The sequence below is a fragment of the Pseudochaenichthys georgianus genome, chromosome 10 (assembly GCF_902827115.2).
Source record: "Pseudochaenichthys georgianus chromosome 10, fPseGeo1.2, whole genome shotgun sequence".
Taxonomy (NCBI): Eukaryota; Metazoa; Chordata; class Actinopteri; order Perciformes; family Channichthyidae; genus Pseudochaenichthys; species Pseudochaenichthys georgianus.
Window position 1 is genome coordinate 11988372 of NC_047512.1, and position 70167 is coordinate 12058538.

At 40.6% G+C, this 70167-nt stretch overlaps 5 protein-coding genes and 2 pseudogenes across 5 annotated transcripts; 3 read left to right on the forward strand and 4 right to left on the reverse strand.

Annotated features, from left to right (window-relative positions):
* Positions 1–2918: 2918 nt before the first annotated feature.
* Positions 2919–5517, forward strand: LOC117454019 (uncharacterized). The gene is made up of 5 exons (XM_034093073.2): positions 2919–2946; positions 3318–3671; positions 3762–3872; positions 4196–4257; positions 4559–5517. Exons 1-5 carry the CDS (start codon positions 2919–2921, stop codon positions 4679–4681), a joined length of 678 nt encoding a protein of 225 aa, XP_033948964.1. The 3' UTR covers positions 4682–5517.
* A 1022-nt stretch (positions 5518–6539) lies between these two features.
* LOC117454334 (signal-regulatory protein beta-2-like) lies at positions 6540–8935 on the reverse strand. The gene is made up of 5 exons (XM_071204523.1): positions 8859–8935; positions 8350–8694; positions 7505–7843; positions 6898–7014; positions 6540–6599 (listed from the first exon to the last, which is right to left on the reverse strand). Exons 1-5 carry the CDS (start codon positions 8899–8901, stop codon positions 6559–6561), a joined length of 885 nt encoding a protein of 294 aa, XP_071060624.1. The 5' UTR covers positions 8902–8935; the 3' UTR covers positions 6540–6558.
* Positions 8936–29187: 20252 nt separating this feature from the next.
* Positions 29188–31738, forward strand: LOC117454379 (uncharacterized). The gene is made up of 6 exons (XM_034093602.2): positions 29188–29374; positions 29680–30009; positions 30178–30537; positions 30942–31088; positions 31202–31245; positions 31331–31738. The coding sequence occupies exons 1-6, from the start codon at positions 29332–29334 to the stop codon at positions 31454–31456; spliced, it is 1050 nt and encodes a 349-aa protein (XP_033949493.1). The 5' UTR covers positions 29188–29331; the 3' UTR covers positions 31457–31738.
* Positions 31739–32916: 1178 nt separating this feature from the next.
* LOC117454380 (uncharacterized) lies at positions 32917–35809 on the reverse strand. The gene is made up of 6 exons (XM_034093603.1): positions 35766–35809; positions 35301–35630; positions 34240–34587; positions 33685–33813; positions 33543–33586; positions 32917–33466 (listed from the first exon to the last, which is right to left on the reverse strand). Exons 1-6 carry the CDS (start codon positions 35806–35808, stop codon positions 33341–33343), a joined length of 1020 nt encoding a protein of 339 aa, XP_033949494.1. The 5' UTR covers position 35809; the 3' UTR covers positions 32917–33340.
* Positions 35810–40768: 4959 nt separating this feature from the next.
* Positions 40769–43554, reverse strand: LOC117454454 (uncharacterized; annotated as a pseudogene).
* A 14755-nt stretch (positions 43555–58309) lies between these two features.
* On the reverse strand, positions 58310–61547 carry LOC117454453 (uncharacterized). The gene is made up of 6 exons (XM_034093700.2): positions 61436–61547; positions 60992–61336; positions 60571–60900; positions 59458–59583; positions 58810–58874; positions 58310–58522 (listed from the first exon to the last, which is right to left on the reverse strand). The coding sequence occupies exons 1-6, from the start codon at positions 61476–61478 to the stop codon at positions 58370–58372; spliced, it is 1062 nt and encodes a 353-aa protein (XP_033949591.1). The 5' UTR covers positions 61479–61547; the 3' UTR covers positions 58310–58369.
* Positions 61548–65759: 4212 nt separating this feature from the next.
* LOC117454020 (uncharacterized) lies at positions 65760–67624 on the forward strand (annotated as a pseudogene).
* Positions 67625–70167: the final 2543 nt, after the last annotated feature.

The window sequence follows — 70167 nt, forward strand, 5'->3', positions numbered from 1 at the left end:
CTCCTCTGGTGCCACGGTGGTGGACCGCTCCACCAGCGTAACCACCGAGTTGGCCAGCAACGTGATGTTGTTTGCCCGTCCGGAGGAGAGGGGGAGGGGAGAGCCGCATGGCGAGCCATGGAGGGAGACGGGGTAGGAGTCGTCCGACTCCTGCCCCGCACTCGGCTCCAGAGACAGGCTGTCGTCCCTGCTCTGGACGGGCCAATCGTCCTCCTCAGCCACAGCAGCTAGAGCGTCCGCTCTTCCCTTCCTGTCGGCTGATGGGGGACGGGCACAATGCGAACAAGCGACCTGCTGGCTGAGAGCCGTGTTCGCGTGCTCTGGCCCCAGGCAGGATTCGCATATCGCGTGTAAGTCATAACTCATGATGTCCCGTCTTACATGAGGGACAATCACGGACACAGTTGTTGCTCATGACTCGATTTGTCCTGTGCTTCAGTACTGTGCTGGTTGCTGAAGAAAAGAGGAGCAGAGTGCCGGGACCCCTTCCTATTTATACTGGAAGGAGGCCCGAGGGTCCAACTGTCCAGTTGGTGGCGAGTGTGTGTATATTAAATAGCTATTGCCTAGTCTTGTTTTTGACCTTGTTGATTACCTCGTTGTTTAACTGGCTTTAACCGGCAAAATGTCACAGCAGCTGATCATCCGAAGCTTTTTTAATAAGCCCAGCAATTGTGATGGTGTGGATAAACGAGGTGAAAAAAGAGGGATCGATGCGGTGGAGGATGAAGGACAAGCCAGTAAGACTAAAACTGACAACGTTCAGCCAGCGGCAGAGGGGCAAGCAAGTGGCAAGGAGTTCAAGCGGGAGTACCGGGTTCAGTGGGAGCAAGAGTTTGAGTGGCTGAGGAGGGAAGATGGCAAAATGTTCTGCGACATCTGTAGAAAAGCTAAGATGAGTAACGGATTTGTCCGAGGGTGCACAACGATGCAGAAATCAGCGTTCAGGCTAGGCTACAGCAGGTCAATTGAGTTGTTCTTGTAAATGTTTTGTTCATATTTTGATTGTAATTGTCTCATTTAAAACGATGGCATTGTTCATATTTGCCTCTTTAGGCACAATAGTCGCAGTGTTTTTAGCGGCCTCTGCCCCCCTCTGCTGTGCTGTCAGTGCAGGAACAAAAAAATCATTCATGTTCGTGTTGACATGAAAAGTGACTACACGGTCGGTGTCTCTGTTCATCTTTTTTTACCTCCATGCCCTTAAAAGTTCTGTATCATTAAAACACGAATGAATGAATGAACATTTGCTGCTCAGTACCAAAACATAAATATTAAATATGTCTCATGTCATCATTAAAACATGAAAAATAAAATGACGGGTAATAATGAATTATGACGGAAATTTTACGATCCTGTCCGTCAAAATGACGGACAACGAAAAAGTCTAACGCAACCACTGATCAGAAGGCATCAGCCAGATTTGCTAATCACCGGAGCCCGGCAAAAGACAACAGCAGTTCAACAGCTTATCCCCGCTGTTTAAACCAATAGACATGAAAGCAGTGAGACCAAAATAAATAACGGAAGCTTTGGCATATGTTTTTCAATGACTTTGCGCTCTTGAAAAACTTTCTTATTATTGATGATGTAATATTTTCAAGACATTCTTTCAGTTTGACAGCTTGATGAAACCTTTTTGTTTGACATCAGCCATTATAGATAATATGGCCATCTGAGTGTGTGTGGTACTGTTTGTGGGTTTTTTTAACTGTTTAATACAGTTAATAATTCAAAATGTCAGAGTTCCTTATTTTTAAACTGAAACTTGCACTACTGTTCAAAAATAAATAACAACAAACCTGGAATTATGCATTTGGGACTTTTTTTTGCTTTTTGTTGTTGTACCGAACCCGCACCGAACCGTGACCCCCAAACCGAGGTACGAACCGAACCGTGACTTCTGTGAACCGTTACTAGCCATTATTGCAATTAGATGTATTTTGCCTAAACAAACATTATAAGTAAATATAATTATCTGTAAACTTTCTTACTTGAGTGCGTCATTGTGAGATGATTTTTTACTGACTCTTAACATATTTTACTGGTGATACTTGTGTCTGGTGTCTTCACTGGAAGCACAGTTTAGCTAATTTGACAGCTATTCTAGGCTTTGTTATCCAGTTTCCTTGTCACTAAGACTGGTAACTAAGCCTCTTAAATCACTCATTCATACTCACTGTCATTGATTTTGTCGTTCAAAGCTGTCTTTACAGTTTCACTTTTTTTTCGGTAAAAAAAACCTTTATTGGAAGATTTGCTTAAATAACTTGAGAAGAATGAAGTGAAATGCTTCAAAAAGATCAGAATGGGACCACTGAGACAGGAAGTGCACTATTCTGTGAAAACCAATCAGATGCAGAGTGACACGCATATGGGCGGCCATGAGACCTTTTGTACACATTGAAAATAAAAAACAAGAGACATTGTCAAGATGTTACTGCTATTGGTAACACTGCTTCTTCTTCATCAAGGATGTAGGTGCAAGTATTAAGTTACATATTTACATTTGGATATATGAAGATTCCGATACCTTGTTTTTGCATGTTGAATACTAATTTTGTTCACTAATAGTTTTTTACTGTTTCACGCTTTGTATTCTGTCATTTATTTCAGATACGCTGGCTCCAGTGACTACAGTTCAACTTGGTGAATCTGCGACCTTCACCTGTGCTCTGCATAATACTGAGATAAGGCGCAAAGACCTCCGCTGGTACAAGCAGAGTGCTGGAGAGACTCTGACTTTAATTGTGACACTGCTCGAATCCTCCAAACCTAAGTTTGCACCAGGACTTTCTGAGTCAAGATTGGAGGTACATATTGGTAACAATGTAAGCACCCTGACCATTGGGAGGGACAGCCCCAGAAGATGAAGGAATGTATCACTGCTTAATCGAGGATTTTCTTAGGAATCGTGTATGGAGTGGGACATATTTGTTATTAAAGGTAAACATGTGATCTAATTTTTTGCAAGATTTTCAAATGTTTTAGATCTGATTAAAAGCTTCAAAATAGCTTCAATTATCCGAAACCCTGATTTTAACATCTACAAAATGGTTTGAAGAATTGATTTCCAAATATTTGTGATCATTTGGGTTCTTGATTAAAAAAAAAATCTAATTTCACAATGCATCTTAAAATTAAGTTAAAACCACAAATTAACTACATTATCCGGTTTTTTCTTGTTTTTTTTTATGAAGCACTAATCAATGTTTAACAATGTATTTTTTCTTTGATAAAAAATGTACCACATTAAGATGGATGTAAACACATTTTAGGCTGTCGAATGTGCTTTTTAACACTTTTTTATTTTCTAGGAAACACTCAGAGGACTTCAAACTATTCTGTTGTTCAGTGCCTGACATTATCTGATCCGGCTCCTCAAGAAAACTCGATGACCCTTCAGTGTTCGGTCCTCTCTAAATCGGAGAATAAAAGATGTCAAGGAGACATCCGTGTGTTCTGGTTTGGAGCTGGATCAGATAAATCTCGTCCAAACATCATGTACACTGATGGAAGAAGACCAAAGGAATGTGAGAAGTTACACACTCAGAAGAGTTGTGTTTATCGCTTCTCAAAGAACTTCAGCTCATCTGATGCCGGGACTTACTACTGTGCTGTGGCCACATGTGGAGAGATATTATTTGGAGATGTTACACATCCGCAATTAGGTATGGTTTTCTAAAGTTGAATATTAGAGGTGATATTCGAAAAATGTTCGTAACATTATGATTGCTTTGTGTGTTTTCTTTGCTGTCCAGAGAAAACTGCAAGTCCTGAAGTTTTTGCGCTGGTAATAGCGATTGTCTGCTTGCTCATTTCTGTGATTGGAAACATTGTTTTCTTCTGTTGCCGAACTTCAAAATGTAAAGGTAAGTGTTGTTGAATTATTTAGAAAATGGTATACACTGATTTGATTACATATTGTGCAAGAGGTGTAACATCATAAAGGACAGGATGAACCTCAACCTCATGCTTTAAGATAAAATAATAATAAAAAACAGCAGAAGTTGGGTCTTAAGAGAAATATTTTATTTAAAATATTATATAAAATAAATCTATCAGCAATCATTGGCAGCATGATGTGTCAAATGTCTGTCTTATTAAGCTACTAAGAAAAAATGTAATACATTGGGGTTACAATCCTATATAAAATTAAGCTAAAACCAATAACATTCGTGTATTTCATTTGTAGGAATAGAAAACCCCACTGGGCAAGCAATATATGACAACTCAAGCCAACCAGTGCATGATATGGTAAGTAATGACACAATATTTGTTGTCATCTTTTTTAATAAGATGAAATCAAACAGCACCACTAACAGTAAACATGTAAGGGAGGAAGTACATCAGGCTGGTCATTAGTGCGATGTGAGCCCTGACAGGGTGAGCAGCAATCTTAAATCCTCTGGTGGATTCATTTTGTCCAGAGTGACCGACTAGCTGTACGAGGTCCTTCTAATTACATGACTACTTACCAAATCAACCAATCTGTTTATAAATTCAAACAAAACTGTGTAAAAGTAAATGTATAATGAGCTTTTTATTTGCCGCACAGATTGAAGGGGGAAATGATCTGAACTATGCTGCCCTTCATTTCTCTGGAAGGAAGGCTACAAGAGGAAGGAATAAGAGTGATTTGACGACTGAAGAAAGTGTGTACTCTCATGTTAAATGCTAATTGTGAATGTGTGTCTAAAAGAACCCGTAGGTTGGTTGATCACACTGACCTCTGACCTCTGACAATTACTTATAATGTAAATATGTTAGCTTCCCTTTTGTTTAGAGGGAGGTTTTTCCATGCTAAAATCTGAAATCATACGGATGCTTTGGATTCCTTGACCATTATTTGATCTGCTCATCCTGGTTTGAATCTGTCGTCATTTTATCTTAGAAATACTAACCCTAATTGGAAATATTAAACATATTGAAATTAATAATTGAGAAAAAGGTTTTTCTTAAGATTTATTTAGGGCCATTAAACATAACTTTCCAACTTTTTTGTAAAAGGAAATATCACATCTGTACTTAAGTAAAAGAGCTGATGTTACGCTAATATAATAAATAATATGATTCTTATAAATCATGTATTAATGCAGTGGTCACCAGTATCTGATCAATCATAATGACCCATCATAATTGAAAAGTCCTTTTTCAAATTCTGTATTTATTGCAATGGGGGTGAAAATATAATTATTATGTGATATGATAATTATCTGCTTGGTCCTTTTGGGGTTGTTGTAAAAGTTGTCTTCATCTGGCGCTTTGAGTACAGAAACAATGTGAAAGTGAGTGTGAGAGGAAAACATTGTTGCAAAAACAAAATGATCATGTTTAGGTTTAAGAAGTGATGAACTGTGGCAGCAACATACAGTAGTCAATGTTATATTACTAATAGATCTCTAAAGAGAGGCAAAATCCCTCCCTTTCCGGGGGAGCTCCATGGGACCTTATTTCGGAAAAAGGATGTATTGAAGTCAATGGGGAGAGAAAGATTATCTTTCGATCCTGTTTGAATTGTGCCCACGAATTACACATATGTTTGTCAATTTAAAAGATAATTTTGCAAGTCAAAAAAATAAAAACGTGTCTTAAAACTGTGAAGTAACACTTTTTTTGTGTGAAACCGCTCAATGAACTACATCTCCCGTCTCGCACCACACACCAAGACGGCCGTCACGTTGGCACATTTCACTTCTTTCTTTCAGAATGAGGCGAAAAGTATTAAAAGAGGTGAAAATCACTCCAAGTCTGGGCATGTTGAGTGCTGTTGTTACGTTCCCTCCTAACTAGGGGTACAAAGGGAAGTAACAAAACACAAGAATAACCGGGCGAGAGAATAAGGAAAGGAAATTGTGTACTGAAGCCACAAAGTGATGTTTTAATGGACAAAAGAAAAAGGGCTCACCAGCCTACTTGCAAAGCAAACTAAAATAAACAATATACGAAAAGGTAAACTGGAGCACATCTAACAATTCACAAGAACACAGGCCTCACACAGAGACAGAGACATGATGCACACATGCAGCCAGAGGAGAAGGAGAGAGCGACTGCAGCCTTCCTCGGGTCCTTTATAGAGGCCCTGATTGAGGATTGGGAGCACCTGGGGACAATCCAACCCAGTCTCACGGCATTTCGTGTTCACCAACACGATTTTTAATCTATTGATTCGTGTTCACCATCACGATTTGCCCCTTTTTTTCGTGTTTCACAGCACGATTTTAAAAGCAATGTATTTCTACTGGTAACGTGTTTCGTGCCTGCAGGCTGCAGCACGTCTTTTTCTCCAGTCGGGTCGTGGAAGACCGGAAGCTGTGTGGTTCATAAAAACATGTTCTTACTCAATATCAAGCCACAATTATTGCTTTTATTTTAAATCGTATAATTTCGGACTTTTGTTGCCGTCTGTGAGGGAAATAAATGGGGCTCAGAGCCTCAGGATACTGAAATCTGTATTTTTAAATCTTTTTTTCCTTCTAATTTGTTATTCTTTTCAAAATAACACACTGTTATTTACTCACCAATAACACACAATTATCCTTGCTTTTATTTATTGGTTTAATTCCATAATCTCGGGCTTTTTTGGTGTCCGTCAGGAACTGAATTTCAAAATAACCGGAAAAAAAGAAATGAAAGGCAAACAATGAAGCTATGGTTGTCATTTCACATCAATATTTTACAGCTGGTCATAAAACCACATTTGAATCTTAACTGGCATTTCATTTACATTAGTGCACGTAGAAGAGCTGAAAGCTGGAGCTATTAATGTACCAATTCAGATGCTATGATTACCATTATCAAACCAATTACTGCAAAACCTAGGTAAAAATATGCTGAACTGCTGAATCCTAACTTGGTTAATGTATCAAAGACTTTCCACAAACCCCATGAATCTACCTTTGCGATGTTCACAAACTGACTTTTGATTTCTGAAGATTATAAGAACAGCAATCACAATCAAACAGCAGGCCAGCAGCGCCCCGAGCGCAGGCACAAATAGGTCCAGTTGTTGTCCTGTAATGAGAAAAACAATTACAGAGAAAATTAACTATTAGCTCAAGTGTAATTTAATTGCTTTTACATTAGTAAATAATTATTATTCATTATAGTTATATAATCACTAAAAACTTGAGTGATGATCCACTACTGTACATATTTCGTGTGTCAGTAGGAGGGCTTGTTGGCCTTCCATAGCAGTAAAAACTGAAAGGAAAACCAACCAATTTTTTCACAGCAGCAGTGACTTGATATCCTTTAAAAACGCTTGTTGTAGTATTGCTCTAATGTGCAATTTTAGAGCCATATGTTATAAGCTGCACAAGTACATGAACAGCAAAAAAGTCCTTGATGTACAAAAGAGTACCGCAGGACATGCATAGGAAACACACACACTGAAAAAACAGATAGGGAAAGTATAGCGGAGGCCGCTAACACTAAAGCCTATTAAGGAAGCAACCGAATAATCAACATAGATGCATTGTGAATTAAATAAGACATAACGTACTTGTCTCCACTGTAGTTCCTTCTCCAAACAGGATCTGTCCACATGTAGCCACAGCACAGTAATACGTCCCGGGATCAGAGGAGTTGTGTATAGTTTTGGACAGACTGAAGACACAACTTCTTTCCTTTTGTTCCTCGCTGTGAGTGTAAAGGATGCTTGGATGGGATTCTCCTGATCCAGATCTGAACCAGTACACATTGTGTTCACCTGGACACTGATTTGCGCTTTCATTGTTTTTGGAGAGGAGTGAACACTGGAGAGTTACTGAGTCGCCGAGCAAGACCAACTCAGTCTCCGGACTTTGTTTCACGTAGATAGATTTCTTCAGGTTTTTATGATCTGTGTGATGGACAAAAAGGCCGGATTGAACTAAAGGGTAGCAAGTTAGTTAGAGTAGTCACAGTCAAAAGTCAACTTTAATGTCAATCTTACTCAGTTTGTGTTTACGGACAGAGAGATTGAAATGACGTTTCCAACAATCCCTATATAAAATTATACAATATACAGATATGTATAAAGATATGTATAAAATATGTATATCCTATATACATAATTAACACATTTACACATATGCACACATTAAGATAATAAACACAACAATCAATATATACTAAATAATATACAAAATAACAGTCACTTCAATATCAATATCTTTGGTGCAAGATTGTCCATAGAATGTGCATTTATTGCAGATTGTCCATAGAAGCGTAAAAAAAGTGTCTTGTGCTGGATTTGAGTGTCTGAGTGTGTGTGGGGAGTTATAGTCCAGTGGGGGCAGGGGAGAGGGGGGAGGGAGGGGAGAGAGTAATTGACAAAGCAGCAAACAATAAATGAACATACTTTACCTTTAACAAACAAAAGTGTGCTATTAACCAATTCCATGGTGTATGCTGTTCCTGATTGACAGAAGTACGTTGCTTCATCTTCTTTAGTTACATTTCTGAAGTTCAGAACAAACTGAGCATTCCGTTTTTTAACAGTTAGTCTTGAGTTTTGAAATTCTCCTGGAAGTGATATCTCCGCCAAAGTTCCTGCTGCAACTGTTTCGACCATATATCCAAACTTCAGTTTATACCAGTAAAATAACCCGGCTTCATTTTCAACAGTTGAACATGCCAAAACCAAATCATCGCCAACTTCCACCACAGTCAGAGAGATCTGGTGAGAATCCTCTGCAGTTTGAATCAAGGCTGAAGAAAAGAGATAAATAAAGTCTCAAAAACTGTTCAACTGTTCAAGCTCAACAGAAGACAGTTAGATACAATAATTCCTCAAATGTTTTGTGTTATTTTTATACAAAACTATATATTACAGTTGTATTCATCTTAAAGTAGAAAAGGGAAGTTGCACTCACACAATGCACTTAGAAAATTCAAAGCAGCCAGTCCTCCAATCATTGTGGCACAGAGCCCTGCTCGTGCACCACTGATGTCTTCACACTCAAATGGGAGATTTTGTGTCATGGTGATCAAGGCTTACAAAGTGGAAATCAAACCGATTGGCTGAGACATAATGTACTTCCTGTAACATTTTCCAAACCGATGACCCATTTTTGGTAGATATAGTCAACACATCCTCACTCCCAGGTCGGACTATGTTGACGTTATGTCAAGTCCCCTGCCGGCTTTTTCCAACGCAAGGGGGGGGGCCTTAGCGTCCATTTTCAACGCAAGGGGGGGGGGCCTTAGCGTCCATTTTCAACGCAAGGGGGGGGCCCTTAGCGTCCATTTTCAGCTTTCCGGGATGTCCATGTGCTTCTATGGACGCTCATGGAAGCACGGCATTCGTTTGTGTCAACTGCCCTTAAAGGCAATGAAGACACTACACTACCCAGAATCCCCAGCTATCGTTTGGACTACACCATGTGCTCTGTTTGACAAACCCCGTGATAGTCCTCAAGCTCTGTGATTGGAGAGTGTGCTCCGAGGGTTACCGAGCCTCGAACAGCACTTGAAATGGGATGGAACCACGGCAGACTGTTCAAAACTGGATTTGAACGGGTCCACCGCGTCCCCCCTCCCCCACCCCGTCCCCAGAACTACACATGCTGGCTATTCTGTTTCGCAACATGTTCTCTATGGCACGTCTCTACTGGGAGTTGTAGTTTTAAAAGACGTTTTCGTATTTCCCATAATAAGAAGTTGCCAGTATTAAACTGTGTACATCCCTGGAGGTTTAGGGGACAGGAAACACTCACATTTAAAACATATAATTAATAAATGGGTGAAAATTACTGGTGCCCATAATGGGCAGTATTAATATATATACCCACACGCCAGCTAAGGTCAGAAGAGCTTTATTTAACAGCTGGACTTATGTTTGTGACCCCTCCTGTTGTTAATTGATAACATTACATTACATTACATTAATTGATAAGCCTGAAACATGCACTTGTCAAGGTTCAGAGGCACATTTTGCAAATATGGCAGTAGCCATCGATCAGCTTAAGATAAGATATACTTTATTGATCCCAAGTTGGAACATTTGCGTTACATCAGCATGTGTAACAGTTAAATATGCAGTGGTGTTTATTTGAAAATCATTTAGTATAATCACACAAATTCTGTGTTTTATATTTAACAATTCTGTGTTCTTTATTTATTGATTGTTCAATACCTGACAAGGCCGGAGATGAAATATCTGCATACATCATAAGAGTATAATACATTATGTATAATATCAGTTAAAATAAGTGCTTCAACATAGTTAACATTGCTGGAGGTATGCACACATATTGATAGATGTCTTGTAATGCACTGTTGAGGAACCTGCGACCCAAGTTTTTCATTCAGTGCAGAACTACACCATACCTATATGATATGTCAATAAACCTTAGAACATCTTGAAATCTTGAACGGGATGTGCAAAATAGTCATTATATACAGTCTTTAATTAACTATTAGTAGAGAATAACGAGTAATGAATATACTTTATAGGGATCCTATTAATATCTAATAATAAAAATAATGAAATTCAATAACATGCTTTAACCACCAGGTGTCTCTTTATATCATCTGTGCACCTTTATGGTGTAAATACAGCCTATCTACCAATTGGATCAAATATAAAAGTGAGCCGAATTAGTGTTGATACGGCAAGGAGACGTATTGTGTGAAAAGAAATGTAAGATGTTGTTTAATGGCTGATATATTTATGATCCACGTCACGTTTTCAGTTCCTCATGTTTGTCTTCTCATCAGGGCTATAAATACAGAACTACGGCAGATATGTAATATTTAATGCAGCCGAACCGTGTATTACAATGCTGTTATGTGATGACTTTGAAAGAGAAAAGCAAGCACACTCGGAATAAGGTATTATTTTATTTTTAAAAAATGTTTTCGGTCTGTTTCCGGTATTTGTTAATGACGATGTGCTGTGAGATGTGAGACTGGAATTGCACAGGGGGAAATAACGTATCTTTAGATGCGGATTTTGTTAAACTAATATGTTTGCGCTGTGGACCAACACTATACATTGACGGGGAAGGGGGTAGCAATAAAGATAACACCATTAAACAGTTACACAACATAACAGAAAATATCGATAGCAGCGTCCCTAGCAACCACCTTGGTAACAATGAAAACGTTGGACGCAATTTCCTGAAGTAATCTTCGTAATAACTAGCAAACTAAAGATCATGTACATCCACTGCACACATAATCTGAAATAACAACTCATATTTCTCGCATCAAATGACATCAAAACGCATTTTAATGGCCAAACTAACTTTAAAATAGGCATTTTACACCCAGAATAAAACGAAGTTCGGCCATGTTTTCTTTTTCTGCAGGGAGAAATGATAGCTGGGGATTCTGGGTAGTGTAGTGTCTTCTGCCATCCTTTACTCCGAAAAAAGATTTGTTTCTCCGAATCGAAGGGGAAAAATACAAAAGCATTGCACACAATTTAAACCAATCAATGTTGTGTAATTAACAAGGATAATCTGGTGTTTTTTAGTCGATGAGTAGTGCAGATATCACTGTAAAATCAATCGTCAGTAAGGGGAATATTTACTTCCGGGTGTACAATTCTCCGCTATCCAATGAGAATGGACGCTCACATTGCCTTTAAGGGCAGTCGACACAAACGAATGCCGTGCTTCCATGAGCGTCCATAGAAGCACATGGACATCCCGGAAAGCTGAAAATGGACGCTAAGGCCCCCCCCCTTGCGTTGAAAATGGACGCTAAGGCCCCCCCCCTTGCGTTGGAAAAAGCCGGCAGGGGACTTGACATAACGTCAACATAGGCCGACCTGGGAGTGAGGATGTGTTGATATAGTAGCGAATGCTTTTTTCACTGTATAAAAGCGAAGGCAGCTAAGGTGTACATTTAAAGTCGACGAAAGGTTATTTATAGTGTATACTAAACAGTGTTGGGCAAGTTACTTCCAAAATGTAATATATTACATATTACTTATTACTCTCTTTTGAAAGTAATAAGTTACATTACAAAATTACTGTCTCTGAAATGTAATGAGTTACACTACTTTAGTTACTTTTCTAGTTACTTTCACCAAAATAACCGCAAAAGAATGGCTAGGTATTTTAAATGCTAAAATGTAGTTTAGTGCAGCTCATTATACATCCAGTGAAGGGCGATGTGGTATAGCATAACAACTGTGTAGGCCTAACAACTTGTATAACACGGGTTAGTTGAATACTCGATTCTGATTGTAAATTCTTAACATGTGACACGTTGTTAATACAGTCGTACAGACCACTGTCAAGGACTATAATGAAGGTTGCTAAGGAGGATCAAGAAAGAGAAAGGAAAAGAGGTTAAAAGACGGAGTGCTGGACGTCAGATAAACCACCAGAAGAAGGCAGACAGGAAGTAAACACTAACAGGACACGGAATGGGCTCTGTAGTGTGTTTAGTATATGGCCGTGTGCAGGCCCAGTTCCAGAACAAAATGACTCAGGGTGAATCTGAGGTTACAGGGGGCGCAGCAGTAGTAGGTTTACATGAGCAATAGTGGCCGGCAACAGCAATGAAAAATAGCATTCATGGTCCCCAATGAACAGATTATGGCATTTGTTATGTTTTGAAACCAAGCAAGTGAGAACATTTCAAGTGAGTTAAAAGTGCAATCCTGTAATATTTCATACAGTCCAAAGTGGACTGTGGCAAAGAAAAGCACAACAGCTTCAAAGCTACTGATAAAACAAATGAGAACATATTGTAAATCAAGACAAATATTATTTGAACCAGCTCATGGTTTGAAATGGCAAACATTGAAAAGCAAAAGTATTATTAAAACCATGTAGCCTACTAAACATCACCTTGGTCCCATCATATACTCTGGGAAGAGAGTATTTACTGTGCTTGAAAACTGGATCACATCATCATGTGAGGTTGACTTTGTGTGATCATTTCAGCTGCAACATTAGCTTGTTGATAAACTTGGGATATGAGATATTTGTGTAGCCATTCGTGGTGAAGGCATCTGTGCTATTGTATGCATTATTTTTGACCCAACATTTCTACAGGCAGGGCAGAATATGGCACTATTTTCACATATTCTAGCCCTTGTCTATTTGTATACCACGAGCTGCAAAATGACCACCTAACCCCACTGTACAGGCGGGTACTTGTTTAGATTTACCTGAGCAGGCTCTGTTTTGCCGTGGTATCCTGGCTCGCACCTGCGGGCCGCAGAGAGGCGGCGTAGTTTCGGGCAACGAAGAGTGCTGCTCCGGGGTTGAGGGCGGCGAGTCAGGCGGGAGTAAGCTAGTGTCCACAACGGAGGGTAACGTGATGTCCCCATCTGACCTGTTGCTGCAGTCTGCAGTAGATGCAGTGTTGCTGGCGTTTAGTGATGGTTGCTTTAACCATTTTCGTATAAATGATTATCCACAGATGTGTGTCACTGCTGTGGAAGCACTTTGGAAATGATGCACGCGCAGCGGAGCAGGTCACGCGCAGCTGACACAATTTGTTGTTAGTATTTTTCGCTCCGTTCTCTTTGTGGAATAGAGGGTGAATAACATTCAACTGCCCCGAAGATCCCGACGTGAAGCCTGAAGGGTAAACACCAGGTTTACTAATCTACCCGCACAATGTGTCTGGTGTCGGAATGTCTCGCTATGTTAGTACATTGTTAAAATGTAAACATTTAATTTCGGGTTAAAATGTGTTGTAACTGCGTTACTGAGCATTGTAACGGGTAATATATTACCCACATTTCATTAGTAATGCGTTACATTACTTCGTTACAGCAAAAAGTAATATATTACTGTAACTGCGTTACCTTTGTAACGCGTTACACCCAACACTGATACTAAATACTAAATAATAATTTGGGAACATCTGCACATTCTTCAAATGTTAAAGTTTAGCTTTGAGTGTTGTTGAGTGCATGTTTGATTTTAAGAGAAACACTATGCTCTTCCTCCAAATGGCACTAAATGGTTGGGAAATGCAGGATCATGGAAGAACTAAAGGCTATAGTAGTGCATTTATTCAAGTACTGTACTTATTTTTGAGATCATTAAATTATGTTGTACCTTTACTCCAATACATTTATCCGACAACATGACAAAAAAATGCTGGTGCACTGATTTATATCTAACTATTAATTATTTTTTGAAGCAGTTCAAATTAAATCCTTCTCAGTGACCCATGACAGTTTTTCATGTTAATTATCTATAATATTGTTCCAATAGGTATAACACAAATATGGATCTTTTACTTTTGCCACTATAAGTAAATTGTACTTTTTAATGCAGGACTATTACTTGTCACAGAGTATTTATTTAATTTAACTTGTTGTGCTTTAACATTTAATGATAATGCATCTTTCACTACTTTTAAAAGAAAACTAGTGTGAATCAATGATGTGATACTAAATCTCTCACACTGCTTATATGTAGAAGTAGAATGAGTCTTTTTGTTGTTTTCTCACCCACCATCTTACAGTAAAGGTGACGGTGCTCACATAAGTCAAAGAACATTCAAGCCTTTGTTCAAGGAAAATTGAGCAACCTTGAACTTCTGCCACCCTTCTTTGAACTTCGCATACATCTGAAACACTGATCTCTAAAGCCAACACAATTTAAAAACACCTTATTAGCTAGATTTCCAAAAAGCCTGTGCAACAGTCATTGTTCTGTCTAAGATTATTTACTGTACCTTTCATCAATCAGAAGCCACAAGCAACTTTTTGAGAGGTGAGAAATGTCAGGGTAAGGGGACAAAAAATAGGCAACACATGCAGAGATTTTCATGAAAGAGGCTTTCGGCTGCAGACATGAGCATTATGCAATTTACCGTAGAAGTGTCGAGCATGGCTGATTCATACTGCCACGGCCATTGAAAAGTGTGCAATACATGTCAAATCCTTAATTGCCTCAAATATAGCTGTCATTTTTCATAGTCTACAGATCATGTAAAAAGTGTCCTCAAAATCTAAATGTACCGTTAACAAATGTGGCAGTGGCAGGATTCATTTTTGTAACATTTGTCAAAAGTATCTGAAATAAAAAATGTTATTCAGGAGGGCAACAGGCAGGTATTTTCTAGCTTGGATGGACTCTGGGATGGCATTATTATTATTAACTTTTTGACAGATTGTTATGACATTTTGGACAGACATTGATGGTCCCAGCAGGATGAACCCTTCCAACTTTGATAATCTTTGGATTTTTCTTCTACTGTACCTGCATGTCCAAGTTTTCACCTAAAGGAAATATCTCAACATTTACTGGATACATTGCCGAGGAAACTTTGTATGGACATTCAAGGTTCTCATCAACACTTCTCTAACTTCTGGTCACTTTCCAAACAGTCTCAAGGAGGCAAGAGTAAAGCCTGTCTCTCTCCTCCCGTTCCTGTCTAAAACACTTGAACGCGCTGTCTTTAGACAACTCTCCTGCAATCTCCATCAGAACAACCTTCTGGATCCGCACCAGTCTGGTTTCAAGGCAGGTCACTCCACAGAAACTGCCCTCCTTGCTGTCACTGAGGAACTACACACTGCTAAAGCAGCCTCCCTCTCCTCTGTCATCATACTTTTGGACCTGTCTGCTGCATTCGACACAGTGAATCATCAGATCCTCCTTCGCACTCTCCAAGAACTTGGAGTTTCAGGCTCTGCACTTTCCCTCCTCACCTCATACCTTAAAGACCGCACCTACAGGGTAACTTGGAGAGGGTCCGAGTCCGACCCTTGTCAATTAACTACAGGGGTCCCTCACGGCTCTGTTCTTGGTCCCCTCCTCTTCTCCTTGTACACAAACTTGCTCGGATCAGTCATTAGCCCGCATGGTTTTTCATACCACTGCTACGCTGGCGACACCCAATTAATTCTGTCCTTTCCCCGCTCAGAGACCCAGGTCGTCGCACGCATCTCTGCTTGTCTAGCTGACATCTCTCAGTGGATGTCTGATCATCACCTCAAGCTCAACCTTGACAAAACTGAACTGCTTTTCTTTATGGGAAAAGATTGTCCCACTCTCAATCAACATTGACACCTCTGTTGTTTCCCCGACTCAGACTGCAAGGAATCTGGGTGTGACCCTAGATAACAAACTGTCCTTCACTGCAAACATCGCTGCTACAACCCGCTGCTGCAGATACACGCTTTACAACATCAGGAGGATGCGTCCCTAGCTGACCCAGAAAGTGACGCAGGTTCTGGTCCAGGCTCTCATCATCTCACGCCTAGACTACTGCAACTCCCTCCTGGCTGGTCTACCTGCATGTGCCATCCGACCTCTGCAGCTCATCCAGAATGCGGTCCAAGGTCTTTAAGTATCAAGTTATCTCCCAAACTTCTCCTTTCAAAAGGATTGGAGAGTAGCTCTTTGGCGGACCGAGGTTCCAGCGACTCCACCTGCACACCATTCTCATCCAAATACTGCGTCACCTTGGTCACTCACGAGTCTAAAAAACAACTCCTCACGTCAACGCACGTAAGCAACATGGGCGCCAACATGGGCGCCAACATGGGCGCCAACATGGGCGCCAACATGGGCGCCAACATGGGCGCCAACATGGGCGCCAACGTGAGCGCCCACGTGACCAAAATATTTGACGGCGCTGATTGGCTGAAATTATGTTTCGGCGGCACAGTTTACTATTGAGACTTTTGCAACCTGCTGGTTGCTGCTGTTTCGCTCGGGGGCTCTGCCCCGTAATGATAAACTAATGCCATGGGCAAGGCCAGGCAGGAAACAGGTGACTTATCAGTAACTTTAGACATCGTAACACAATTTTAAACGAGATTGTATTGTAGATTATACATTTTTGTGATACTAATTGTATGATATTTACCTTGTTCATTAAAAATTAAAATATAAAATATATATTTTTTTTAAATATATTTTTTTTAAAGTTATTTTTTTTTATTTAATATTTATTTATTTTCTATCTGGCAAGAGGTGGGGCGGCGCCCCTATGGGCCGGCCGCCACTGGATAGAACTATTAACAAAGCACTTATATACTAATAAAGGGCTGGCTTATCTAAAGCCAGTTGAGTAGCACTTGAAATGTTTTTGCTCTATGAAGCCTGATGTACTTATATGATTCTGTTTTCTTCAAGTTTGTATTTTGTTGGTCGAACGCACTTATTGTAAGTCGCTTTGGATAAAAGCGTCAGCTAAATGCAATGTAATGTAATGTAATGTTCCCAGAGTCCGGAAATCATTTCATTTTGTGTCTTTGCTAACACATTTTTTTCAAAAGCTTGAATTCCAAACCAAGATGGGTAAAATTATTCCTCCCATGTTATCATGGCCACTGTGAGTATAATAGCCTTTAGCTCAAACCACCACTGTAACCACTAGGCTGTACATTCTTTGTCTTTCTATTAACTACATAATCCGTCACTTCTCTAGAAGGATATCATTTGACATAACACACAAGGACCTCCATGCAGGCCTGCTTTTGCCAACCTTAAATCTTCAATGACAAAAACATAACCCCTCACTGTCTTCCCACCCACACAAATGTCTTAAAGGCTGGGTATGTAATTTTGGAGAAACCAGCTCGAGTGCGCTACAATTTGAAAATACACAGCCGGAAAAAAATCGGCCACTTCCTTACAGAGCCCCTCCTCCAACAGACATGAACGTGCACATGACCAATGAGGGCACGAGATAAGTTTGTGTGCACAGATGGTAGGCCGTCCAGTTATTTTAGCCGGGCCTGCTGAAATGATTGGTCGTGCTTTTTGCAGTACTACGCTTCCACAGATTACATTTTTTTAGGGATTTGTTGTCAAAGCACTTAAGATATTCATTGCTATCGGGATGTCAAGAGTATTCCATGGAATATAACAAAAAGTGTATCTCGAGCCGGTTTCTCAAACTTACCTACCCCACCTTTAATGTAATGCACTACCAGCAGAAAACAGTCACTGTTTTAGTGGGAAATTGCTTTTTTAGGTAGTATGTTACTAATATTAACTCAAGTGCTCGTGTGCAAGTTCGAAGTAGTTTCTGAAATGCTAACAATAGATATGTTATGTGTTATTTCTAAAAAACATAGTTTGGTTCTTTTAATTTCACTGCACTGAGGTGTTTGCATGTATGTGAAACAACAAGCAAAGCCACATGCAGGAGCGGATCTGTGAGATGTAGGCTGTGGCTGGCCATTTCTCTGCTTTGACAGACCGCAAAGCATGTTTACTCAGAATGCTCATGATTGGGCATCAACAGGATATGTCACGAGCGTACAAGAAGCCTCCGCGGGATAAATTTAGCAAAAGCAGTTAATGTGATAGATGTTGGTTTTGCCTTCTTGGATGTGAACCCATTTAGTTCAATCAATGTCTAGTAAACAACACAACTCAATCCCTTGCAAGCACAATTGTTGAGTTTTAATTATATCCTTTGTTATAAAATGATAAAGTTATGTTGTGGTTACTATTCAAAATAAATCTATTTGATTTATGTTACTGTTCAAACGATGATATTCACTATCGTACTCGGCATCAGGTTTGCTCACCGCTAGTGGTGGGTGAAGGGCCCTAAAAAACTAATCTACAAACCAAACAAACCAGACATTTGGTTTGACTGACCAATGTAAGACTATGACGAATGTCACAAGTAAATGTGTGTGAGTTGCGTAGCCCGACATTTAATCCAGGTCATCATAAGAAACGTAAGAGATCCCCCCTTTCATGACTAGATTTAGAGTCCAGTACTTCCCTGAGCAGAGTTAGCTGTTTCTCCCTGTTTCCAGTCATTGTGCTAAGCTAAACTGCCGACTGTAGCTTCATATTAGCAGTATGCACCTGAGGCTGATATCAGTCTTTACATTGAACCCTGCAAGAAATAAGTATATTTCTCTGGAAAAAACTTTTGTATGTAGACTGCAAGCTGTGAAAACTAAGATCAGTAGCTAGCACGAAGATTTGAAACCACATTGTGTGTGTGTGTGTGTGTGTGTGTGTGTGTGTGTGTGTGTGTGTGTGTGTGTGTGGGTGTGTGTGTGTGTGTGTGTGTGTGTGTGTGTGTGTGTGTGTGTGTGTGTGTGTGTGTGTGTGTGTGTGTGTGTGTGTGTGTGTGTGTGTGTGTGTGTGTGTGTGTGTGTGTGTCAATGCTTTAACAGGTTGACGGGTTGACTCCTCTGAAACTAAAGATAAAGATAGCCTCTGTGGTTTCACACCCATTCTGACCAAACTTTTCTGAAGTTTCCATCTGCATCTTTTCTTTTTTTTGTATGCATGGAAGCATCAACCAAAGACTCTCTTGTAAATTGCCTATTTATTTTAACCTTGGCAAAAACTGTACAGATCAGTACACTATAGATATATGATTATGTAAATTCCTTTCTTTCTTTTTAACATCCATTACAGAGAGACAGGAAGTCCAAGAGTGTGGATGTGTTGCATTAAGTATCAGCGAAGCTTGCAACATCTTGTGTCATGTTTCTATGCCCATTCATTTAATTAAATTTGTTTCTTTTTTAACTAAACAATATTAATATTGTGTTTAAGTATAAGTGCCCTTAGCAATTTACCATCTTATCAACAGGAGCTAATGTTGTGTACACGTAAACGACAAATGAGTTATGTATAGAGGCTGTTTGAGGGGAGGGGCCTACATTATACAATGTCATTTTTGTGAATAATACAATTAATATATGACTGGAGTGATAACTTCTGTGGAAGCTGCAGCTAGTAAATCCATCTCACATTAGCTTTGGGTCACATGTGCTGAAACGGTCACTATATCCTGAAAGTCGTGCATGAGACAGATAATCTGATGAATATAATGATGTGCCTCTGCCTCCCCCCAGTGCTTCTAGAGGCATTTGCAAGGTAGCAGCGCCTGAATGAAAACAACACTTGCATCATTTATTCTTGACAGGCGGAAACCTTTGAGCTAGATAGAGAAAGTGACAGTGTTAACCTCCAGAGTTTAAGTGTTTGATAGGGACATGTTCATTTGCATTGATAAGAGGTTACATTCAAATCAAAGTCAAATAAAATCCATATTGATTGTGAAGAAATATTTGAAGTAAAGTAAAATATTCTTGGGTGAAAGTACATTTTGTTTTACTCTAACTAAATGTTATTGTGTTTTCCTTTCATGTTTCAGGAACCGGCTTACGGTCTTTTGGAGATTTACAGACTGACAATGTATTTCTGCTTCTGCCGTCTGTGGTCCCGGCTATTAGTGTGATTGTTATAGCCATCCTTATTCACGCCATCAAGAAAAACAAGTGTGATTATTGCCATGACAAGGGTAAGTATAGTAAAGTATAGTAGTATAAGTACAGGGTCCTCAGTAAATAATCGGCCCTTTCTGTGTCAACCCTCCATGGCAAATCTTCCCTTCGCGGGGAGTTTTGCGGTGGAACGGGTCACCAGAGAGTATCACAGCTTTATAGCTGCGACCCCAGCTGAGGGCTTGTCCATTAACACAATGTTCTGGGGAATGGAAACTCAGCTGTGTGCTAACAAGGTGGAGGGACAGGACGCTGAAACGGGGTCATTCAATCCAGTTTTGCAGCGTCCCACTGTACCACATGTCTATACACTGTACCACTGTATCACATGGACCACTGTCTTGTGGGTGTCCCACACCCACCTCTTTTATGGGCATGCAAGAGGTAAATCTGTCCTCCCAGGAGAAGATGTGTTTCCTCTCAGCAGAGATTCAGGCTCTGGTGCAGAAACAGGCTGTGTCTGTTGTGCACCCTTAGCACAGAGAAAATTATCTTTATTCCATGTACTTCCTGGTTTTCAGGAAGACAGGGGAATTCAGACCTATTCTAGATCTCCGCGGCCTGAATCGCCGCATTTCCTGCAGGAAATTCCGCATGTTAACTATGAAACAGTTACTGGGGCTTGTGCAGCCAGGCGATTGGTTCACCACCATCGACCTGAAAGACGCGTACTTTCATGTAGAAATTGCTCCAGAGCACAGAAAGTGTCTGCGTTTTGCCTTCCAGGGGATAGCCTACGAGTACAACAGACTACCGTTGGGCTATTCCCTATCCCCACGCACGTTCAGTAAATGTGTGGCCACAGCGCTTCAACCGTTGCGCGCCCACGGCATGAGAGTTTCCTTTTACTAGACGACCTCATAGTCATGGCTGGGTCCCGGGAACAGGAAATGTTTTGCACAGCACAATTGATCACACACCTAACCAAATTAGGCTTTGCGATCAATTGAAAAAAGAGCACCCCCACCAACAGGCGTTGTAGTTGGGAGTAGTGCTCGATGCAGGCGCGCTACGCGCCACCCTGTCAGGGAGCAGAAGTGCGTCCCTTCTCCGGGCGGTTCACAGACTGCGACAGGGGGCGACAGTGACAGCTTTAACTGTCATGCAGACTTTGAGTCTCATGGCGGCTGCTCACATTGTGGTCCCGCAGGGGTTACTGCATATGCGCCGCCTGCAGAGGTGGTTCTCCAGCCTGCGTTTGGATCCCAAGAGGGACAAACGGCGGCTGATGACCATCCCCCCCTCAGTGGAGGGCAACCTCCGGTTTTGGGGGTCCCCGGATCACCTCCGGAGGGGGTCTCCACTGGGACGGATGACCTCCTACATCACAGTGTTCACAGACGCATCCAGAACAGGATGGGGAGGGACCTGCCTGAAGAGGGCTATAGGTGGGCGCTGGGCTCTAACAGAGTCTCGACACAGCAACCTCCTAGAGCTACGGGCGGTAGTGTTAGTCCTCCAGCATTTCATGCCCCTAATTCAAGGGAGACATGTAACGGTCAGGAGCGACAACAGCACCACAGTGGCTTATGTCAACAGGCAGGGCGGAGTCTGCTCCGCCGCCTTGTTGACCACAGCGGAGAGGCTGTGATTATGGGCTTCAGAGGTGGTGTTAGCCCTGAGAGCCCTCCATATCCCGGGACTGGAGAACAGGGGGGCCGACCTCATGTCGAGGGGCGGCCCCTTGCCAGGCGAATGGACGCTTCACCCGGAGGTGGTGAAGCAGATCTGGGCCCAGTTCGGGAGAGCGGAAGTGGATCTGTTCGCCAGCCGGCGCAACAACCACTGTGCCCTGTGGTTCTCCATGGCCCTGGGCGACGACCCGCCCTTGGGGGTGGACGCGTTTGCACACGAGCCATAGCCAAGGAAGCTGCTATACGCCTTTCCACCGCTGCGTCTCATTCTCCCTCTCCTGGGGAGAGTGAGGCGAGAACGTCTGTCAGTCATCCTAGTGGCTCCGGACCGCGTTGGGGCGCCGTGGTACTCAGAGATGACACAGATGAAGGTGGGCCAGCCCTGGGCGGTTCCCCAGTTCTGGGGGGCGATGTCTCAAGAGGCAGGTGCAATCGGGGCGTTACCCACTCTCGGCCAACCTCTCCAGGCTTGGCTCCTGAGAGGGACAGGCTGAGACAGGGTGGATTGTCTGACAGTGTTATTCAGTCTATCCAGGCAGCTAGAGCTGGATCCACCACAGCCTGTTACAGGCCAAGGTGGCTAGGGTTCCAGCGATGGTGTGAGGAGCGGGGAATAGAGCCCCTATCTTGTGAGTTAGGCTCTATTTTATCCTTCTTACAGTTACTGGTGGACAGAGGGCTTGCACATTTAACAGTGAAAGTGTATCCAGCAGCCATCTCGTCCTGCCATGAGGGATTTGGCGGCAGGTCAGCCTTTAGTCAACCACTGATGTTGCGGTTTTTACAGGGGGTCAGGTGGCTGCGCTCAGTAGTGCACACCTCCGCCCCTAGTGCTCGGAGCTTTGGTCTTAGAACCATTTGAGCCTCTGGAGCTCTCCTCCCTAAAAGCACTGTTGTGGAAGACAGCTTTGCTTCTTGCCTTAACGTCAGCCAAAAGAGTGTCCGAGTTAACCGCTCTGTCGGTGCACCCGGGCTGTTTACGGATTCGGGGTGACCGGAGCGGCGCGACACTCAGACCGAACCCCTCCTTTGTGCCCAAGAGCCTAAGGAGTGCATTCAGGTCGAGGGCTATTCAGTTAGGGGGTTTTAGTCTTCCACCCCATAGTGGGGACAGGGAAGCTAAACTGCACCTCCTCTGCCCAGTGCGTGCGCTAGCATGTTATGTGGATCGCACGGCTGCCCTTAGACGCACCGAACAGCTGTTTGTGCTTCGGGGGCGCTGTGATCGGGAAAGCTCTGTCCAAGAAACGCCTGGCAGGCTGGCTCTGCGAGTGCATTGCACATGCCTACGGACAGGCAGGGAGAGCCTGCCCCACGGGGGCTCGTGCGCACTCCACACGGGCTGTAGCTGTGTCAACAGCCTTATTCAACGGTGTGAGTGTGGAGCATATATGCACAGCGGCGTCTTGGTCGGCCCCTTCATAAGGTTTTATCTCTTGGACATGTCAGGCTCTTTCTCCTCGTCTGTGCTTGCGGGGGCAATACAGGACTGGTAGGGGGGGGGGTTGTGGGTCAGTTGGCATCTGACCCCCTCCCCGGACGTAATGCGCCTTCGCTGTTCTCGGGCCCTCTGAGGGTCCCGGGATGGGCGAGGGGCGCGCTGCGCCTCTCGGCAGGAGCAGAGCAGCCCTCCACACTTTAGTCCACACACTTTGCACGGGGTCAGTGTTTGAGTGTGGGGCATGGGCTCTGGCGCTCTCCCTGTTATCCTTAGGGATTCAGGGAGGCAGGCGTGTAGTAAGCCCATTCGGGGCAGAGGGGGCTCTCCCCATCTGTCTATGGGCGGGGGGGGGTCCCCCGGCACTGTTTTTTGAGCACACTTTCTGCGAGGTAAGCGCAGCAGGGTGTGCTCTGTCAGCCACAGCCCAGATTTCTCCTCGGTTACAACCGGGTTAAAGGAGAATGTGGGGCAGCAGCTGCTGACCATAAAAGCCGGTCAGGGGCATTAGGGTGGAATGTTGTTGGATGACAGTGCGCGTATACATCGGGGCTCCACCCACTGTACCCATAGAGTCCAGTAGAGGGCGGAGCCTGTGAGAGATATAACGTTGGGTTACGTATTGTAACCCTTGTCATATTAGCACAGGCGGAGCCCTCTACTCAGGGCACTGTCTGTCCTATTCCGCTCGCTGAAGAGAGGTGTAGGATGATAGTCAGGAGGCGAGGCCTCCTTTTATACGGTGTGATGCGCGCACATTCAGGTAGGCCCGCCCAAGGCCGGCTACGTCTATAGAAGTCTCAGTGGGAGAATGCTCGCAGGGTAAGGTAGTACCCATAGAGTCCAGTAGAGGCCTCCTCCTGTGCTAAAATGACAAGGGTTACAATACGTAACCCAACGTTACTGCAAAGAAATAATCTACCAAACACAGATGTCCTTACCGTTTGTGTTAAGTTTATATCAAATACAGCAAATATCTTAATTCATACAAAAGTAGCTGTATCCCATATTTTTGTGCATCATAATATTTTTTATAATTTAATATTGTGTCAATTATTCATGTACACATCACTGTTGATAAGGGATGTGTGCAGTGGTCTGGGAAACAAGCAAAACCACATGCAGCTGCTATAATAACAAATAAAAGCTGTGAATTTAATACTCTCACCCTCTGACCAAACATCTACACCTCGTCACTCAGACTCAACAGACCTGTGGTATTCCACAGGACGTTGGAGGTGAGTCGTGCAAAATGTTATCAAGTTCTCATCATGTTATTGTGAGTCATGTGGTTTATAACTATCAGCATCTCTAACTTGCAGGTCCAGCATGATGCATTTGCATGCTCTTAAGCATCGACCTCAAAGGGAAGAAAGACCTCTGTCCTATACACCTGTCATAGGTGTATGACAACCCTGTGGTTGTCCACCAGGTGGTGCTGTTGTAACCTGTGTGTTAATGTGTATTCATCAGCTAAAACCCCGGCGTCAGTTACATTTTTAACCTTATGCTCATTCAGGTACGTTACAACGCGTTCTGGAAGGATATTTTTGAATTGTTCAAGAAGGAACAGTTCCCTCAAATCATTAAGATTTACAACTTCGGAAGCTCCCGAACAAGTTCCACATAGGTCTGTCCTTCTGACTTCCTTAGCTTCCTGAACTGCTGACGGTAGGCCTCAGGTACCAACTCATAAGCTTTTAGCACTGCAGTCTTTACCCTTAAGTAATCTTCACTGTCAGCCATACTTAATGCAGAAAATGCTTCTTGAGCCCTACCAGTTAACACACACTGTAATAGCAATGTTTTCTCCGAATCAGACCACTGTCGTCTTTGGCTAAGTCGCTCAAAAAGTCCAAAAAAAGAATCTACAGTCTTCTCCTCAAATTTTGGTAACAACCTCAAGTTATGAGCTACATCAAAAGTTGCTGGGGACACCCCAGAAGAAAGCTTACCCTCTTGGATGAGGTCCAACTTGTAACGCTCTTGTTCTAATTCAGCTTCCCGCACCACTGTAGTTAACCTTAAACACTCCATCTCAGTTTCCTGTTCACGAGCTCTAGCCCGGTCCTCACGAGCATTTGCTCGTTCCTCACGTTCACTGTCTTGTTGGTACTGCAGCAGCATTATTTCCTTTCTCTGTTCAAATGTCATTTCACCAAAGTCAAACAAAGAAAAACTTGCACTTCCCTGCCGCTCTGGATGTATTGCTGCCTTCTCAGCCAACTCATCCTCGGAACAATCATTGACAGCCACTGCTGGCAGAACTTCTTGCAGTACCAACTGGGTCTGTAACATAGTCACTATGGTGTCTTTACGACCCTGCTTTGGAATGTCTACCTCAAAATGCTCTGCAATTTTTAACAGTTGGTCTTTAGTACATTTTTCCAGCAGTTCCACACTGGGACACTTAACAAAATCCGTCAATGTAGCCATGATTATACAAACTCCCTCCCTTCCACCCTTGCCAGTAGTTATATTGGGAACATTAGAAACACAAAATTACAAAATGAAGCAAAATAAGTTGCTTTAATCAGAAGTAAGTCTTTAACATGAAGATAAACACATCTGGCCCTTTAGGACTTAAACTGCAGATTTGTAGGTTTGCCATGAGTGTTTATTATTATACATTTAGTCCAAACTTGAGTTGAGTTTGTCGATACCTACAAATATCTGGGCTTTTGGTTGGACAGTAATCTCAACTTCAAACACCATATTGAAGTTCTAACTAAGAAATTGAAATTCACTCTTGGCTTCCTTTACAGACTTAAATGTTGTTTTTCAACTTCATCCCGTAAAAGGTTGGTCTCTGGCTTATTCCTGTCCCAGCTGGACTACGGTGATACCATTTATAGATTTGCTTGTCCCACTGTTTTGGCCAAACTTGACCCACTCTACCATGCTGCACTGCGTTATATAACAAATGCACCCTATAGGACTCACCATTGCAAACGGTATAGCCTAACTGGATGGTCCTCACTTAGTATGCGTAGGATGCAGCACTGGTTTTTATTAATGTATAAAGCCATTTTAGGAAAGCTTCCACTGTACATATGTGCCAGATTTGCTCCAGTTTGTGACTCTTACAACCTCAGATCCAGTGCCTGGATACGGTTCCAGGTTCCTGCCGTGCGGACTGAGGCTGGGAAAAGGAGTCTTTTTTATTATGGTCCTTGGTCTTGGAATGACCTTCAATCACGCCTCAAACCGAGGGCACTTGTCTCAATAGCATGTTTTAAATTGAAGTTGTCTGAGGTCCTTACCACCAGCTGCTCTTGCAGTAATAAGTAGCACCTTTCTTACTGTCCTAATGTGCACAATGTAGTGACTGCTTTTTTATCTTTTGTTTTCTTAGTTATGTTCTCTGTATTTTATATGTTTGTGTTATGTGTTATGTGTAACGTTGCTGCTTTCTTGGCCAGGTCAGCATTGCAAATGAGATTCTATCTCAATGCCTTTATCTGGTTAAATAAAGGTTAAATACAAACAAAAAAAAATACAAAAAACTAAGGGAATAATAATAACACTTGTTTGGATCCTCTTTGCTTTTGGCCTCACACAGTTACTGCTTTATGTGGGGACCAGTTCTTACTCCAAACAACACATTACAATTGACAATGTTTAAAACACTATCTATAACATTTCAGCTTGGACTTTGACTTTGTTTGACCTTCAGCTCACAACCCAAAAATATAACTATTTGTCATGATGCATAAAAAAGGAATTATACCTCATATCTCATTATCTGGGTTTCACAATGTGTTCCCAGCAGTACGTTCTACCTGGATGAGCGACAGTTTCAGTTTTCTTTCTTTTTAACTGAAACTCAGAAATAACCTCTACAGCCTTGTTGCTTTACTCTGTATAAAAGCTTTAGGGCCATCAGAAATCTCATTTTCACATTTCAGTGGGACATTGTGTTAACTGCTTTCACCCGGTAAGGGAAAAAAGCAACAGTCTGAATTACCAGGTATCTTCATTTTTATCAGAGTGGTTGATTACCAAAAAAATGGTGAAGGTCCGAGGATCATTCTCATTGGATGTGGGACACTTTTGACACAAAAGCTAAACAAAACCAGTTGATGTAATTTGTCTAGTCTTAAAAATCCATGGTAACATTTTATGGGCTTGAGTGTTGGTATTTCCCCCCCTCTTCTCAGAAATAAAAAAACTGGTTTAAAACTTATTTTCTTTTCCGTCGCTTGTCTCCTAACTCATACACGCAGCCATTTCCTTAATGAAAGTGATTTAAGAAGCAACCCCTCTCTGTATTGAGAGCAGCTTTGATCCCCAATCACAATGTGGTTACAAGAGGCCTTTTTTCAACCACTATTGCCCCTTTCACACCAGCGCCTTTTCAGCTCCGGCTCGGAGCTAGAGCCTGAAAAGCGCCGGGTTTTCCAGTTCACACCGGAGCTGCGCCGGCTCTTAGCTCCGGAATCCGCTTCATTTCCAGCTCCAAAAAATTGTCGGTCCAGAGGCAAGAGCTTTGGAGCTAAGAGGTGACGTCGCTTACGTCGAGGCGTGCAGGAAACTAAACCCACCTCCCATGGGTCGACTGTTATGCCTGCCTACAAGCAGTAGTGCCTATAAACACACTTTATAAAGTCAGGCAACACTAACCAGGCTTCGTGTGATTCTGTTTATTTGTGCCTTACTTTGACCATCCGTTCGCTGTTATCGATCATTGTGGAGAGAGGCAGACGTGTTGTTTTGTATTATTGCAGCTATCGGATGCAAGTAGTCAGTTTAGCTTCGGTTGCTATGCTAACATCACCCGTTTTATACCAGAGAAACTTTCATAACAGCGTTGTGATACCAAACAGTGTCAATTCAGACGTACACACATTCACTTAGGCTAAGGGGAACTGGGGATATGCATCAGCTGCTTGTGTGAGTCGGACAGTGAATACTTTAGAGCGGCCGCTGCAGTGTGAGCTAACCGGGAGCTAACGGGAGAATAAACTCCTGTGGAAGAGCAGCCAGCACTGCAGCGGTCGGTAAATGCTGCAGAAACACATTAATAAACAATGAACCACGGCACTCTGGAGGTTAAGGTTGGAGAAGTCGTTATTCAATTTATTCTGGCTTCGTGTGATTAAAAGCAACACGATCATCGACCCGACGCAGTTGTTGTTGTGAGCTGCCGTTGGGGGGCAAATCAGCGATGTAAACGGTGACGTCATGACGCAGCAAGGGCAGCTCTGGGGCGCCAGTGGGCGGTGTGCACAGAGCGGGAGCTGAAAAGGGAAACCGGAGCTGAACCAGAAAAGCTCCCGCTCGGAGCTAGAAACTGAAAAGCGCTGGTGTGAAAGCCGCATATCTGAAGGATTGTCATGATATTTTGTACACACTTTTATGCTCCTCCGGAATGACTCTTAATGACTTTGGTGATCTACTGAATTCTCTTCCTAGGTTTTTCTTGTCCCACTCTCAGGTTTACATGTTTGTTGTCTAAATGTGTCTTTGTGGTGCAGAGTTTCATGGTCCACACAGGATAAATCCTAATAACGTGAGCGAATCATGTAATGGTTGTCATCACTTAATATGTATGTGTTTAGGATTGGGAACCGGAACTCTATTTCAAAGTAAGAATCAAATGCAAAGTTTGCAGCACCGGGTACCCAAAGAAAAAGGAGAATGTATTATTGTTATGCATTTTGTTTCCTAACCAAGCACATTGGCTCTCTCTCTGGATGATGTTTTGTTTTGTCATGGCACTATGGGAAGATTTAGAGATGCAAACACAGGACTGCAGATTCACTTGTACACTAAGCAACAACTGAAGTTCAGCACAAGTTCAGCACAGTCTCTACCTCTCGATCGAACCACACACTGCGGCTCCGCTGCCCGTATAACACCCTTCATCTTTCTCTAAACATAATGAAGGTCATTCAGCATTTTTCTTCCATTCAAACAGACCACAAAACGTCAAAGTGTTGCAATACAACATTGTGACAGGATATGTATTTGTTGGGCCCTCCCTACTGTGGCAGTCTGACCCATCCCCACCTTCTCATATCCTCACCTTTACTGCAAAACCAACGAAGATCCAAACAAGAGACAACATCAAGATGATCCTTTTATGGATTACACTGCTTCTTCTCCATCAAGGATGTAAGTGCTATCTATCTATTCCAGATAATGTACTACTTCAGCGTTAGTGAGGGGAAATAAATACATATTTTTTACATTTGTTTATTAGTAAGAGAATCAGAGCAACCTTTTTCTTAAAGGTTGGTATATAGTTACAGAACCTCAAACACACCTTATATTTCTGGCTGTATTTACAGAAATAAATGTGTGTGTATAAAATTGCAAGTAATATTGTTTGTTCAATCTTCTTTCCTGTATACTTCCATTGCACTTGTAGATTATGATTGTTATAATAATGATATACTCTCTATTGTCTTTTAATACAGATGGACTGATTCCAGTGACCATAGTTCAACTTGGTGAATCTGCAACCTTCACATGCGTTTACCCTGATTGGGAGCATAGCAATACACGAGTCAAGTGGTACAAACAGAGTGTTGGTGATTCTCTTACATTAATTACTACACTGTTGAAAGGCACTGAAAATCCTGCATTTGAAAAAAGGTTTCCTCGCTATCGTTTCAATGTAAAACATCTAGTTAACATGAGCTCTCTGACCATTTTGAAGACAATCCAAGATGATAAGGCAATGTATCACTGCGCAGTCACTACGTGGAGCAAGGATGAATGGACGAGCACATATTTGTCTTTAGAAGGTAATACCTATCTCTGTATTTATGTTAGTAGTGTGAAGATAAAACAGATGCTTTTAGTTTCATAATAATTGACCATTTCAAAATCTGACATTTTCATTTTGACCTTCCATTACTGAAATTACATGATAAACACAACTGTTTAACAATTTCCACTGTCGTGTTCTGTAGGAAACACTCTGAGGGCGACAAACGTTACTGTTGTTCAGTGGCCGACACTATCCGATCCAGTTCATCCAGGAGACTCCGCCACTCTCCAGTGCTCAGTCCTCTCTGACTCTGAGAACAAGAAATGTCCAGGGGAGCACAGTGTACACTGGTTTGGAGTCAGATCAGATACGTCTTATCCTAACATCATCTACACTGATGGAAATGAACCAAATGAGTGTAAGAAGACATCGGACACTCAGAAGAGTTGTGTTTATCACCTCTCAAAGAACTTCAACTCCTCTGATGCTGGGATTTACTACTGTGCTGTGGCCACATGTGGAGAAATAGTATTCGGAGACGGAACAAAACTGAACATAGAAGGTAAAAGTATTGCTGTTTATTTTAACCCGTTTTCTTCCTTTTATTGTTAATTTATGTGCTTTTAAGTTTGGGATTTATTTGTATTTAACTCTAAGTTATACAGTTGGTTCTCTATTATCTTCTTTAAGCTGTCTTTATGGATGGCAAGCCAATCTAATTTAAGTATTCCAGATGCCTTGGGCATTATTTTATCTGGCCTTAGACATCATTGATGTACATCACATGTTTGTAATAAGAAACCCAAGTGGTTTAAGTCAGTGTGGTGTAAGTGTTTGATAGGGACATTTGCAAGGTTACATTCAAATAAATGGATAAAATCCATATTGATTGTGAAGAAATATTTGAAGTAAAATATTCTTGGGTGAAAGTACTAAATGTTATTGCGTTTTCCTTTCATGTTTCAGGAACCGGCTTACGGTCTTTTGGAGATTTACAGACTGGCGATGTATTTCTGCTTCTGCCGTCTGTGGTCTCGGCCATTAGTGTGATTGTCATAGCCATCCTTATTCACGTCATCAAGAAAAGCAAGTGTGATTATTGCCACGACGAGGGTAAGTATAGTCCATCTCTACAGTATATCTCTTATTAGCTGATGCTAATATCAGTATTTATCAAAAACGAGGTTATCCTTATCTATTTCTAAATTATTTGTGTCATATTGTAGCTGCTGTGTCCCTGCAAGAAAATGTTGCAAAAAGAAATGTAAAGGTAAGATCACTATTGCAAAAAAACGTATCGTGCATCTTGATCAGTTTTGACCAAGTTCGTTCTTATCTGCATTACATTTCCTCAGAGAAATGAAGACCCATGGATTTATTCTACTGTCGTCTTTACCGTCATGGAAACCAGCATTGGTGTAACGAAGGAGGGAAAAGCAGCAAAGAGAGAGAGGATCTACGCTGCTGCCAAGGCTTTTTGAACGGATTAGCTTGTTGGAAGTGGACTCGGCTAGGGCTGACAAATATTTGTTTTGCTCACTGATCGGACAGCAAGCGGATAATGAGATGTTTCCTGAATTTGACAATTGTATTGCATTAAATAAGCAGACTGCAGCTTGCCTGTTTGAGTTTTAAAGCTAAAAGCTGTTATACCATGTGCGATTTAGCTTGCATTGAGCCTATGATGTTTCTCTGGAATATTCTTTTGTTCATATGCTTACATGTAAAAATACTTGATTAAAATAAAAGGGCATTTTGTTCCATTTGGGTTTGTTGGATTTCAAATGTTGTGAAATAGTGATGCAAACAGATATTAGCGAAGGCCTGTTGTGCATCTAGGCCGCAGGTACACTGCTTCTTTACAATCATGCGCCCCATGGTTTTTATCAACTTGGTCTTTTTAAGTCCATTCCCTAAAAAACCTACTCAAACATGAATATTTCTTACATAAACATTCCACCAAATGTGGTAAGAAATACTAAATATGATTTGAATGCAAGTGTGTCAATTGTCTCTCCAGAGAAGACTTTAATTGTTTTCTTCATTGACAGTGAAAGGCAGAATAATGCTTCTAGTTAAAAGGAAGCATGACGGGAAATGTTACTGCAGTCACAATAAAACTATTGCTCTGTGAAATCATTATACAGGAAGCCTCTTTAAGTTTGACAACTTTAACATTTGGTGGTTGTTGTGAGAATGATTCAAAATGTAAGCAAGCCATGTTGGTTCATGAAACACAAGTGGTCTCATGTATGAACACCAAACACCAGGGGGCACTGAAAGGTGAAAAGCCGTAGATTTTGATTTATTTTTAAGAGTAAGGATTAAACGTTAGCTCGAGGAAACTAATAAAATAACCGCAAATGTATTTATTCCGCTTATTCACTTATATGTGCACAATATAACCACATTTCCATACACCATATTTTTCATATTCATCATGCACAGTTCCACCCCAAAGGATGATAGACAGGAGCTTTTCTTTTAGTTCAGTTTTATATATCTAAGAAATCATAGCCATCTTTTTTTGTCAAGAAATCACATCAGCCAACACGGGTATTGTTAAATGAATACTAACTAAAACAGTATTCAACACGGCCCTATTCTACACTGCTGTCTGTCATACTGTGAACTACAACACATTAACAAACAACCTGACTAGCTGGTATTAAACATGATCAAATAATTACTTTTCTTCTCTCCTTCTGAGTCACGGCATATAGAGGACTCTGGTTGTTTTCTCACATCTATGTTTGAAAGAAAAGCTGCCTGGAGCATTTTTAAATATGAGGTTCAGCTTTCCTCTTGCTGTTGTCTTGGTTATTTTAGTTCCTCTTGTAACTTTGTTTTCTTTATAAGATGTGTTCAAAATGATAATTAGAACAGTGTTTAATGATTTAATAGAGATATATGAACCCGGCCTCACAAGAAAAAAATACCCTTTTCCTCTGATTTGCCACTCAAGCTGCTGGGTCCCATTTATTAAGGGGACACATTTTTATTATTTGCAGCCACATACAAAACATTTTTTTTTTTTATTCAATCGACAGGTTATACATGTAAGCATTAAAAGAAGATAAAAAAGTAATCAATATATACTTGATATGCAAAACACAAGCTAATTACAACATGCTATAAAACTTGCGCTTCAACTACATTAATACAATACTCTGTCAAATATCAGCTAATATATCCTTGCGGTGCTCTCGCTGTCCGCTCTATGTGTATGCTGAGAAATAATCTGGTATACTGCCTGTCTGGGGTGAGCCGTGCAACGCTGGTCCAACAAATCAGCAACTGGCACTCATGCATGTGCACAGGACAGGGAAAGGACTCTCTGACGCCACTTTTAAAAAGCTAACATTTCAAAATGCCTTGGCGGCAGCGTAGATCCTCTCTCTCTTTGATGCTTTTTTGTCTCTCGTTCCACCAATGCTGGTTTTCATCACGTTGTAGATGACAGTAGAATAAATCCATTGGTCATCATTTCTCTGTGAAAATATTTAGCAAACTATGTGAAAAACTGAAATAGATTAATTGTCCCTGTTGTATGTATGTTGATCTTACCTTTGCATTCATGTTTGCAACACAGTCTTGCAGGGACACAGCAGCTTCAAAAGGGAAAATAATTAGAAATAGATAAGCATGCACTTGTTTATAAAATAAGTGATATTATCATCATGTTATATAGTAAGGTACATTTAATTACCCTTATTATGGTCACATTCACACTTGCTTTTCTTGATGGCGTGAATAAGGACGGATATAACAATCAGACTTGTAGCCGAGATCCCACACAGCAGATATATGTTGTAAGTCTGTAAATTACCGAGAGAAGCTGAAGAAAACACGAGGAATTTACTTTACAATACAACTAATATTTCCTTACAATCATTCTGGATTTTATTTGACTTTTTATAAACTCGTAAATATGCAGATTTCCTAATAAAATGACACTTACTTGGGTTTCTTATTACTATCTTATGATGAACAGCAACAAATGAATACTGTAACCCTTAGAGAATTGTATATCCTTTCCTGCCTATTAGTAGGATATGAAGATGCCAAATATAATGTAAAAATATTGTCCAGAATATCTTCAAATATTATATTTAATGGGATGGTGAGACCATTAAGGTGAAAACTCCTGGGGAATATATTGTATATCAAAGAATTTTGAATATAAATATTTTTCAAACCTAAAAGCACCTAACCCAGCAGTAAAAGGGAGACAAAATATTAAAATATATAGCAATACTTTTACCTGCAGTTACATCTCCAAATAATATCTCTCCACATGTGGCCGCAGCACAGTAGTAAGTCCCGGCATTAGAGGAGCTGAAGTTCTTTGAGAAGCGATAAACACAACTCTTCTGAGTGTCCGGTAACTTCTCACATTCCTCTTGTCTTCTTCCATCAGTGTAGATGATGCTAGGACGAGATTTGTCTGATCCGGCTCTGAACCAGAACACACTGATGTTTCCTGGACATGTTTTATTCTCATATTTAGAGAGGACCGAACACTGAAGGGTCATCGAGTTTCCTGGAGGAGCTGGATCAGATAATGTCGGGCACTGAACAACAGAATAGTTTGAAGTCCTCTGAGTGTTTCCTGAAAAATACAAAACTGTTTTAAAAAATTGATCCCATTTTATCTGACATTTGTAAAAGTATTAACATGAATCTGCTGATATTTAGCAAATGTGGAGCTGCTTTATTGGTAGAGATTCCCTCAAAGTGTAATTTAGATTGTTTAAATATCGATTATTTAAGCTGTTGGTGATCTTCTACCGCTCTACCATCGAGAGCCTATTAACATACTGCATCACAGTGTGGTACACCAGCTGCACTGAGGCCGACAGGGTGAGGCTCCAGAGAGTTGTAAAAGCCGCACAGAGGATCATCGGCTGCCCTCTCCCCTCCCTGATGGACATGTACACCTCCCGCTGCCTCAGTAGAGCCAACAACATTGTTAAGGACAGTTCACACCCCGGCTTTCACCTGTTCAACCTGCCGCCCTCCGGCAGGCGCTACAGGTGTATCAAATCCAAAACAAACAGACTCAAGAGCCATCATTGCTCTTAACACCTGAAAGTCATACCTCTTATTCATCAAGAAATCAACATCCAAAGTAAATACAAATATCTGAAAATAAATAGAATAATTTAATCTTAATTGTATGTCTAACTGAATTTGTATTTTAATTTGTGTTAAAATGCAACAGATAATTGAAATGTTACTTTGCTTAAATATTACCAAAGTGCAGCTTTGGATCCGACCCGAAGCATTTACAAAACTCATTCTAATGAACTAGATCACATTTACCTTTTAGTAACAAATATGTCCCACTCCATACAGGATTTCCATAAGACTCTGTGCTTAAGCAGTGATACATTCCTTCATCTTCTGGGATTGTCGTCCGAATTGTGAGGGTGCTTAACTTGTTATCCCGTTTTACCTCCAATCTTGAGTCAGAAGTCTCTGGTGCAAACTCAGGTTTTGTAGATCCGAGCAGTGTCACAATTAATGTCAGAGTCTCTCCAGCATTTTGTTTGAACCAGTAGAGCTGTTTACTGCCAAACTCAGTAGTAGGCAGAGCACACGTGAAGGTCACAGATTCACCAAGAGGAACTGTAGTCACTGGAACCAGCGTATCTGAAATAAATGACAGAATACAACACGTGAAACATTAAATAACAATTAGTGCACAATATGTATCATGCACTAACAAAGTTTAGGTACATTATGTATAGTGTGCATGGACATTCTTAACTAGATACTTGCACTTACAGCCTTGGTGAAGAACAAGCAGTGTTACCCATAAAAGCAGCATCTTGATATTGTATTTTGTTAGAGAACTCTTTGGTATTTGAGTGATTTTAAAGTAGAAGTCACATGGTCACGAGTATGTATGTCAAATGCATCTGATTGGTTTTCACGGAATACAGGTTCAAAGTTGCCCTTCCTGTAACACTGGTCCCTCCCTAGTCTTTTTGAAGCATTATTCTTCTCAATTCACCAAAGGCATTTTAACACTTTCAATAAAGATTAGAGGTAGCATATTGCCTATGCAGTTATACTTGAATATATTGAAAACCTGTGCTGACAGTATTGGACAACACATTAAAGGATAATAAATACAACTGAGGAAACTACAAGATATCATAATGCAGTTTTAAACTGTCTAGATGAGTCTGACAACCTTTCTAAAATCCGCTTCAATTCACATCACTTAGAGCACTATTGGATTACCAGCCTCTCCACATTAATGATATTGTCTACATGTTCATCTGCAATATTTTAAGATTGCACATACATATAATATTTTTCCTTCACTTAGCAGGTTGAAAAACAATTAAAAATGTCCTTCCTTGCCACTATCCCTTCACTGCATATCATTTTGAATCCTATAGTCAGGTTAGTTCTGAGTCGACAGTCTTGATGGCCAAAGGGTGGAAAAATGACCCTTCTGTCACTGAAGTGGCTTTATTTTTCTACTTGTGTATGAAAAACAACCTAAGGATTTACAAAGAGGTTTTCTAATTCTGTATATTTAAAAAATGACTGTAGGAAGTTGTGTTTGACAAAAACAGTGCAGTTTACTCACACGAACAATGCATGTTTGCGCTCCTTGTCGGCATATTGAAGGCTAAGCCACGAGGCTGCGACTGCATTGCATATTTGTTATATCATTTATCATTTCCCATGTACCATTAGTTGGCATTTTACAAAACACCAAACATTTCAATATACCAGTAGTAAATATTGATGGTCAAATCAGAGACATATTGTGTATTTTAAGAAACACGGTCCAATTTGCAAACATCATAACTTAAGCTGTCGATTTGTATCGGTCAAAGTTTATTTATTTGTTCTTCACGCCATCAAGAATATTTCCCACCATTTTCTGCATTAAACGTATTCCTCTATGGGATATGATTAAAAATTGTGCTTTCTGCCATCTTTTGTAAAAGGCAAATAGTTCAACAAACTGAAGATTTGCAATTAATTTACATTAAATAAACATTAGCTTGAAAAGGATCTGACACCATTAACATTTCAATATAAATGCATTGCTTGTAATGCAACAAAAAGCACAACAGCCTATATAGGTCTCTTAGGTCTAATCCTACCACATTGTTGTTGCAGCTGAATTAGAAATGGATGTATTTATCTTTTCTGATTTGTGTACACCGAACATATAACCTGCCATTTGCCATAGTGAAAAAACAGAGCAGCCATGTTAAATACTATGTCCAGAACATCTGTCCGAGCAGCATGTTGTGGTTTGTGGCTTTCTTTAGGGTCAACAGTTGTTGACATTGACAACAAGCCATAACATGCCTTGTACGTTCACACAAACAGTCAGATATAAATGCTTCACACTGACAACCAGATGATGCATGGAAACTTCAGCTGCTGTGGTTGGGCTTCACACTGAGGTGTGAATACAAAGGGGCGCTTGTACCTGTATCATTCTATAAACCTCAGGACGCTGAGCTTACACCGCTGATTTACCTGGTTTTGTATTTCTTCGTTGGCAAGTGAAATACACTAATCTCACTATGTGATGACCCTTTTCATTTCACCTTACTGCGAGTTGATACCTTTTATCTGTAGTCCCAGTCCGAGAGGGGAGGTGCTAATCATTCACTGAACCCACCCAGGTCTAGTCAAAGCAGGAGTTTGAACTAGGATGGGTCAAATGCAGAAAAACAATTTCCCCACGGGGATTAATAAAGTATATCAAAAAATATATGATATGTTAATATCTTGATTGCAAATGGTTGTAGATGCTTTTTGTTGCATCTGAAGCATATACTTTTTTCTTTTGAATGAGCAAAGGAACAAGTCAAACTTAAACAATGAAGCTTCTGAAGCGTCTCTCCTCGCTTCACATCCTGTTGAGGCCCATAAGCAGGTCTGTTCTGAGTACAGGAATTGATAGCGGTCAAAGGGTGGAGAGATGGCCCACCACAACGCACGACTCTCAGTGTAGCTGTTGCATGTGGCTTTGCCTCTTGTTCTAATGCATACGGTCTTTACAAAAGGATGTGAGATCTGAAAGATTGAAAGAAACATTGTGTCCATAATATATTGTCATAAGTGTCTCAAAGTGCACATGTAAAAAATATAAGATAAGATATGTGATGTATAAAATGCATGATACTACTTATCTGTCAGTGGACAATTCAACTTGGTTAACAAAGGTGCTATTCATTGGATTTGTAGATAATATCTGGCAGAGTCAAAATATCTGTTGTAGAACAAATCTTTAAACCTGATGCATTGCACAATAATGCAGGATTGACAGAATCATAGGGGTTTTTCTGTGTAGTTTGGTCACATTTCCTCTCAATGCACAGGATTCACACCTGATCTCTTTGGCTGTGGTTGAAGATGGCTGACGTTCTCCTTTTTAATGTCCAGTTTTGGAGACAGAAGGCTAAATATTTTACTAGAAGTGTCTTGTCTTCACTGTCATTCTTGGAAAATTAACAGTTACTGAACAATTTAAAGACTCATGGTTCACAGCAACAAAAATAAAACTCAGTATCTTTTTAACATCATAAATGTCAGCGATGACAACCAGGCACAATTACAGCATAACACTACCGTTACCAACCATTGTCCTGTGGAATAGCATCATACAAACAGGAAATGTGTTTCTTCTGTGTATGTGTTTTATTGTGCATATGCTTAAATAACACAACATACAAACAAATTAGTCATAATCTTTATATTGTTCACATCACGTCCATTAAATATACTAACACAGTGTCTCAATAGGCTGTTTTGCTGTTGTTAATTAACCATATCAGACAAAGAACTAGGGATGACAGAATCAATACATATAAATCCCGTAGTCTGAATAAAGGTACAACCACCTATCCTATCAGAGGATGATAGCTTAATGGGGCATTAACTGGTATACCAGGGGCATGGGGCTTAACTGGTTTTAAGGCATCAATATTTGTTCATGTTCTAAATTGTAGGAATGTAGTTTTATTGTAACTTCGGTTAATTTTACCCAGTAATAACAGGCCCAACATCACAATGGGCTTAAACCCAAGCACATAACATTCATACACTTTGTGTCTCCTACGGAGGCCTTTATTTATGTTAATTGTTGAATCATTTTCTTCCCAAGCTTCCCTCTTTCTAATCCTCATCAAGCAAGTATAAGTATTAATTCATCAGTTTAATCCAAAGGATATACATTTTGAGCTTTCTGTAAAATGGTTGCGAGTTTGAGTCCTGGGTTATCTCAACATCCTTTCAAATGTCTTCATCTGTCAAGAGAGGAAATGCAACTTAAATAATTAACTCTAAAATAATATTCTCTATGCAGACATGTCATGTATGATGTCACCATACATGTACTCAACATATTCTGTGAACTCATAACTACAGTTTCATTTAGTTATATTTCAAAATGAAATCCAAAAGTAAAATTCCCATAAAAGGGTAAAACTCCAGACTCTACTTAAAAATTCAGCGACAATTGAACAATTGAACTCCATCTAACATTATTTAACTCTTTCTGCAGTAGCAACGTGTACCACCCGTAATCCTAGAGCCAACGAGGCGGCAGTGGATGAATCAACTGACCTGGTAAATATATTTGTAACTTTGAAACTACATTTTCTGACTTTAGACTCAAACATTCAAAGACTTGGTTTGGATTAAGTGTTTTTCATTTCACAGGCCTAATATTAAAGGAATGTATGTTTAATAGACTATATGATTTTCAGGATGGAGACGAAGAGGCGGTAAACTATGCAGCACTGAATTACTCCACAAGAAAAGTGAAAAAAGTGAAGCAAAAGCAAGAATTACCACAGGAGTGTGTGTACTCCGCTGTGAGAGCAAACCACACACAGCACCACGCGCCCGTGTGAGCTTTAGCTTAGCTCACCTTTGCATGTTTTTAACAAATGTTGTGCTGTTAATTACTTTGCTTTATATTTTGCTTTTAAAAAGCTGGTTGTTGATGTGACAAGCACGAAAGAACACTGCTTGTTGCACAGGCATGAGGAGGCGACTGAGAATGCCTCAAGTTGAAATCAATAAACTTTTCAAACACCCAGAGAAAATTATGTGGGTAATCAATGTTCATCAAAAAGCAATTCTGCATCTAAGATGCATTTAATTACTGTGCATTGTTCTTTTGGATGGGTATTGGATGCAACTGATTGAACATGTGTTCCCTTACTAATCATCACCCAGCATCAAATGCAGTCACTTGGAAACAGAGCAGTGTGTAACATTACTGTGTAGAATATATTAAAGTAAAAAGGTTTGCTAATATTGATTTAATGACAAAAATGGCTGGTTACTCGATATTCGATGGATAAAATGGGTTGAACTTTGTATGAACTATTTATCATTTTCAAAAAATTATTGTTGTATGTACTTTTGGTTATATGGCACACATATTTTAAGAAAAATAAATATGTTTGCTGTAATTGTACTAGTTTTATATTAGCAGAAGAAGAAACATGAAAACAGAAAACAATCCAAATGACTGCTTTTCACCAAAAATACAGTAATGAAGCTACATTTGCTTTAATAGAAAAAAACAACGCCTTTTAATGCCCCCTGGTGTATGGTACGGAGATGAGCAGAACATAGATTATATATAGAGGAAATAGACTCTTCCTGCTTTGTTCTACCAAGTTGATAAAGACAAAGGGTGTACGGCGGCATAGAATCAGTGAGACGACAGTATAGATGTTTGACAGTCATTCACTAATATCTGTGTTTGACAAAAAGTTCTCAACATACAGAAATGGAACAAAATGCATTTTTTATTCAAACTCATTCAATATCACTTAAGCATAAGAAGAAAAAAACATCAAACAAACATTGTATGAGTAATGCAAGCTCGTTATAACAGCTTTAAACTGAAACACATTACCATTATATCACATTTGGTACAAAGATATCTAATACAGTCCAGTTAAAAGGTGCCGTCTAAGATTTAAATCCAATAAACTGCTAGCAAATATCTACTTACACTCCGCTAGCTGACTGCATTATGTGCCTATGCTAAAAGAAAAGCTGGTTATGATCCAGCCAATCAGCATCAGGGTGTTTATGCCTGTGCAGTGTCCAGAGGACAGGGGAAAGGAGGGCCATGGATGTGTAAAGAGAAAGGCAGTGGGAGCAAGAGGCGGGGTAAATACGAAGAGGGACATTTGTTTTTAAGATCAAATATCAACAATCTTTCTTGAGAATCGCTGACTCCACATTTGACTGAGATCAAAAAGCCTTGGCAGCCGTGTAGACCCCGGGGCCAGTTTCCATCACGGTGAAGACGACAGTAGAATAAATCCATGGGTCTTCATTTCTCTAAGGAAATATATTACAAATTATTTGTGATAATAAACCTGATCGAGTTGCATCATAAGCCTTTGCAATGTTGATCTTACCTTCACATTCCTTTTTGCAACATTTTCTTGCAGGTAAACAGCAGCTACAATATGAACACAAGTTAAAAATAGAAAAGGATGCCCTAGTTTGTAAAAAAAATGATATTAGCATCAGCTAAATAATGTGTATTTTACATAGGTAACTTATTTTACCTTTATTATGGCAATAATCACACTTGTTTCTCTTGATGGCGTGAATAAGGATGGCTATAACAATCACACTAATGGCCGAGACCACAGACGGCAGAAGCAGAAATACATCGTCTGTCCATGAGACGGTTCCTGAAACATGAAAAGGAAAATGCAATAATATTTAGTTAGAATAAAAGAAAATGTACCTCCACCAAAGAAGATTTTAATTTATTGTAATTATTTTCCTTACAATCACTCTAGATTTAATTTAAGTTTGATTTTAATTTGATGTCTGATCAACACTTAATATGCAAACGTCCCTATCAAACACTTAAACACTTGGATTGATCATAAGCTAACCTATGATATACAGCAATCGATGTTCGAACCCGCACGCCTTCATTTCCTTCCTATTATTAAATAACAACAGATGCAGAATATTGGCATGGACGTATATAATAATGTTATAAGATGGGATGGTGCATTGGCAAAAAACGTTGTGTAACTAATATAGCCTATAAGGAATATACTGAACATTCCCTGTTGGCAGTGGCCTCTCAGCAGGATAATGCGTGATGCCACACAACACATAAAATGGTTCAGGAATGGTTTGAGGAACGACAATAATTTCAAGGTGTTAACTTGGCCTCCACATTCCCCAGATCTCAATCCGATTGAGCATCTGTGGGATGTGCTGGATAAACAAGTCTGATCCATGGAGGCCCAAACCTCACAACTTACAGGACTTAAAGGTTCTGCTGCAACGTCTTGGTGCCAGATACCATACAGCACACCATCAGAGGTCTAGTGGAGTCCATGCGTCGACGGGTCAGGATGGTTTTGCCCGCAAAAGGGGGTCTTACACAATATTAGGCAGGTGGTAATAATGTTATGGCTGATCAGTGTAGTTGTAGCTCATACTTCATCCCGCTATATAAACACACTTAGAGACTTAATATTAATAAACATTCAAATGTAATTTAAATAAGAATTTAAAAACGTACTTGTCTCCACTGTAGTTCCTTCTCCGAACAGGATCTGTCCACATGTAGCCACAGCACAGTAATACGTCCCGGTATCAGAGGAGTTGTGTATAGTTTTGGACAGACTGAAGACACAACTGCGTTCCTTTTGATCCTCACTGTGAGTGTAAAGGATGCTTGGATGGGATTCTCCTGATCCAGATCTGAACCAGTACACATTGTGTTCACCTGGACACTGATCTGCATTTTCTTTGTGTTTGGAGAGGAGTGAACACTGGAGAGTCACTGAGTCGCCGGGCTGGACTGACTCAGTCTTCTTTGCTTCACGTAGACAGATTTCTTCAGATTTTTATGATCTGTGTGATGGACAAACATTAAGAATAAAGTAATTTTAAGGATTTTACAATGTAGTAAATTAAGTAATTGAAATGAATATACTTTACCATTCACAACTAAAAGTGTGCCGTAAATCATTTCCAGTTTGTATGACGACCCTGCTTGACAGAAGTACGTTGCTTCATCTTCTTTTGTGACATTTCTGATGTTTAAAATATTCTGAGTATGCCGTTTTGTGATGTTGAATCTTGAGTTGTTAAATTGTCCTTGAAGTTGTATTTTGTCAAAAGTTCCTGCCGCAACTGTTTGAAACATATATCCAAACTTCAGCTTATACCAGTAAACCATCCAGGCTTCATTTGTAAAGACTGAACATGTCAGAGTCAAATTACCACCAAGTTCCACCAGAGTCAAAGAGATCTGGTGAGGAACATCTGCAGTTTGAATCAGGGCTGAAAAAAGAGACAATAGGACAAAAACAATGATTGATAAGAATAGACAATGAAAGTTGATAAGATAATACAGTAATACTAATAATTAAACATTTCTAAACTTTAATACGACCTTTCGAAAATAGTAGTGCTCGTCTTTAAGTAGTAATTAAAGTTGCACTCACACAATGTCCTTAGAAGAAACAGAGCAGCCAGTCTTCCCATCATTGTGCCACAGAGCCCTTCCCTTGCACTGCTGATGTCTGCACACCCAAATGGAACATTTACACTAAAGTCATCAAGGTTAACAAAGTAGAAGTCATTGTGATTGGCTGAAAAGCAGACCACGACCCTCGATTAACCAAACCTTCGATCATGTCCCCTTTTCAATTAAATTGAAAAGCTGTGTGACCAAGCACCATGTGACATGTTGTGACTTACTGATACCCAGCAGACACACAAAAGACGACTAAACAACTGACAGACAAACTTCCTGTCACAACAGTGTACAGAATTTCCAGTGCAATGGGAATCTACTTTTATTCTTGTCCGTGTCGAAAGCATTTTGCTATTGAAGCTCACTGTACATGTGTGTGCATGGTCATTCATTTTGTCACTGACATGTCAGTACCTTTAGGACATGATGTAGGTCTGGTGCTGCGTTGGGCAGTAATGCATTACTTAGTAATAGAGCTATTTTTGTCCAAATGCATTTTTGTTGCAGAATGTTTGCCAAATAATTTACGAGAAAAACATTTCGTGTCCATAACTTTTATTTCTAGTCTCAAAGCATTTAGGCATTTTACTTCAAAGCAAGAGTAAATTCACATGTCACAGATACAGTGAGAGAGGAAAAGCCATTTCCCTTCCTTTGACCGACCACTGAATCTGTTTCCTCTGAAGAGACCTACAGGATATGTAATGAGGTTAGAGGTGCAAGAAGGGAAGTGTTTCACAAGGAAACATAAATCTAATTTTAGTTTAATCATTGTCACTCATAGTGTTCACTTTAACACAGTATTTGTCGGCTTTATGTACTGTAAATCACATTACAAAGAAAAACAAAAGAGCCAACACACAGTGATTCTGAGTTGATACTGTTTACGTCTGACTCTGAGAACATATGTGCTCAACGTTATTCACCTCTTCATGTGTTATTTGAGCTGTACAAAGTCAAACAGCACACACACTTTAAAACAGCACTAAAGACACCTTCACTGTCAATGCATGACTAAAATACTGTAGTAATGAAAAGGTAAGTTTTTATAACGAATGACATTGAAGGAAATGTGACTTTGAAAGCACCGCCTTTCCACTCGTAATTGTTTTGTCAAGTGGGTGTCTGTTCACCCACATTTACAGGGAAATAAAAGGCAACATTCAGATGTATGTTTTGCAAGAATCTTTCTAAATTATATTTAAGAGTAATGTGTTTCCCCTTGTTCACCTCAGGCAGTACAGTAGATTGAAGGGCTCATATTCGACTCTGGAATACATCATGTATCCATGTATCCAATGTCAGACACGTTTTTTTTGCCAACCCTACATTTAAAAGCTTTTGCAATAGTCTTGTATTAAATAAAATGTTGCCTTTCAACATGAAGTCCGAAGTTTCATTATTTGTGGAGTTTTGACTTTCTCCTCCATTCAGAAAGCCTTTTTATCAGGTTAATGTTTTTTCCCAAAAGGCAGACGTTAAAGATGTTTGGTGGCTCCGTCCATCACTAAAAGGTATCGACACAAAGTAAATGTGAAAGACTATAAACAAAACACACAAGGGCCACTTGAGGGTAGTAACTTCATAAAACTAAAGAATTTGAACCACAACAGCACTCAACGAATGTATAGGACAAGATCATGTCTCATGCAACTTGTAATTTATTTGACCTGCTCTTATCACGGAGTAAGAAACTACTCCCCTGCAGCAGTAGGGAAAGCAGCGGACAAAAGGTTTTTGGTCTAATGTCTTAAACAAATGTCTGTGAATGAAAAGGAGAAGAAAACCTCTTCTTTCATGACTTTGTCTTGGTTATTAACAGTATCAAAGGCCATTTAGAACTTGAATTATATATAGTATGTGTCTGTAATCAATGGAAACGTTGACGTTCAATGTTCTCGTAAGTGACTTAGTACTATGATTTTTGTTTCCTAAGTGAAACCAAAACCCAACATTTACTTTACGCCTGTTACAAAAGGAAGTCCGCTACGGGCGGTTAATATTGATTTATGCTAGTTGCTCGAATTACGTTGTTTTGGCTGTTATGTTATATTGTCACATTATGATTTTAACACAAATCTTTATCTTTATTCTAACCATATATATATATTAGGGCTGTCAGTCGATTAAAATATTTAATCGCGATTAATCGCATGATTGTCCATAGTTAATCGCGATTAATCGCAAAATCGCACATTTTTTATCTGTTCTAAATGTACCTTAGAGGAATATTTTTCAAGTTTTTAATACTCTTATCAACATATGAGTGGACAAATATGCTTTATGCTAATGTTTATTATCATTTGAACAATGACAAATATTCTCATGAATATTAAACAACAACCTCTGAACATTACAAATATTCGCCTCAATTCAACCTGGAACCTCTCTCATACAATACAAATGGGGTGTGTGTGTGTGTGTGTGTGTGTGTGTGTGTGTGTGTGTGTGTGTGTGTGTGTGTGTGTGTGTGTGTGTGTGTGTGTGTGTGTGTGTGTGTGTGTGTGTGTGTGTGTGTGTGTGTGTGTGTGTGTGTGTGTGTGTGTGTGTGTGTGTGTGTGTGTGTGTTGGATCGTTGGAGCTTTGTGCAACTCAAGGCATATGCTCGAACGGGAGCTGCCTGGACGCTGCAATCATGAGTGTGCTGACTCCAATGTCCCGCTGTCTGACTTCCTGCATCAAGTCAAGTGCTCGGCGCAGTTGTGGCGAAATGTCGCTCCTCTGTTTTCATTTAAACAGCTCCTTGTATCCGTTAGCGCAGCTAGCTAGCACCAGATGCTAACAACAGCAACAATGCACGTAAGGTCTCTCTCTTGCTCGCTCGGGCCACATTACACACACCCTCCCGGTCCTCCCGATGGCCAGTCGGTGCCTGCCGGTGAGCGTGGAAGTGTGGTCTGCTGCAAGCGGGCGACAGGAGCGGGGCTGTCAGCAGATGGTATTTTAAACTTGATGCGCTCTGAAACTACGGGGCGGCCGAGGAAAAAAGAATACACATGCGTTAATCGCGTTAAAATAATTAGTGGCGTTAATTTTTTTTTTGCGTTAACGCGTTATTAACGCGTTAACTTGACAGCCCTAATATATATCGATCATCAGTTGAAAGATAACTATCCTTCAACTGGATGACAGATGTGTTGCCCTGAGTCCCTCACCGCAGACTTGGATGAAGGACTAAATCCATGCATTGTTTATCTAAGGAGGCTAACACCTAATTCACAGGCATACTGTGTATGTTGTAGTAGTTGAGTGAAGATACAGTTACTGAATATTAGGGGACACTATAAATATCAAGTTTTATTATGTCAACAAAAAACAGAAGCAAACAGTTTGTGACGACCCCTCCCCCCTTCTGCCTGGCTGTGCTCCCTGCCTTGCTGTCTTCTGGCAGGTACTGGGAGCAGGGTGGGAATTTCACGACGGCCACGACGGCCATGGCCGTCGTTGCCCCGCACTTTGGCCGTGATGCCCTGTTAAAATTATACATTGAAGTCAATGGAGAGAGAAAGGTTATCTTTTGATCCCGTTTGAATTGTGCCACGAATGACACATATGATGTTTGTCAATTTAAAAGAATATTTTGCAAGTCAAAAAAATTAAAATGTGTCGTAAAACTGTGAAGTTACACATTTTTTTGTGTGAAACCGCTGAGTGAACTACAGGTCTCTTGGTCTCGCACAATACGCGTCACCATCACAAAGATGGCCGTCACGTTAGCAAATGTCTCCTGTTTCTTTCAGAATGAGAATAAAAGTATAAAACGAGGTGACTACAAGTCTGGACACGTTGAGAGCTGTACATACACGAAAGGGGAGTTATTCGGTTCTGTAAGAGCAGCGGGACCGGCTTTACAAGATGTTGGTGAGTAATATGAGTGCAATGTGTAACGTCAATGTCAGCTAGCTAACATTAGCTAACAAGGTACACTAACGTGTTTTGTTTCAGTAACTAGTTTTCTCCTTTAGAACTTCGTGGTCTCTGTGTATGCTGTGGATAACATTAGTGTTCACAAGAACAAGGTATACTCCCGTGTTTTGTTTTAGTTGCTCTTCAGATTGAAACGGACAGTTTTATATCGACTATACTGTATGTGTGATCTCCTTTTACATCTCGTTGTGTCGTTTGAGTTTATTTGCTGTGTGTAGATTCAAGGGTTTTGGTTATCTTGTCAATTTGTTTGGTTATCCAGGCACAGCTGTGCGTGACTCCCTCGGGTACACTGGTATGTGTTTTCCTAATGTAGAGAGCATTGATTAATTAATAAACTACACACTGAGTCTAGATCCTGACCAAGTCCTTTTTTATTGTTGATCAAATGTTTTTCAAAAATATATTCATACACATTTAGAAAAATACAATGTACAATCACAACCAGTACAACACAAATTACAAAAAAAACAAACAATAACAACAATCAGACAAAACTCTGGAAAAATAACCCCTCCCACCCCAGATCCGGACCATCCTTGTATTATTGCTCATTCAATCTATTATAGCATGCTAACAAACATGGTACTTACTTTATTTGTACAGATCTGCATGGGAGGCGATGGCGCGATGCAGAGCGCTGTCTGTGATTGTGCACGGGGGATGTACAAATGCAGCCACGCTGCAGCATTGGCAATATGTGCCATGTGGCAGATCAGCTCCACAGATGTTGAGTGCCAGTGGAGGAAGCCTGGCACTTCCAAAGTAGTCCAGCCGGTGTCTCAACTCTACCAACAGTGAGAGGAGACATACAACCCACTGGCCAGAGACATCGCCACTCAGGATGTAGACTGGTTCAGGTCTGCACTGAGGGGCGCACAGTGTGGCATGGCATGGCTTCACCTGAGCCAGAGCCGCGGCCTCAACATCAGGCCATTGTCACCGTGCCGGAGCTGGTGAAGGGGGTCGGGGGCTTGAGGCAATTCTTGCCTCAATGCGACTGAGCAGAGACCAGCAAGCTGCCATCCAGACAGCCACCGGAGGACAGCGGACAAAGTGGCAGTTACACAGGCGGGGCAGGTTGACAGCCAGCAAGTTTGGTTCTGTGCTGCGGTCGGGACTTTCATCCACTCCATGCGCGTCCCTCATGAAGAGGGTGCTCGGGGGGTACAACTTGGACGGAGTCATGGCTATCAACTGGGGGGTTTTAAACGAGGCCGAAGGGGTGAAGGCTTTTGTGCAGGCCTGTCAGGAGACAGTGTTCGAGTCTGGTCTCTTTGTGAGTGAGTCGGTGTTTTGGGAGCATCCCCCGATGGACTTGTGCAGCCATCTGCCCTGCTGGAGGTGAAGTGTCCACCATCATTATATAGGATATATATATATATATATTTGTATACATATCTGTAAATTGTATAATTTTATTTGATTTAAAAGTATTTTTGATCTCTGTCTATAAACACAAACTGAGTAAGATTGACAATAAAGTTGACTTTATTGTATATAAATATATATATTCTTTATGAAAATAGTTGACTGTTGGAGAAATGAATCCAAATGAAACGTTGGACTGAACTACAACTACGCCTTTAAATCTCTACGGACTGTTTTTCAGTGGGATGGCAAGTTCCTATCTTTAAACATTTATTAGTTTTTTCTCAGAACAGATTTGATTTTCTGAAGTTAATTTAACTTAACCATGTAAGGTCATTATTAAAAAGGTACAATCAATTTGTTTAGGGTTGAATAAAATAATGATAAACATTTCATTTGGATAATTTACTGACAGAATAAGAAACTCAATGATGCTCTACTCACCTGTTCCTTTTTATAAAGTGAAACAGTTGAAACGATAGATTTTAGTAAACTTAAAAACAACCTTCTCCAAAAGCTATCAAGGAATATACCTAATACTTGTTTTAGAACTTTATTACATATTTTTATATAAATAGTTTGAGTGATCCATAATTGACAGAAGCTTGTGTTTACACTGACCTGTCACTCATATATTAATGTCTTTGTAACTTCAGTAAACCACGACCTCACTCATTTCTTTCATCACGGTTCAGTAAACTAAGTGACACATGAACCAGTTTAATAATTATAATAACGTAGGATTGCAACTCTTTGAAACTGTAGGTGGCTCTTAAAAGAGCCGTTGTGTTTGGGTGTGCTGGTCTCAGGTCAGTCTAAGCCCTCTCTCGCGGATGCGGCGGGCCAGCTGGATGTCTTTAGGCATGATGTTGACCCTCTTTGCTTGGTTCATCTTACTGGGGGCAGCTACATGGATGTCGGTGCAGTCCACAATCATTGTGCAGTTGAAGGCAGAATGGATGAAGGCAGAATTAATGTATTATCGACTCAGAATGAAGCACAACTTCATGTCATACAACACATTGACTTTATTTGTAATTGTGTAAAAAAATAAAGCATTGACTAGCAAGCAGGACCTGCAGGAACAGAGCACGGTGATGGATGGAGCTGGGAAGAGAGAAGAATAAAGAAAACAGATCAACTTCATTATCGGATATTAAAAATTCAATTTCAAAACAAGTTGCCGCTCCTACAGTTTTCTAGTATGTAAAGATGATTTCACTTGACCTATGCACAATATCACACTCAATACATGTGTGTCTCTGGGGGGTGCATTGTGCCTTTGATGTATATAAATAATATACCATAACCAAATACTATTACGTACAGTGGAAATCAGGTTGCCAGAGCAGGTCAGTGTGCATGTTCCTCAGGGTCTCAGCAGTTACAGGTGAGGGAAAGGAAACAAAGAGAAAAAGGTCAGTAACAACACTTTGAAGTAACAACACTTTGAATAATTATCTCTTTTAATAATGTTCTCTCAGTAATCACTCAACTACTGTCTTTCCAACAAACAGATTGACTCACTATCATCACGATGAAACACGTCCAGAAGAATGGACCACAGATGGAAATTAGCTATTAGCTATAATCTGGCATATTGCATCTCTTCTCTTTGCTGAGATTAATGTTTTTGTATGCATGGTCCTTCTATAAATAAATACATGTCATGCAAAGCTGCCTGCCTGCCTTCCTTCCTTCGACTCTCCCTGAACTGCCTGATCTTTTAATGTTCAATGTTAACCATTTGAGCAGATAGCATTAAGTAGAAAAGATCGCAGATGCTAATCTGCCGTTAGCCTACCTCCCGCCCCCTTAGCACCTGGCGATAGGTTCCTCTTCAAATGTTTCAGAAAATACTTAACATCATGACTACTCTTACTGTTTAACATTTGGGTTCACTTCATGTTAAGGCTAATACAAATGACAAGGCTAAGTAATGTGATGCTAACTAACGTGCTCGCTACTAGCTATGTAGCTAGCTTGACTGTGTTCCATGCACAACATGTGTATTACCTGAGATCTCTGATCCAGCGACTCCTGGTCCTTTCATCAGACGGGAAGCGATAGAACGACCTATGATCTATAAGTATGATCACTTATGTGATTGCAACCTGGTACAAAGCACACAGGCATCTTGTAAAAGTGAATTTATTTTTAGCAATCTCTTATTTATTGGAGGGAATAAATCATTTATGAGATCTTCTTCTTCGCTTTAATTACGAGTCGCTCGCAACCACTTGGAGCATTATCGCCTGTGACATCACTTATGCGAGCCAGAATGGGATTTGGGATTTGTAGTCTTTGTAGTCGCGTATTTTTCATAGTCTTATATTTCAACAGTTTTACGACAAAATGTGACTTTTTGACATGGAACTTATTGTTTAAGATTGACAAACATCATATGTGTAGTTCGTGGCACAATTCAACGGGATCAAAAGATACGTGTTCTCTCTCCATTGAATTCAATGTTAATTTTTCGCTTCCGGGGTCCCATGGGCCGGATGTAGATGGGCGTGACTTCGCCTCTCTATATGATGCCAGTATAAACAAGGTCTTCTGTCGGCTCTGTACATCAATGCCGACCTATGCTGACAAGTAAGTGAAGAGTAGACAATATAAAGGTGTTGGCGAAATGTCCCACCAGTTTAGGATAATGAAGGTTCTAATCAAATCAATTACATATAGCCATTACATGTCTAACTCCTAATGACAGGAAGGCAGAAAGTGCATTATACAAATAATAATACTCATAATAATAGCAGACATTTTTTAACAATGACCACAATATCATTATTTTAATAAACCAAATATGAACAATTGAGGAAAATGAGGAAGAACTGATGATTAAAATGTTGTAGTACAAGTAGTAATGTAGTTAGTGCATAAATTATTGCAACAAATGTGTTAATTTTCTTCATTATTAGTCAATTTTTTTTTGGTGGACGAATGCTCCGGGCCAGTGGTTACAATGGTGGGGCCAGTGACAATACAATTTTAGCCTTACTGTCTACCCCTGACTGACTTATGTGGTTTATGGCTGAACTTAACGTATACGTTTAAGAAACACTATTGCTATTCAGCCGTTTGTAAAACGACTGGTGTTGACGTTAGTGCTACACTTTTCAGTCATGTTGATTGACCAGCGTAATTTAACCAAACAGCCTTTGTGCCCTGTCATGTGGCCTTTGTGCCCTTAAAAAAAATGTGAACGGGAAGGCCAAATGGCCTTGCCCCTAAAATGACGAAATTCCAAGCCTGACTGGGAGTGTCGTCCTGTTTGTGCCCGCCCATCTAGAGGCGGAGCCACCAGAAGGCATAAAGGTTTCCCAGCTGCAAGGATCAATCTCTCTGATTCAGATCCTGGCATGCTGCAGCAACCTCAGCCTACAGCCTGTGTTAGGTTTGATGCACCCTCCAACATGCTACAACACCCTTCCACACACTCACACACTGCTCACACTACTGACAGTCTGATTCTTACCACATTATACATCAGAGGTGTTCTTCAACAATCTGTTAAATAAATATATATTTGGCATTAAACTCTGTGTGGCCTCCCTGTTTGTTCCAGCCTTTGGAAGGTTGTAACAAGTGGGGGCTTGTCCGAGATCACTTCCGGTGCTGGATAAAGGACATGGTGACCTATTTCAGTCAGGGAGTGTTCACACAGCTGGTTGGTTGACTCTGAGTTTTGTAGGGAAAATAGGTCAGGTTGATCTTACTGTCTAAGTAACTGGTCTTACTCACAGTTGTGTTTCTGTCCAAGGCAAGCTATGTTTTCCGGTATTGCTGTTTTGTGTTAAAGGCTGTCAAATGTTTGGAACCCTTATTCCTGTTAGGTATAAGCAATGAGAGACACAAGCTGTCTCCATTGAACCTTTTTTTGTTTTTGTTTGTTATTTTTGTGTAGTAAGTGGCTAGAGCATTTGCTCGGGTGCACTCCATGACTGCCTAGGTGATTTTCAATTGCTGAGAATTAACCGGGTCACTGGGCTTTTGTGCTTAAAATCCTACCACAATTCTACACGAAGACTAGGGGTGAGTGAGTCAGTAAGCATTTGGTAAGGCAGTTAGCCAGAGGAGTGGGGTCTCCATATGTAAAACTGTCTTTCACTATCAGTTACTGCTGGAAAAACCTTGCCTTGGTCGGTAAACAGTTAAATGGCTTCTATTGAAGATTTTGTTGAGTCCCCAAATGAGGATTTGTTGGGTACTTATAAAAAAGATCAGCTTTTGAGAGTGGCTGACCATTACGGTCTTGAACTTCCCAAAAGGTTGAATAAAGAGGAGTTGTTGGTAGAAATAAAGGCACAGTTAGTGGAAAAAAGTATTTTGTCTGTCTTTCTGGGGCCTACCTCCCAACAGTCAATTGAGTCAGGTAATGTTTCAGGTGTGGCTCCAGTCCTGTCTGGACTTGGGGTTGGACTGTCATTTAAAGAACAGAAGGAGCTTCTCATGCTACACTTGGAACGTGATGTGGAGATAGAAAAGTTGAGACAAAATGCCCGTCTTCAGGAAGCAGAGATCGCTCAAGTTCAGGTTAGACAAAAACTAGACTTGGAGCGCTACAGATTGGAGCTGATGAGTGAAGGTAAGCTTCCAGCTGAGACCAGGAGAGCTGCAGAGACTGCAAATCAAGCATTTGATATTGCTGTTAATTTGGGATAGTTCCGAGGTTCAACGAAAAGGACCCAGACATTTTCTTTGTGTTATTTGAGCGTCTAGCTGAGGCACGAGACTGGTCTGATGTTGAGCGCACCCTTCTGCTGCAGTGTGTCTTCACTGGAAAGGCCCAGGAGGCTTTCGCTGCCATGGACTGCTGAAGACAGTAGCAATTACCAGTTGGTGAAAGCTGCTGTACTTCAGGCATTTGAGTTAGTACCTGAAAGCATATCGACAGCGCTTTAGGTTACTCAGAAAAGAGAAGCAGTCACATATGGAGTTTGCTCGTGATTTAACCACTAGTTTTCAACCGTTGGTGTGTTTCCTCACAAGTAAAAACTCTGGAAGATCTGCAGGAGCTTATCTTGCTTGAGCAATTCAAAGGTACCTTGCCTGACCGTGTTGTTACCTACATTAATGAGCAGAAAGTAAAACAGAGTTTCAGAGGCAGCCAAGCTGGCAGATGAGTTTACTCTGACCCATAAGGTTTTTTTGGCGACAGCCGTAGTCGTGGAGATGCGGGATACAAAGAGAGTAGTGCGGGGGCTCACTTCAGTAAGGTGTTTCAGAAGGAAAGATAAGTTTCCAGCTAGGATTGACCATGGAATCGGGGTAAGTTTGACCCCAATCGTGTCTGTAATTACGTTTTAATAAAGGACACTGGAGAAACGATTGTCCTGAGTGGAAGAGAAGTCCAGGCCTGGGCCTGTGTCGGCAAAAGCGTCTGGGGCTGTGTAGCATCGTTACGTGCAGTAGAAAGGGAAAATGTCATTGTGGCTGTGCGGGAAACACACTCAGTCCTCCTTATCTGAATCGGTAATTCAGGCTCTTGTCAGTGAACATGAGAGATAGACCCTGGTTATAAAGCTTTTGTGTCTGATGGTTTTGTTTCACTGGTCGGGAGTAAAGAGAAGGTACCGGTAAAGATATTAAGGGACTCAGGGGCGTTGGACTCGTTTATTGTTGGTTCTGTGTTTACCTTTCTCTCCTAAAACAGACAACCGGTTCCAGTGTTGAGGTCCGGGGGGATGGATTAACCGTCTTCTCTGCTCCACAGCATAAACTAACATTAGTCTCCAGTCTGCTGCAAGGGGGAAGTGGTCATGGGAGTGCGTCCTTCTCTACCTATGGGGGGCATACAGATCATCTTGGGAAATGACCTGGCTGGTGATCGGGTATGGCCTGAGTCTCCAATCTCCCAGGTAGAAGGTGCCAAGTTCCCCAAAACCACTTCTGTGATGCCTGCCAGCGGCGCAGTAACACGTGCTGCCAGCGGTATTGTTTGTGACCTTACAAAGATAGAAAAAACAATCTGTATTTCCTGTGCCTACCTTTCCTTTGCCTTTGTCTTGTAGCGACCTGGGAAAGAGCAAAAGAACGATCCCACCCTGCAGGCTCTGTACAGCCAAGTTCTACCGGATGAGGAGTTCAGAAGGCAGCCGGTTATTTTCTCCAGGACGGTTTGTTGGTGAGAAAGTGGGTTCCCCAGGGAGATTGTTTTATGGTGAGGAAGTTGTGCAAGTTGTGTTACCCAGTAAGTTAAGACTCACTGTGCTTCAGACTGCTCATGACGGCAATTGCAGGTCATCTCGGTGTGAAAGAAAACATATAATTCGGGTTGGCCGTTATTTTTACTGGCCACTTCTGAAGAAAGACATTGCTGCTTTCATTAAAACTTGCAACACTTGTCAGTTGACTGGCAAACCGAATCAGGTCATTAAACCTGCGCCTCTGTATCCAATTCCAGTTGTTGGTAATCCATTTGAGCATCTGATTGTAGATTGTGTTGGACCATTACCACGCTCCAAAGCAGGGAACAACTTTTTGCTTACAGTCATGTGTCAGGCTACACGTTATTCCTGCTGCCTATCCCCTTAGGAATATCACACCAGGTCAGTTGTAAAAGCGCTGACACAATTTATAACTATTTTGGTCTCCCGAAGATCATCCAGTCAGATCAGGGGACTAACTTCACTTCAAAGTTGTTTGCCGAGGTGTTACAGCAGTTGAATATCAAACATCACAGTCAAAGTGCCTATCATCCTCAGAGCCAGGGAGCACTTGAGAGGTTCCACCAATCCTTGAAGTCTCTCCTCCGTTCATATGTACGGAGTTGGAAGGTGACTGAGAAGAAGGGTTACCCTGGTTGATGCTGGCGGCAAGGGAGGTTTCACAGGGGAGTTTGGGTTTTAGCCCTAATGACCTGGTTTTTGGTCACAATGTAGGGGGCCCGTTGGCCACCCTACACGAGGATTGGCAAGCCAAGAAGGGCCCCGTCAAGTTTGATAGACTATGTCCATGGTTTTCAAACACCGCTTGTATCGGGCTAATCAAATGGCAAGAGAAAGCTACAGTCTGCTCAAACTAAAATGAAAAGCCTCTTATGATCGACGTGCAGAACTTGTGAGTTTGAGGTCCTGGGGATCAGGTTTTAGCACTGCTGCCTGTAGTTGGCTCCCCGTTTCAAGGCCAAGTTCTCTGGCCCTTATACAGTGTCCAAGAAGTTGTCAGACCTCAACTATTTGATAGCGACCCCTGACCGGAAGAAGTCGGTGCAGTTTTGCCAATATAAACTTGCTAAAACCGTATTTTTCCCGTAAACCTGTGCCAGGTGTGGTTGTTCTGTTTCCTCAGATGCTGCAGTGATGACAGTGGGTCACCCGTCACCATCTCTGGATGTGGGGGAAGGGGTTAAGGTTGAAGAGGAGTATTCCCCCAGATGATGGTCTGTTGAGAGGACGGCTTAAGAATTCGGAGTCACTGGCTAATCTGGGTGGAATCTGGGTCATTTAACCGAACCGCGGCGCACAGAGTTGGTCGATCTAGTTAAAAACTACCCTGCCTGTTTGGAGACACTCCATCTCGCACCCACCTTATAGAACACGATATTGAGGTGGGTGATGCTAAACCGGTACGACAGCGTTTTTACCGCATGTCTCCGGACAAACGAGAGCATTTAGAGGCAGAAGTTAGGTATATGCTGGAGAATAACATGCTGAGCCGTGTGCTTCTAGTTGGTCTCTCCTTGTTTGCTGGTTACGAAACCAGATGGTACATTTAGACCATGTACTGATCTCCGCAAGGTGAATTAGTGACCAAACCTGACTCGTTTCCACTCCCTCGCATGGAGGACTGTGTGGACCAGGTCGGTTCTGCTAAGTTTGTCAGTAAATTTGACCTGCTAAAGGGTTACTGGCAGGGTCCCGTTAACGGCAAGAGCTAGGGAGATCGCCCTCATTTATCACGTCCAGTGGGTTGTGTACTCATACACCGTAATGCCATTTGGGTTACGAAATGCCCCAGCCACGTTTCAACGCCTGATGAACCAGGTGGGGTGTCAGGTCTTGCTGGCTGTGCTGTGTATCTGGATGATGTTGTGGTATACAGTGACACTGGGAGGAACATCTCCAACACATTAATGCGCTGTTTGAACGTCTTGCCTGGGCTTGTCTGACCGTTAACTTGGCAAAGTGTGAGTTTGCTAAGGCAACGGTCACCTACCTGGGTAAAGTAGTTGGCCAAGGACAGGTTAAGCCAGTGAGGGCAAAGGTGCTGGCAATTGACCGGTTCCCTGTTCCCACAACCAGAAAAGAACTCTCTCGTTTTCTGGGCATGGTGGGGTACTATCGTGGGTTCTGTCAGAATTTCTCTACGGTGGTTGCCGCCCCTCACCTCTCTTCTCAGCCTAAGGTCAAGTTTGAATGGTCTCCTCGATGTCAACAGGCTTTTGAGGCTGCGAAAACTGTGTTGTGCTCGGCTCCTGTCCCTAGCAGCACCCCAGATGGACCAGCCCTTCATTCTTCATGTGGATGCTAGTAAGGTTGGAGCTGGGGGCTGTACTCGCGCAGGTTGATGAGAGCGGCTCCGAATGCCCCGGTAAGTTTCTTCTCTAAGAAATGTAACTCTCATCAATTAAACTATTCGATCATTGAAAAGGAGGCACTGGCACTCATCTGGGCGTTAAAGCATTTTGAGGTGTATGTTGGGAGTGGAGTTGGGCCCCTTGGTGGTCTATACAGATCATAACCCCCTAACCTTTCTGCACTCGCTCCAGAATCCAAATCAACGCCTTATGCGTTGGTGTCTCTTCCTCCAGCCTTTTCATCTGGACATCAGGCATGTCAAAGGTGTGGATAATACAGTGGCTGATGCCATGTCCAGGGCTATAACCTCCTAGGTTAACTAGTGTTTTTCTCCCTGCAGGGGGTGTCTGTTTTTTCTGTTTGCCCTCTCTTAAAATGCTTCTTAGGTACCAAAGTTGCTGAGGGTTGAGCAAGAGGCTACAGATGTGCTTGCAGGTTGTACGAACATTTGAAGGTTAACTTTTGTTGTGTCTATTGTGTTTGGTGGTTGTGTTTTTGTGCCTCAGGTTGGAGGATCCTCGTGGGTCCTCCATTTAAGGGAGGGGGTGTGACGACCCCTCCCCCCTTCTGCCTGGCTGTGCTCCCTGCCTTGCTGTCTTCTGGCAGGTACTGGGAGTGTCGTCCTGTTTGTGCCCGCCCATCTAGAGGCGGAGCCACCAGAAGGCATAAAGGTTTCCCAGCTGCAAGGATCAGCTCTCTGATTCAGATCCTGGCATGCTGCAGCAACCTCAGCCTACAGCCTGTGTTTAGGTTTGATGCACCCTCCAACATGCTACAACACCCTTCCACACACTCACACACTGCTCACACTACTGACAGTCTGATTCTTACCACATTATACATCAGAGGTGTTCTTCAACAATCTGTTAAATAAATATATATTTGGCATTAAACTCTGTGTGGCCTCCCTGTTTGTTCCAGCCTTTGGAAGGTTGTAACACAGTTCCATAGACATGTCGACCTAGATGACACCTTACAGTAATGCTGGCACACTTCCTGTATCAACGCATTCAGAAAGCAACACGAATCTCTGGCTATAGAGAGGGGTGTGGCTGGTTGTAGTGATCTGATCTAACAACAGAGTACATACAATCTTTTGGCATTTCTCTCTCCTTTCTCCGTCCTCTTTTCACTTTCCTTGTTGAGAAATCCACTGATGCATAAGTCACTGCCTTCGCTTCTTCATCCTGCAAAATTAAAAACAAAACGTGCGTCAATGACAAACTTTTGGGCGATTAGGTGACTTTAACATATAGACCAAGTCTAGAGTAGAGATGGCTTTGCAGTGATCTTTACACACTTTCTATTGTCAAATGTTCAGCCATCAGTAATTATATTTATACCTTGTCACTCTTTATCAGGCATACGTAACATACATTAAGTTTAGCTACTTATCAGTTGGTTATATTATACTTTATAATTTGATTATAATCTGTGTCTTGAACAAATAAAAAGCACACCACCACATATTTACCATGTCATTTGATTGACCCCCAGTTGACATGTCGGGTCCACGATGATGGGAAGAACTCAATGCTCCTGTTTGAATGTAAAACAGGGTTTCAGAGTATACACCCATGATTATTGTCACCCTCACATTGGAAGAAACTGAGGATCCAACACTTTCACATTTTCAGTTGTTTTCTATTTGGTTAAACACATTGACTTTTTGTAAACTGCTCAATTCACCGTCAGCGTTGTTGTGAATAAACTCCTTCAGAGCTTTAAGCAGTAAGGGAACATTTCATGTTCTCAAGGCTACCTGGATAATGTGTACTTCTGGGATCAGATGTTCAATAATTCCTGTTGCAATATGATATTCTGTATTACACACAATAAATGTAATAATATATATTAATTTTGCATTCAAAACAATGGATTAAGTGACCTCAGGTTTACAATTATGTAACACTATGACACAAAAAACAAATCTCTAGAGTTCATATTATTGAGTCAGTAGTAGCGGCCATGGTGGTTTTACACAGGTAAAGGTATTTGACTACTAGAACCGTCATCTCGTTTATTGTTTTCACAGCCAAGTAATTTGTTCAAGATGATTAGATCGTTATGGTTCCACCTAAAAAAGCATAACTGAAACTAAAGTATAATGTGCTGAGCCTACCTTTGCAATTTTGGCAACATTTTCTTCGGTATCCATAGAAAATAAGAAAGGCAATCACAGTCACACAGCAGGCCAACAGCACTCCAAGCACAAGGACAACTGGGTTCAGTTCTGTTTCTGAAACTCCTAAATAAGGAAACAAAGGAAGTCTTACATTTAAGACATACACCGCAAAAAAAACATCGGTACCACTTTACAATATGACTACCCTTATAAAGGGTTTAGAAATAGTTTGTAATTCATTTATTAATTAGGTTGTGAACACTTTATAAATCCTTAATAAGATTTTATTAGACATGAGATAAACAGGGCACCTGTGACGGGTTGCTTGCCAAATAGTGAGCCCACATTTATCTGTACTGCTAAGCCTTATTAGAAATGTTAGTAACTCATTCATAATGGGAATGTGTTTCACACTTTACAACAAGGGTCCCTTTTGGCAACTATACATTTTATTAACTCGTAAATAAATGGTCATAAAGAGATGCCAAGAAACATCAAGATGGATGGGGGGAATCAACTCAGTGAACAACAGATACCAAGGATGCTGGCTGATGAAGACAAAGTACGCTAGTTAGCCAATATAAGGCTTAGTCATCTTGCCAAATAGTGAGCCTTTGTTGATGTATGAAAACTACATTAGAACTGGTTTATAAATGGTTGTTAATGATTAATAAAGTGTTTACAACCTAATTAATAACCTAATTAGAAAGCCTTTATGAATACTTTATAAGGGTATTCTTATTATAAAGTGGTACCAAAATATCACATAAAAAAGTACATTTTTAATTTGACATTAAGCCTGAAGTATCTTCAATTTGTATTTGAGATTAAGACATAAAATAAACAATGAAAACTGTATTTATAAATGCTACTTAAAGTCTGTATGGAAAATATAATCGGAGGAAAGTTATTCTTACGAAGGGATGAGTTTCAATGTTTGCATAATGCATGTTGAAAGGAGGTTCATACATCAGTTATAATTGATGTCTCAATTAAATAATTGTTAAATGTGGTTGTAGTTAATGACTGTACCCACTCTATCCACTCTATACACTTAATATGTATATACATTTACATACAAATATAATTTAAATAGACTTTAAAACGTACTTGTCTCCACTGTAGTTCCTTCTCCAAACAGGATCTGTCCACATGTAGCCACAGCACAGTAATACGTCCCGGTATCAGAGGAGTTGTGTATAGTTTTAGACAGACTGAAGACACAACTGCGTTCCTTTTGTTCCTCACTGTGAGTGTAAAGGATGCTTGGATGGGATTCTCCTGATCCAGATCTGAACCAGGAAACATTGTGTTCACCTGGACACTGATCTGCGCTTTTGTTGTTTTTGGAGAGGAGTGAACACTGGAGAGACACTGAGTCGCCGGGCTGGACTGACTTGGTCTTCGGACTTTGCTTCACGTAGACAGATTTCCGCTGATCTGCGTGATTCAGTAAAAGAAAACATAACATTTATATAAATTATTTGTATGACATGAGACTTGACAATAACTGAAAGTAATAGATATTTACCTTTCACAGCCAAGAAGATGCCAGTTCCAAAACTCAGTGAATACGTCCATCCAGTGAGACAGAAATATGTTGCTTCGTCCTCTTTTCTGACATTTCTGATTGTGAAAAGATAATGAGTATCCTCTTTTGTTGCTGTGAACCGTGTGTCTAAAAAAGCTTCAGTAACTGTTAGTTTGCCAAAAATCACGTTAAAGACTGGCTGGGCCATTTGTCCAAGAGACTGCTTGAACAGAGAAAGTAGTTTGCCTTCGTTATCCAAAACTGGACATTGAAAAGTAAAGTTTCCACCAACTTCTACCACAGCCAAAGAGATCAGGTGAGGATCCTCTGCCGATCCAATCAGAGCTAAAGAAAAAAGACAAAGAAAAGGTTTATTGGAGGAGATCATCTTTAAGATCATCACATGGTATTGTCTTTCATACAGGAGTAAAGAATAGCACTTACACATCGTAGAAAGAAGAATCAAAGCAGCCAGTTGACCGATCATTGTGGTGCAGCTCTGTCTTCTCGCACGACTGATGTCTTTCCACCCAAATGAAGGTTTGTTCACACGAAGATCAACGTCTACAAAGTAGCAATTGTAGTGATTGGCTGAAATGTATACAATTACCTCCCCCCTACGTTTAAAACCTGTGGACCATTTTGTTTCGATCAGAAATCTCTATGTTCTAAGATTTTATTTGTTCAAAGAAGCCCCTTTATCTAGACAATAAAATATTGTTTCAGTTTTGGGTGCTTAGCTAAGAAGTACAGGACCTATTCAAACAGCAAACCCTATTGACACATTTTACGAATGTGTATTTAATCATACCAGCATGAGAACCAAAAAACACACACAGAGACATTACTTCAGTGTCACTCTATTCAACAGACAAAAGGAAAGCAATGTGGGAACATGACGACTGCTAGCTAGCAAACACATCTGTTTTTATCAAGTACTTGCAGATTCCATATGGTCACAGAAAACTAATTCTGTAGCTTAATAAGATGTTTGGTTTACACACTGGATATACTTACTGAGCAACAGCAGTGAGTTGGATGGCTCCACACAACAAATACATTGTTGGAGTTGCTCAATGCTGTATATTTCACTCTATGTATGCTAGCTGTTTTGTTCCATAACAAAACAATAGCCACAGTGTAGGTGGTAGAAAGCTGTGGGGGAGAGGTGAGAGGAAACATCACCAAAACCAAGAGATGTGAAGAACTTACAGGTTAAAGTATGTGTTGAGATAGTGCTCTCTGTAACGTAGAGCATTGTCATTTTCTCAAGTTGAACAATATTGTAGAGTATCACTGATTTTTTGTTTTTAAACCCCAAAAACTCCCTTGCTTTATTGGCAGTGAACTCCAAAGCATGCCTTCATTTATTTTAGATTTCACTGAGGACTCAATGTTGTTCCTTCTTTGCCCTAACAGTATATGATGTTGTGCATCCTGTATTTCTGTAAACCCTATAGTCCTACAACCAGTCTTGACCATTTGTGATTCTCTAATGCTCCCAAATAGATCAGGACGTTAACCCGAACAATTGCATTGTGTAAAAGAGACATTTCAATCCATTATAGCAGGAAAAGCAAAAGTAAAGCCAGTGACATAAGGGACTAGGCCATTTGTATTGCAAATAACCATGTTATCGTTACACCTGTGGACAATTTCCACTGAGAAAGAAGTGGTGTATAATATTTTACACAGAATACATGTAATGTTTCATTTTTGCAAAGTGCTTTTAAGAGGGAGAGACCGAAGCATGGCTGACAAAACACATGGGGAATATTTTGTGATTCACACACAATTAATATTTCTTTGCAAAAGACAATGTTTGTTGTTCTAAATACAAAATAGAAAGTCAGAAGTAAAGTACTTCATTGAATCGAGCACTCCACCCGTCAGATCTGACATCCCTTTGTAAAGACCTTCTGCTTCCGAACAAGAAGCAAAGCCACATGCAACAGATACACTGAGAGTCATGCGTTGTGGTGGGCCATCTCTCCACCCTTTGACCAAGCATCAAGGCTGTTACTCAGAACTATGGGCTTCAACAGGAAGTGAAGTGAAGTGAGAGCTACATGAGCCTTCAGCATGCTTCATCATTGTTTTAGTTTTACACCTGCTCATTTAAAGTAAAAACATTTCTATCTCAAGATTATTTCTAAAGATGCAAAAGCATCTATCTAATTTACAATCTAACTGTATTGATTCATTAAACATTCAATTAGATAGGCAGCAATTCTATCGCCATGTTAGATCACGGTTCAAATTCCTGCTTTGCTGAAAGACGGAGTTGGACCAGGAAATGATGGGCACCTCCCCTGACTAACTGCAACTACAGATACAAGGCAATAACTTGCAGTAACGTTAAATCAAAAAGGATCATCACATAGTGTGACTAGTGGTATTCCACTTGAAACAAACAAAAGTATATCAGCAGTGCAAGCCCAGCTTCCTGAGGTTTATAGAATGATACAGGTAAGCGTCCCTTTGTATTCACACCTCAGTGTGAAGCCCAACCACAGCAGCGCTGAAGTTTCCATGTGTCATCTGGTTGTCAGTGTGAATGCATTTATATCTGACTGTTTGTGTGAAAGTACAAGGCATGGCTTGTTGTCAATGTCAACAACTGTTGACCCTGAAGAAAGCCACAAACCACAACCTGTAGCTCTGACAAATGTTCTGGAAATGTTGGCCATATAGATAGATATGCTATTTATATTTCTAATATATACTCTTTACACCTTTTGAGTTGTCAAGAAACCCTAAATTTTTTTTTGTAAAAAGAATGTGTGGGGAGTTTTACTGGACTGCATTATCTTAATAGGTGTTCCTTTAATAAGTGTCACAAGTGTAAGAGTGCACAGACACTATAGCGGTACAGGATTGTTTTATGTTAAGCGCCTTGTAAATAGTCGGTTTAATTGATCTGTTTTGTTTCCTTGGTGTACATTAGTTTTCTGTTCCCGGGGAAAAAATATATAGAAGAGAAACTGTAAATCTTCTCAGGACAAATGTGTTCCTTTGATTCTCTGAGAGTGTCGCTCTGCTTCTTCCTCTCTAAAGCTCTCTGAAATGAAGTGTATAGTAGAGGACGGATGTTTTTACAGCCCAACTCTGTGCTGTGCTCTTCCTGCTGAAGTGACTGACAGGCAGAGGGGTGTTCATCACTTATGACGTGGAGCATCCAATTGGCTGGTGTGCACAGTATTTAAGATGGTCCCTCTGCCCTTATCAATGTGGAAAATGGCAGCTTGTATTTTTATGTCTACACAAATCCAAAAGATACATGCATGTTTAAATAAATGGCAACAACAATGTGGTAGGATAAGTCCTAGAGACACAGCCCTATACGTGTTTGGATGCATTACAAATGATGCATTTATATTGAAATGTGAATGGTATTAATAACTTTTTATAATGAATAATCAGCTATTCTAAAAAAATATATGTTTTGATAAATCATTTTACTATCACTAAAATATGGCAGTTAGCAAATGAGAAATTAGGTTTTGATCACTTCCAAGAATCCCTTTCAGGAATCCAGACTAACTTTAAACATGTTGCTACGTCCTTGGAATCTAATCTAATCCCAATTCTGAAAGTGTAAGAGTTAATCATTTGCTACAGAGCGCAGGATCACAGGAAGTTTCAGTTTCAATTCCTTTAGTGTGTATGCTTACACATTCATCAAATAAAGGCGGTTCTTAAACTGGTCTACTTTGGAGACATTCATAATGGACTTTTATGCATTGTTTCACTACATCCATCAAACACTCTTGTTACAGGAGCAACCATTACAAACTGGAGGGATCAAGTTTAAATACTTAGGCATATTATATCAGGAAACTTTTAAAATAAATGTAAGTTGTGTTATAGTAGATGTAGGAGTGTTTTTGAAGTTGCTTAAACTTTGAACATCCTTTTTAAAAATCCGTAACTCCCCAAACTGTTTGGTACTATAATACAAAAGAATGGAGCAATCTTTACCTGCAAATGTATCTTCCTTTATTAGCCAGAATACAAATAATGAATTTCACATTTCTGTGACCTTAAATTGGCTTTAAGCGTGTTGTTAATGTTAGCAATGAATCATGTCAAAACCTAACTGCTGGTGCTGTAATGTGTGTAATGGGGATTGCCCACAGTATTGAGTGTATGTAAGTCGCTTTGGGTAAAAGCGTGACATGTAGTAATGTAATGTAATGAACCAGAAAATGCTGATCATATTTTAAAAAGCTTTCTTGTTTACAATTGGCGGAAGTATGCACATATTAATATAATTATGTTAATGTTGTTCTCTTCTTAAGTTAATCCTGGTAACACAATTGCTCGATGGTCAAAAGTAAACACTATGGTATAGGTAAAACACATTTCAGTGGCTTCAAAAGGTATTTGTTTGCTTAGCTCCTCAGACAGCCTAAATGTGCCACTCATGTGTTTATCATACTGGACAGTGGCAATATTCACCCCATCAAAAAAGTCCATCTGGACATGAAAAGAGAATCAAGATAGTTTTTCGATTGTTCTGTTGTGTGTGTTTACGCTCTGTGCCAGTTAAAGGAAAAAAAACATCAAACATAAAAACAGAAGCTTGCTTTTGGTCTTGTTTCATGTGTTTAGGTTGGAACAAAGGGTGATATTATTTCCACTGTGGTGGTACAATGAAATAAGGAGAAGCCAATCAGGTTGCTCTAAAATTGTAACCTCCCATTCATATGATTACATTAAGACAAATCTACTCAAATACGATTTAATTTACCGGCAGCTACGAGTGGATTGACCAGAAAATGCTGATCATAGTTTATTTACTGCTGATGCTTGGAGTGGGGCGTAAGTATCTAGACTTGAGATATATTATATTAATTGTCATGTTCTAATAATGATCCAGCAGGGTGCTAATTACTCTTAATGTATCACAAAGCAATCATCTGTGTGTTTACTATATTTTTCAGGATGCACACACGATCAGATCTTTGAGACAAACACTGTTGGTGTTGGGGATGATGTGACTTTGACTTGTTCACGCGAGAAATCCTTGGATCCAACATACATGTTCTGGATCAGGCATGGTCCTGGAATCGTCCCTGAAGTCTTGGGAGGAACATTATCTTTTGATTATGATGGTGTGTTAACAAGACTCCTCGCATTACAGCAAAACAAGGGCCTGGAACCTTTCTCCTGCAAATAAGAAAAACAGAGCCAAGCGATACTGGAGTTTACTACTGCCTAAAAGTAAAGAAACTTGACATGACATTTTTGAATGCGACATTTCTGAGAGTTAAAGGTAAATCATTTATACTGTTTATCTTTGTTATTACTGTCTGCTACATAACACAATTGTATTTTACTACTTTCTTAATGTGTTATGTACTAAACCCCTTTTGTTTTATATGGTAGCTTACTATTTTTGTCTTTTGTATTTACCCACACATTATAAATTACCTCAGAGGGAAATGTGTGAATGATTTCTGATTTCTGAAATGAAATACAGCAAACGTAGATTTCACCTTTCTTTAAAAACGTATACTTTATCATATATTTATCATTTCCAGGCCCTGAACCAGATATCACTGCCATTATTCAAGGCCATCAGTCTGATCCGGTCCTTCCAGGAGACTCGGTGACTCTGCAGTGTGCAGTCCTCTCTGAATCTCAGAGCAGAACTTGTCCAGGAGAAACCAGAGTGTACTGGTTCAGAGCCGGATCAGATGAATCTCATCCCAGTCTCATTTACACCCATAAAAACAGCGGAGATGATTGTGAGAATAGTCCTGAGGCTAGCTCTCCACGGAAATGTATCTACAACTTCTCTAAAAACTTCCGCTCCTCTGATGCTGGGACTTATTACTGTGCTGTGGCCACATGTGGGGAGATATTATTTGGAAATGGAACAAAACTGGACATTGAAGGTAACTGCAGAGCGTTTACACATCTTTAATAATCATTCATTTTGAATATGGTAGAAACCCTTATCAACCAAATCCAATTGTCATGCATTGTAATACTGTCAAAAAAACTTTAAATTGTCACATTTTCTCCTTTTCTCCATGATTTTAGCACCTAAGTTGTGGGATCAGCAGGCCATCGTAATTCTGCTTCTGTTAGCTGCTCCTTTTGCTATAAGTCTGATTGTTATCGCCTTCCTGATTCATAATATCGAGATGAAAACTTGTGATTGTTGCAACGGTAAAAGAAGTTTCTCATACCTCAATCAATCAGTCATTGGGCAAAGCTCACATTTTTACATTATATTTACATTACAAATGTGTATAATTGTACTACATCATATGTCATCAAATGTATTTTATTTCATAATACAGCTTCTGTTTCTCTGCAAACAAATCCCGTACCAGCCAGCGGTGATCAGCAGAGGCAGCAGGTACGGTCAAAAAGAGAAGATGTGACTGAAAAAAGTTGTTGACTCATTTTTTCTACATGTAAATCTAACTTTTGCCACCTCAATAATGTTTCCATACTTTTTTGCAGAGGGATGAGGACTCAATAATGTATTCTGCACCAGCTTCACGAAGAGGAAAACTGGCAGAGCAACAGGAAGAATACAAAATCAGCAGAGGGAGAGACGATCTACACCGATGTCATGTATTCAGTGATGGACTAACAATATACTGGACTTTCTGATTAAAGCTTACTGTTGGGGATATCTTCCTAGGCCCAACTTTGACCCAGTCAGTTTGTACTGCCCTCAATGAGCACAGGCCTGCACCTTGGGCTGCTGTGCTCTCAGTGTTTTGTCTCCCTATTCCTGCCTGTTGGCGTCAGCTGATAGAGGTGTTTTAGTGCTTTGCCTGTTTTATCTTGTTATGCTCAATATTGATTATTCTCTCAGAACCAGCTAAATACATGGGTCGGGGTAGAGATCTTCAGAGTTGGTTTGGCAACCGCTGTGTCACCTCGTGGTGGCAACACGTCTTGTCAGTTCTCCGGCCGTAACTCCATAATAAACCATCAGTGTTTGCCATCATATAGTTCCAGCCAGTGTCTCTCTGAGTTTCGTCTCCATTGCTTCAGAAGTTTCCATCACACTTACAATGTTGTAAATATGTTGCTTCACTTTCAGAAATTGGAGAAATGTTATAACCTGGAAACAAAAAATATATATCATTTTGAAATGATGTCCAATCTGCTTAAAATCATTGTATAACCTTTTTTTTTTAATAAATAAAAGTACATTGGTTACATGACGCAAATTGTTATAGCATTAATGGTGATATTCTACACCTAAATATGTGCATAAATACGGTAAAGCTGTTCACAAATCATTCTTAAAATACACAACATGTCCCTCATTTGACCATTAACATTAACCCATGCTGTTATGTATATATGAAACGAGTATTTCAGCAGCAATTGGGGCAAGGGTCTGCCGGTTAGACCACACATTGATCCAGAGTGAAATCTGGACAAATGTTTCAATAGGATGTATCCTGGTCAGTTTTTTAATACCCCACTTTTCATATAGCGCATAGGTACATCGAATATTTTTGTGTTGTGGAAATCACTACACTAGGAATTGCAGTGAAATGTGGTACATAGGAGATTGTGACTGAAATACATGGCAGGGGCAGTGGCTCAGCTGCTAATATACTGAACATGAACTGCAACTTACCCATTGCATGTCCGTGTTTTAGCCACGACAACTTTATAAAACATGTCTAAAAATGAAGCATGAAGAAATGGCGGGGGGCAACTGAAAACTTCCGTCCTTCTAGCCTCTCATCACTTTGTAAAGCCCTTTCTGTTGTGAGAACAAGCAACGCCACATGCAACGGCTACACTGACATACAGGCCCAACGCTGTTTACTCAGAACACACCTGACTATTGGGTTCAAATCGATATGTAGTGAGGGGGAAGTTGAAAGAAACTGCTAATTAGTTTTCAATGTGCTCAGTAAAAGTACCAAGAGAAAGAGGCTACCATCTACTCTTATGCATCTGCCAGAGTACTCTGCTATAAGTGCTGCATTAATAGCGCATCGGAGCAGATTTTTTTAAAGCTTTCAGACAGATTTGTGTTGATTATCTGGCAAACTTAAGTCCTGCACTTGACAAAAATACAGTCATGTCATGACTTTACCCTTTACTGAAATGTTTTATTATTCCACTTTTAAAATCAGCAGTGCATGCCGAGTTTCCTGAGGCTAAAACACAGAGTGAGAAAGGTAGAAGCCCCTCTCTGTTGACACCTTAGTTTGAAGTCCCTAAGATTCCATGCATCATTTGTCTGTCAGTAGTGACTGTGAATGCATGTCAATCTGTTTCTATCAGCTTGCCAAATGCAGGCAGTGCTGTGCACACAAAGAAAGGAGTAGATGGTCCAAAGCATATGATTTCTCTTGTTAGAAGCAACAGCATTGCTCTGTAAAATTTGAATATTTCCAAAAAGGCTGAGGAACCCAAGGTAAGGTCTGCTTTGAGGCTTCTTCTAAGCCTACAATGCTCCAGTGTAGATATGGCAATGAAAACTTGAATCCCAAGCTCCTCCAACAACGCAACAAATATATATATATATATATATATAGGACAAAAACGAATTAAGTGCAAGAAGAAACTGTAGAATAGTGCAGATTATGTTAAGACCAATGGGCAAGTAATGCTTTAGACGTAAACTATATACATGTCAGAAATAAAATAAAAACAATAAACTAAATAATGCAGAGAAGAGAATGTTGAAAGTGACCAAGTAAATGCAGGAGTCTATAAACATGTACAATTAAATAGTGAAAAAATCAAATACTGTTTATTGTGATTAACATTAAGATAAATCAAGTGTAAGATGTAGAGAGATGCATGCTTTAGGTTATGGAGGCACTTAACAGAGCTCGGGCATTAAGCAGTCTCTGGCCTGGGTGATGAAACTGTCTCTGAGTCTGGTGGCTTCAGACCTGATGCTGCGTCACCGCCTGTCAGACGCGCAGCAGACACAACAGTTTGTGGCTGGGATGATGGGGTCTCACTTCTAGTAATACTTCTAATGCCAGAGTTTGACTGCAGTCGGTGTTCCTGTTATTCATTTAAAAACACTTAAGGATCTTAATAAGTGGTGCGCTGTTCTTGCCTTTCTCTCCACTATGTATAAAGGTAATACCATGTGGTAGAGCTCTCCTCTGTCTGCTATGTTTGCTACGGTGACTGACAGGCAGAGTGGGCAGGTTATCACGAGG

Bases quoted from the DNA above. Each gene is read 5' to 3' on its own strand.
- LOC117454019 (XM_034093073.2), top strand. From the start codon at position 2,919: ATGGAGTGGGACATATTTGTTATTAAAG. The intron at 3,672-3,761 runs GTATGGTTTTCT...TTTGCTGTCCAG, and splicing joins TGTTACACATCCGCAATTAG to AGAAAACTGCAAGTCCTGAA. The intron at 3,873-4,195 runs GTAAGTGTTGTT...TTTCATTTGTAG, and splicing joins CCGAACTTCAAAATGTAAAG to GAATAGAAAACCCCACTGGG.
- LOC117454453 (XM_034093700.2), bottom strand. From the start codon at position 61,478: ATGATCGGTCAACTGGCTGCTTTGATTCTTCTTTCTACGATGT. The intron at 60,901-60,991 runs GTAAATATCTAT...TGAATCACGCAG, and splicing joins CATCTTCTTGGCTGTGAAAG to ATCAGCGGAAATCTGTCTAC. The intron at 58,523-58,809 runs GTAAATATGTGG...TTAATTTTGCAG, and splicing joins GGGGTCAATCAAATGACATG to GATGAAGAAGCGAAGGCAGT.
- LOC117454380 (XM_034093603.1), bottom strand. From the start codon at position 35,808: ATGCTGCTTTTATGGGTAACACTGCTTGTTCTTCACCAAGGCT. The intron at 33,587-33,684 runs GTAATTAAATGT...TCCCTTTTGAAG, and splicing joins TGAATGTGACCATAATAAGG to CTGCTGTGTCCCTGCAAGAC. The intron at 33,467-33,542 runs GTAAGATCAACA...ATATTTTCACAG, and splicing joins TTGCAAACATGAATGCAAAG to AGAAATGATGACCAATGGAT.
- LOC117454334 (XM_071204523.1), bottom strand. From the start codon at position 8,901: ATGATTGGAGGACTGGCTGCTTTGAATTTTCTAAGTGCATTGT. The intron at 8,695-8,858 runs GTGAGTGCAACT...TCTTTTCTTCAG, and splicing joins GAATTTTCTAAGTGCATTGT to CCTTGATTCAAACTGCAGAG. The intron at 7,844-8,349 runs GTAAAGTATGTT...TCCATCACACAG, and splicing joins CACACTTTTGTTTGTTAAAG to ATCATAAAAACCTGAAGAAA.
- LOC117454379 (XM_034093602.2), top strand. From the start codon at position 29,332: ATGATCCTTTTATGGATTACACTGCTTCTTCTCCATCAAGGAT. The intron at 30,010-30,177 runs GTAATACCTATC...CGTGTTCTGTAG, and splicing joins CACATATTTGTCTTTAGAAG to GAAACACTCTGAGGGCGACA. The intron at 31,246-31,330 runs GTAAGATCACTA...ACATTTCCTCAG, and splicing joins TTGCAAAAAGAAATGTAAAG to AGAAATGAAGACCCATGGAT.